This window comes from Ruditapes philippinarum, unplaced genomic scaffold (genome assembly GCF_026571515.1).
Source record: "Ruditapes philippinarum isolate M1 unplaced genomic scaffold, ASM2657151v2 ctg7021_1_1_1_1, whole genome shotgun sequence".
Lineage (NCBI taxonomy): Eukaryota > Metazoa > Mollusca > Bivalvia > Venerida > Veneridae > Ruditapes > Ruditapes philippinarum.
Window position 1 is genome coordinate 24,072 of NW_026863032.1, and position 63,600 is coordinate 87,671.

At 33.6% G+C, this 63,600-nt stretch overlaps 2 protein-coding genes across 2 annotated transcripts; both read right to left on the reverse strand.

Moving 5' to 3' along the window:
* Positions 1-26,640: 26,640 nt before the first annotated feature.
* On the reverse strand, positions 26,641-58,395 carry LOC132720946 (mitochondrial genome maintenance exonuclease 1-like). The gene is made up of 5 exons (XM_060705193.1): positions 57,287-58,395; positions 32,567-33,105; positions 30,418-30,628; positions 29,791-29,926; positions 26,641-27,595 (listed from the first exon to the last, which is right to left on the reverse strand). Exons 2-5 carry the CDS (start codon positions 33,099-33,101, stop codon positions 27,431-27,433), a joined length of 1,047 nt encoding a protein of 348 aa, XP_060561176.1. The 5' UTR covers positions 33,102-33,105; positions 57,287-58,395; the 3' UTR covers positions 26,641-27,430.
* On the reverse strand, positions 38,508-55,798 carry LOC132720945 (uncharacterized). Its single transcript, XM_060705192.1, has 9 exons — positions 54,242-55,798; positions 48,066-48,345; positions 47,577-47,813; positions 47,290-47,366; positions 43,714-43,821; positions 42,954-43,147; positions 42,285-42,353; positions 41,850-41,945; positions 38,508-40,951 (listed from the first exon to the last, which is right to left on the reverse strand). The coding sequence occupies exons 2-9, from the start codon at positions 48,214-48,216 to the stop codon at positions 40,696-40,698; spliced, it is 1,188 nt and encodes a 395-aa protein (XP_060561175.1). The 5' UTR covers positions 48,217-48,345; positions 54,242-55,798; the 3' UTR covers positions 38,508-40,695.
* Positions 58,396-63,600: the final 5,205 nt, after the last annotated feature.

Here is a 63,600-nt window from a genome sequence, read left to right on the forward strand (position 1 = left end):
AAAGTGAAAGGGGCATAACTCTGCCAAAAATCATCGAACCATGACCAAATTTGAAACTGACCTGCGCATTCCTTTGACGTATCAATATGTCAAATTTGAGTTGAATGTTTAATACTGTTGGGGAGATAATAAACAGAAACTGAAAATTTCATATTATTTTCAAAGTAAAAGGGGCATAACTCTGCAAAAAATCATCGGACCATGACCAAATTTGAACTTGACCTGCGCATTCCTTTGACGTATCGATATGTCAAGTTTGAGCTAAATTTGTTGTACGATTGGGGAGATAATGAATGGAAACTGAAAATTTCATATTATTTTCAAAGTGAAAGGGGCATAACTCTGCGAAAAATCATTGAACCATGACCAATTTCGAACTTGACCTGTATTTTCTCATGACATATCAATATGTCAAATTTGAGTTCAATATGTGCAAGGGTTATTAAGATAATGAACGGAAACTGATGATGACGGAAGGACGGAATGACGGAATGACGGAACAGGGTAACACTATATGCCCCTGCCATTATATGGCGGGGGCATAAATATGCCCGAAGTGTGGGAAACCAGAACTATTTTTGCCAAGATTACAGATTTTAGAGAGAGTAGAGCTACCATGATACAGACAGCCAGTTTAGTTCACACAAAAACAAGTAACATATCCAGAGGGACCCCGTGTTCATGGCTCCGGAAATACATGTTCATGATGGGAAAAGTAAATATGGCATTGAACACATGAAAAGTATGGATATATGGTTACTTTCAATGTTATTCTATTTGCTTACAAACCTTGACAAGAAATATCCTTTCCAAGAAGAGATCAGCAAACTTCAAAATGCTGGTGTTAGTAGTCAAAATATTATGTGTAAGGTGTTAGAGAAACAGCCATACCCAAAACATGGAATGAAGTAATCTGAAGTATTCCCCTAACCCTTTTTCCGAGCAACCAAATACTGGGTTAGGGGGCCATCTAACAGTAAACAGAACAAAAGAGAACAATAGAGTTCATTCCGTTACAATAGAATAAGGGGCCATGACCCTCTATTAAACAACAGAAAATAGTAAAAGAAATGGCCCTTTAGTCCATTTAAGTGGCACGGAAAGACCAACAGCCGGACGGAGCCTATTTCTATAACCCTTTATCTTCGAAAAGGCGGGGGACAAAAAATTTGGAACAATCACATGTATGTTCTTTTGATGGAAAGTGAAAAAGCGAACTCTTGGGTTCAGCTTTATTTCTTTTTTATAGGAGACTCAGCAGCACTGTATGTTAGTAGAGCATCCAAACATGTGAATGGAAAGTTCAAATTAGACAAGCATCAAATATGCTTCTTCTGTAAAAAAAAACACTCTTGAAAATTAGAAGGCATCTCCAAGAATGTCACAAGATTGAAACAGAGGTTCAGAAAATAGCAGCCCTGAAAGTGCACACAACAAACAGTATTTGATCGAACTTGAACTTGAGCTAAAGTGCCTAGGTAATTTCAACAACATCAAAATTCTTTCTGAAAATCAAGCTCAATCTTCAAGTCAATTAATTGTCGCAAAAAGACCATTAAAATTGAGACAAGCTAAAGATTTCACACCTTGTCAACATTGCTATGGGTTCTATGTTTTGGAAGAACTTTGGAGACATATTCTACGATGCAAATTGTATTTAGATTCCTCTGAAAATACAAGTAACAAAAGCAAACGAACATCAGTAATAGCTTCAAGCCGCCTGACATTGGAGGGTGCTGTACTTCAGAGCAAAGGTTTTGGTGACCCGATTTTTACATCTTAAATATAAAATACTTTCGGTCTTTGATGAAGGCAGAATGAACGGATACTATATCATCTAATGCATTTACCACCATGAAAGAAAAAAAAGGCCAAGAAATTCTTATTCTTCCTTTAACAGAGGATCTTATAACAATGAAAGACTTTTTCATAAGAGAAATTAAATATCTCAAGAACACAAACAGAAAAAAAGGTGCAAAGACTGCCAGAAACCTCTTTGTGTGGTTTGCTGTTTTGAAAGATATCACACTCTGATACACTATAAAATAAACAATGTGGAGTCTGAATCCGATTCTGAGTGATTAATTCTAACCTGTAATTACTTGTGATCACTAATTACCTGTGATTAAGGTGTACTTTCAGGTGTGAGAACTGATAGTTTGCTGAAATTACTTTTACCAAGTTAAGAGTGCTTTTCCTGTTCACATTTAATGATTGTTTTTCATTATCAGAGCAGTTTCAGTTATTTTTGTGTGACATAGACTTTAGTGTAATAAAATTCATTACGGAAAATTGACTTGGTTACCTGTAATAAAAAAAAAACCTGTAACAATAACTCTCATGGTGAAATTTTAGGGTCATTTGTTATTGCAATTGCCATAACTCATTTTCTGTTGTATTATTTCATGCAAAAACTTTGAATATGATGTTAATACTTTGAAGAAACCTGGTATTTTTCACTTTTTTTTCATTTTACCTGTACTTTTTTACCTGTATTGGGGTCCAAAGTCAACAAAAAAATTTAAAATCATGTTCAACTGTTGGTTCAATCTATATACAACAAAAAACTTATAGGTTTTAAATACTTTTATTCAACTATATTCAACATACATGAAGATAAACAATATTATGTAATTACAATTATTTTAAATTAAATATATAGTATAGCATTATATTATAATATAGGGTTTTAAAGCGCTGAAAGGGTTAAAGTTGTAAAAATGTTATGTTAACTTTAAAGTAAATAATGATTTTATTTCTTTGCTGAATAATGTTTGCAATTTTTTTATTTGACAGTGTGTATTTAATCAAATTTTGATGAACATATAAAAAGTAATGGTACTGATATACATTAAGTTTTTTGGGGAAATGGGTCAGGCATACGAATGTCAGACATAATCCCCTTCGGACAAAATCCCCTTTGCCTATCCGGACAAAATCCCCTTCATGGATGGACATAATCCCCTTCATGTTTTTGCAAGGCTGGACAATATCCCCTTCACTACCCGGACAAAATCCCCTTGTTTCACAGGTTTCTAATGTATTATTATGCTCCATAAAAATTGATGAATAATATTACTATACTCCCTAAAAATTGATGAATAATGCACTTTTGTTTTTTTTATATATAACTCTGTATCAATAGTTAACCTTTATTTAGTTTAGAAGGTTTCATACTATCCGTTGTTACAATTTCTATTGATGAAAGAGTGATAATTTAATCAAACCAAAATCACTGCACTACTTGATTGATTGTTATGAATGCTTGAACAAAGCAATTTTAATGTGATTAAAATGTTCTAATTGAATGTGCTTTTCTGCTGAAATATTTTCTACTTATTTATACATTAAGATATTTACAACACAGCATAATGCAGTATGTCGCTCTCTTACCCACTAATAAACCGAAAATTCCTCAGAGGGGGATTTTGTCCCAGGTAACAATTTTATGAAGGGGATTTTGTCCACTTCAAAATTTCACACATGAAGGGGATTATGTCCACCCATGGAGGGGATTATGTCCAGATATACAAAAATACATGAAGGGGATTTTGTCCGAAGGGGATTATGTCCGTACACCCAGGCATACATGTGACATCCCGGCAGGATTTAAAAAAATCCCGATATTTCAACACTGATCCCGATTCCCGATATTACAGCTTGAATTCCCGATATTTAAAAAAATCAACATAAAAAAAATCAAACACAGCAACTGTATCTAAAATGTAAACCGTGCCTCCGGGCATTGATTGTTATCTGTCCATATCCTAAATTATAGCGGATTAAATGTTGAATCACTAATTGACAGCAAGGTGACGTAATAAACAATTCCTATACCCAAAGTTATTCTCACATGTTTAACTTATCACGTGTTGTGTGTCAATCAATTGACCTCTTTTGTAATTTGGCAGTAGAGGTATTACACGCTATGTCATCAAAACTACCCTGTAAATTTACATGTTTCATTTGTCACATGTATGGTCAGGATTATGGCGGCCCAAGAAGAGAATTTTCAGGTTTGTATATAAAAATGGCGAGGAATCTCCCTTGCTATAATAAACAAAAGTAATGTAAAGCAATTAATAATGTAACATTGTGAAAAAAAGGGAACCAAACTTTGATTACATGATAGCTTTTGCCAGTAGAAAACCTTATTTCGAATAAGCTGTCGCATATAAATCTTATACATGTGTATAAGTTGTTTTTTTTGTTCTTCAGGTTAGCATTACAGGAGCTCCATAAAATCATTTTTTGAAGGTAAAGAAAAGGTGTTCTCCCACAACATCGATCTTCTACAAAAAGGACAGAACAGGCTTGCAGGCCGCCTTGTAGGATTATCACTTTCTCAAGAGGGTCCTGGACCTTAAGTTTCTCAAGGAAACGAGTTAATGACAAATACCTGGATTGATATACAAAGAACAGTATTCAGAGAGAGCATAAAGAGATTCTTGAAGAGGTTCGTGAATTTAAGTACTTTAAGCTTTTTTATAAGTGATTGTTTATCGTACTACAAAGTGGTAAGAATATATAGAATATCAGGGATGAAATTTTTCCGCAATTACGCGGATTTGCGCGCCGAAAATTTCCAAAGAAAAAATTCGCGGAGATTACAAAAACAAGAGGGCCATGATGGCCCTGGATCGCTCCCCTGACCCATCAACCACATCAAAACAATGTCTTAGACAAGCATCCTGGCCAAGTTTGATGACAATTGAGTCAAAAATATGACCTCTAATGTGTTAAATAGGTTTTCCATATTTGGGCAATGTGACCTAATTTTTGACTGGAAACGTCCCATATTCAAACTTGACCTAAAAATCATCAAAACAACCTTCCTGACAAATTTCCACGATATTTGGATCAAAACTGCAGCCACTAGTGTTAAAAAGCTTTTTTCTATTTTTAGCTTCTGTGACCTAGTTTTTTACCAGAGATGACCCATCTTCAAACTTGACCTAGAAATCATCAAAACAACCTTCCTGACAAATTTCCAGAATATTTGGGTCAAAACTGCAGCTACTAGTGTTAACAAGCTTTTTCTATTTTTAGTTCCTGTGACCTAGTTTTTGACCAGAGATGACCCATCTTTGAACTTGACCTTGAAATCATCAAAACAACCTTCCTGACAAATTTCAAGAATATTTGTATCAAATCAGCAGCCACTAGAGTGTTAACAAGCTTTTTCTATTTTTAGCTTATGTGACCTTGTCTTTGACCGGAGATAACCTATTGTCAAACTTGCCCTAGAAATTATCAAAACAACCTTCCTGACAAATTTCCAGAATATTTGGATCAAAACTGCAGCCACTAGAGTGTTAACAAACTTTTTCTATTTTTAGCTCCTGTGACATAGTTTTTGACCAGAGATGACCCATCTTTGAACTTGACCTAGAAATCATCAAAACAATCTTCCTGACAAATTTCCAGAATATCTTGATCAAAACTGCAGCAACTAGAGTTTTAACAAGCTTTTTCTATTTTAAGCTTCTGTGACCTAGTTTTTGACCAGAGATAACCTATCGTCAAACTTGCCCTAGAAATTATCAAAACAACCTTCCTGACAAATTTCCAGAATATTTGGATCAAAACTGCAGCCACTAGAGTGTAAACAAGCTTTATCTATTTTTAGCTCCTGTGGCCTAGTTTTTGACCGGAGATGACCCACCTTCAAACTTGACCTAGAAATCATCTGATCAAATCAACCTTCCTGCCTGACAAATTTCGAGAATATTTGGATCAAAACTGCAGCCACTAGAGTGTTTACAAGCTTTTTCTATTTTAAGCTACTGTGACCTAGTTTTTGACCAGAGATGACCCATCTTTGAACTTGACCTAGAAATCATCAAAACAATCTTCCTGACAAATTTCAAGAATATTTGGATCAAAACTGCAGCCACTAGAGTGTTAACAAGCTTTTTCTATTTTTAGCTCCTGTGACCTTGTTTTTGACCAGAGATGACCCATCTTCCAAATTGACCTAGAAATCATCAAAACAACCTTCCTGACAAATTTCAAGAATATTTGGATCAAAACTGCAGCCACTAGAGTGTTAACAAGCTTTTTCTATTTTTAGCTCCTGTGACCTAGTTTTTGACTCTAGATAACCCATCTTCGAACTTGATCTGTATTTCATTAAGACAAACATTCTGACAAAGTTTGACAATGATCCAATCAAAACTGTGACTGCTAGACTGTTAACAACCCAATTGTTGACGACGCACAATGACGGACTCCGGACATAGCCCCATCACTATACCTTACCTTGACCACTTCGTTATCAGTTGAGCTAAAAAGTCCCGGAAATTCGGTACTTAAAAAAATTATTCTGCGCCGCATTATAAACAATACACGGGGAAATAATTTCCGAGGCGTATTCATATGATCACCGGTTCAATTTTGAAAGTTGAAATGTGATTGGTTGTGTAAGTCGGAGTTCTCCAATCAGAGTGGCGCACGCAAAATTGATATTGCTTTTGAACACAAAAAAAACAAGAGGGCCATAATGGCCCTCAAGAGGGCCATAATGGCCCTGAGTCGCTCAACAGAAACAACTTCTTTTCAGTGCTGGAAATTATCCATTGTCAATATTTCCTGATATTTAATTTGAGCCAATCAAATTAATATGAGCAAACTTGATAAAAGACTACCTAATAATGCTACAAAGTTTGGTGATCATCTATCAATTATTTCAGCAGGAAATGATGATCAAAGATTTTTTCTATTTTTGGCTTTAGTGGCCCCTAAAAGGGCCAGTCAAATTAATATGAGAAAATTTGATAAAAGCGCACCTAAGAATGCTACAAAGTTTGGTGATCATCCATCAATTAGTTCTGTAGAAATAGACATTTAAAGGTATTTCTATTTTTAGCTTTAGCTGCCCTTAAAAGGGGCCAATCACAATGATATGAGCAAACTTGATATAAGACTACCCAAGAATGCTACAGACAAAGTTTGGAGATCATCCATCAAGTAGTTCAGTAGAAGAAGACGTTTAAAGGGTTTTCTATTTTTAGCCCTACAGACCTCTAAAAGGGACCAATCAAATTAATATGATCAAACTTGATAAAAGACTACTCAAGAATGCTACAGACAAAGTTTGGTGATCATCTATCAATTAGTTCTGTAGAAATAGACGTTTAAAGGTATTTCTATTTTTAGCTCATGAGACCCCTAAAAGGGGCCAATCAAATTAATATGAGCAAACTTGATATAAGACTACCCAAGAATGATACAGACAAAGTTTGGTGATCATCCATCAATTAGTTCTGTAGAAGAAGACCTTTAAAGGGCAGAGTTCCAGATAATGTGCGTATCGGCGTATTTTACGCTTCAAAGTCAACTCAATACGCACCATATTTCAAATTTCTTGCGTTAATTTACGCATGCTATAAATTAAATACGCAAAGAATAAAAAATCGAAGCATTTTTGGTGTGTTCTTTCATTTTCGAAACAGCTGATTCCGTTTCCGTTTAACATTTGACTGTGCTTCTTTTTTCCATTTAATACCCGCCCAAATATTTCCAACTATTTTTCATTCTGTAAACCAGTCAAATTATGTCTTTATCGCATAGGCGCTTGCTAAAATGTGTTGTTTGATTTCCTTTATTATTACAAGTGTTAATTAATAAAGACTTACATCATGGCTGCATCCAAGCCAAAGCACAGGAAAATTTACAATTTTTTTAACACGACCCAGTTGCCTGCTAAAACAATTGTAAACCCAATTGTTGAAGACATTTTAGGTGAAAAGGGCTCACATAACTGTGAATCGCAGATAAAAGACTACCCAAGAATGCTACAGACAAAGTTTGGTGATCATCCATCAATTAGTTCTCTAGATATAGATGTTTAAAGGTATTTCAATTTTAAGCTTTAGCAAATTAATAAGAGCAAATTTGATAAAAGACTACCCAAGAATGCTACAGACAAAGTTCCATCAATTAGTTCTGTAGTAGAAGATGTTTAAAGGTTTTTCTATTTTTAGCTCTGTTGACCCCTAAAAGGGGCTAATTGAAATGACATGAGCAAATTCAAGTGTGACTGTCACAAGGATGCAACATACCAAATTTGAAGTAAATCTACCCAGTAGTTTCAGAGATTGAGACGATTGTTGACGGATGACGACGGACGCCAGAGTATCCCCCTTTGATACTAATAGCTCAACCTGAGCCTTCGACTCTGGTGAGCTAACAAAAATGTTTACAAATGGAAAGAATTTTAGATCATTCGAAAGATTCTGAGGTAATAAAGAAGTTAGACGCGGGCTAAGATAACGTTTGGGGATGGCAATGGATGGAGGAGAAGATAGAAATGACAATCTGAAGCAGTTCGAAGTCATTTTATCTCTCGGAATGGATCCAAAAAATTGACGAAGGAGGACTTGCAAAATGCATAATTTGCAAATGTGCCCCTGGGTTACGGGAAAAGGGGAAAATTGCGCTTACAGGACATTGTAAAAGTAAGAGTCACACTCATCCAGAAATAGAATGTACAGAATTCAAAAGTTTTTATGTGATTATTATGAGGTTATTTTGAGATTACTTTAAATGAAAAAAGTCAGGATTTTCATTGTATTTTCATGGGTTTTTTTACTGAAAGAATTTTTTTTACATTATTTTTATAGAAATTTAATTCTAGTCTCTTCTCTAAGCTGAAACTATCAATATGTCTAGTCACTTATAATAAGAAGAAACATTATATGTGTGATATTGTTTTACTAAGATTATGCTCACTCAAAAATTTTTGTTCATACCTTTGAAGTCACATGTTCTATATTTAATTTTGTTTATTGTTATTACAATAAAGTTGAATTAATAAAAATATACTTGATATTCTGTATTTTTATGACTTTTGAACACTCTAAAATACCTTAAATCTGACAGCTACCGGGGGCTACACAAAAGAAAAAATCAGTCTTACCAAGATCCACTTTATAAGTTACAAACATAAATGTTTAATTCTAACATAATTTTGGCATGTAAAGTTTAAATGTACAGGAATACCAACTACATGTAAAAATATAGATCTATATAGAGGATATTTGTTTGTTTTGCATGTAAGATCAAACTATACTATAATTCACAGACTGACAATCAGATTTTTTCCAAAAAAGGCGTAGCCACGAGAAAAAAATGAGCTTGTGTTCACGAGTTAAATATAATTTAATCTTACATACAAATTTTCCTATTTCTTGTTGTTGTTTTCCATTGTCCTTCGTATGAGTTAGAACCACCTTTCATTTAGAATATAGTCAATATTCCTTTCTGAAATGTTTAACGAGGTAACCTTTTACACGAATGACGTTAAAAACAAAGTCATTTTTAAAAGTAATTGACTTGTTACCAGGCACATTATAAATGTCTTGGACTATTAATTTTAGTTAATTTAAACTTCCTGTCATCATTTTTACTCTATTCATCTTTGAACTTCACAAGGAACTAATCCTTTCATTTTTACATGAATAAATATGCACTTACATATTTTAGCACTTATTATTCAGATGCCTGTGCTCAAACTCATACAAACACACTTATGCCAATGGAAAACAAAAATATTCATGATTACAATCTATATATTGAGTGCATTGAAAAAACAAGATTGCATTTGTGAAAAATGCTATACAACCGCATTAATACAATACTAAATAGTAGTGTCGGAACAGATTTTTTTTGTTTCTATACAATTGAAGATTGTCATAAAGCATAGATCCCTGACCTATTGTCATAATGCATAGATCCCTGACCTATCTAATTCTTATTTTCAGATTAGTGGTTTAATCTATTGTTATTCAAATAAAAGATCAGAGTAGGAATATATCAATGCAGTTGAGTCTAATGAATTTGGTAGTAAACGTCATATTTCACACAGCCTAAATTTCATGACTACATCAAAGGACAACACAGTAAGACACTTTGTCAAAATCTAGGTCAGCTGATATCAAATTCACTTTACATCTTAATCTGTGCACATGGTTCAAATTTCAAAGCTGTACATCAAAGAACAAGAAAGTAGGTCACATCATCAAACTCTAGGTCACCTAATATCAAAGTTCAATTTTACAACTAAAACTGTGCACATGGTCAAAATTTCATAGCTGTACATGAAAGAACAAGAAAGTAGGTCACTGTCCCCTAGGACAAGGCAAAATTTTGACCAAAGGGTTTAATTCAAAACAATCTTGATACAGGTCCACCAAACAACATTTCATGTCAAATATCTAAGCTGTAGCTTTCTGCAATTTAGAAAACATTTGTTTTAGTTTCTGTTTTTACTATGTGTACATAATGAGAATCAATGCCCCCGGGCAGCGCCATTTTTGACACTAGGGGAAAAATTTAAACAACTTTGGTAGAGCACCTATAGATGATATAGCAAACATCAAAGCTCTATGCCTTGTACCTTCAGATAAAAAGATTTTTATCCCTTTCCTACTACATGTACATTGTGAAAGTCAATGACCCCTGGGGCGCAGCCAATTTTGACCCCAGGGCTAAAATTTGTACAATCTTGCTAGAGGTTCACTACACAATGTTTCATGCAAAATATCTAACCTCTAGCCTTTGTCAATTTAGAGAAGATGAATTTTTATGTTTTACTATATACATATAAGGAAAACCTATGGCCCCTGGGGCGGGGCTAATTTTGACACTAGAGGCAAAATTTGAACAATTTTGGTAGAGGTCTACCAGACAATGCCTTATGCAAAATTTCTTAGCTCTAGGCCTTTTGGGTCTTTACAAGAAGATTTTTAAATTTATTCTTATAATTCCTTTTGGTTGCCATGGCAACAAGATTTCTGCATGGAATGAAATTCTTAGAACAACTTTGGAAGCCCTTCACCCAAGGATCAAACCTGCCAAGTTTGGTTGAAATTGGACTAGTGGTTTTTCACAAGAAGATTTTTTAAGTTCACTATATAATCTATAGAACATACGTACAAACACACACACAAACAGGTGAATCGCTATATGCCACCGCATCGCAGATGCTGCGGTGGCATAAAAACTCGGACAAGACCTTGGTAGCTACTCATGTATGTATTAAACTTAAGCATGTGTCCGGGAATGATTTGAGTGATTTGCTCAAAAAAATATGTGGAAAATCCCATTGAAATTTGATTTAGTTTGACATTTTATTATTTCAATTTCTATTTTTCTTTAAATTTATAGAGAATATTGTAAAAAATAGATTTGTTTGAATTCCCTTCACATTGAGTTTCTATACACGATGGAACATATCATATGATCACAATAAGAGGGTCTTGATGCAGGTCCACCAAACAAGAATACACCAGAGCCCAAGAATAGTCACTTCAGCTGATGCCATTTCTTGTTAAAGATGGATTTTCTTGGACGGGGCATAACTTTGTCACCTGAAGTCGGAATGACTTGAAACTAAATGGTATGCATACTTATCACAACAAGGTTTGTAGATCAAAATTCAAGGTTACATTGACCTTTATTGTCAAAATGGAAAATGATCTTTGGTCTCAGGTGAGTGAACCAGTGCCATATCTTAACCCTCTTTTTTTATTATTGACATTTAGATCTCCAGTTCTACAAAGAAAAGTTATATTATATGTTTCAGTCACAAAAAGACAAGACACGTACTGGTTCAGGTTGGTTGGACGGACTTCTCTTTCAATGAGTCTTGATTTAAGCTTGAAAAGACATCATTAATTCAGGTCCTCAGACCAAAACATTTCAAACCACTGTAACCTTCGAAAATGTGGAGGAGCAGCTAAAAGGATTGTTTTCCCATGCAGAAGAAGTGTATATGGCCATGAACGTAAATTTAGTTTTTTTTTTGTGGCAATCTACCATCTGGAAAAAATTGAGCCCTTTCTCACGATTGGGGAATACTTCAAAGAAAGAAGTACGGGCCAAAAAAGACCTCTTCTCTAGACTGGTAAATATGCTTAAATATTCTTTGTGTTATACTCTTGTCACTTTTATGAATGGAATAGAAATAAACATACTTTAAGTTCTCAATTTCATTAAAGCAGCTTGTTCTTCTATTATGCTTACTTTTATAAATTAGAGTTCCACCTCCGTTATCTATTTGTAATTTAATTATCACAAATTCTATCAGGTAACAATATATACCTAGATATAAACCTACTTTATGACTATTGACTTCATTTGAATCAATCTCATTTGACATTGCAGTCCTCAAGCTGTCAAATTTTGGTGGCTATATGAGAACAATATGTTTTTATTTTTTCCAATAAAAAATGTTACTGTGAAATGTAAATGTGTAAGCTTTTAATTATAAAATTTTGTTTCTTATATTCTGCAGATGTCTCCACTGGCTGTACAGGATTCAGATAGCAGCCCAGACTCAGATGATTTTGACTTATCAAGCATTTCCTTAAAGGAGAGAACAACCACTGCCACATCTGTTGTTACTTCAGCGGTAAAATTTTCTATATGACATTTCTCTTCAAAAAGTTTACTTTGTCATGGTTGACCAGCGTATTTCAGTTCACCTTAGCGTAGAGTTTTGTGGTCAACACTTGTTATGTCAACTGTGTGTTATCTTCAGTATTTAGAGAGCCTTGATATTTGGTATATATTGATAACTATACAAATAAATAATTAAAAAGCAAATGTGATTAAGCAATACAAGTCATTGACACCTAGATGAACCCTTAACAAATGAAAAAAAGAAGACATGTTGATTCAAAAACACTAGTGACTCGAGCAGTTTGAAGTGAAAATACATGTATGTCTTTGCTTTTAATTATTGAAAATTTTTAGTTTGTCTTTAAAAAGGTAGGGACTTAAACAAAATTCTTTTCTCTAGTAGGTTCGTAAGTGACTAATGTGTCATAGCTTTGAATTATTATAAATTATATTTTTTTTAGGATGCTTAAGATGGAGATGGTGTAGGAAATGTAGCTGGAAGCACAATATCTATGTTCAGTGAGGTATTTCCATTTAAATACAATACTTAAGTTTTATTGGCATGCCATGGTATTTTTATTTTAATACTAACAAGAGCTGTCGGTAGGACAGCAACGCTCGACTATTCTTTGTGCTTGATAGTAAAAAAAATGCTTGATACAGTTACCTCCTCCTGTTTACAGGTTGGGGTCATGATGGTGAACAAGTGTGCAAAGTTTCAAAGCCATATGTCAATGGACTTTGAAAATATTTGAACTATTACAAAAACTTTAACGTAAATTCTAAGTCGAAAAAGGGGCATAATTCTGTCAAAATGCTTGATAGAGTTACCTCCTCCTGTCTACAGGTTGGGGTCATGATGTTGAACAAGTGTGCAAAGTTTCAAAGCCATATGTCAATGGACTTTGAAAATATTTGAACTATTACAAAAACTTTAACGTAAATTCTAAGTCGAAAAAGGGGCATAATTCTGTCAAAATGCTTGATAGAGTTACCTCCTCCTGTTTACAGGTTGGGGTCATGATGTTGAACAAGTGTGCAAAGTTTCAAAGCCATATGTCAATGGACTTTGAAAATATTTGAACTATTACAAAAACTTTAACGTAAATTCTAAGTCGAAAAAGGGGCATAATTCTGTCAAAATGCTTGATAGAGTTACCTCCTCCTGTTTACAGGTTGGGGTCATGATGTTGAACAAGTGTGCAAAGTTTCAAAGCCATATGTCAATGGACTTTGAAAATATTTGAACTATTACAAAAACTTTAACGTAAATTCTAAGTCGAAAAAGGGGCATAATTCTGTCAAAATGCTTGATAGAGTTACCTCCTCTTGTCTACAGGTTGGGGTCATGATGGTGAACAAGTGTGCAAAGTTTCAAAGCCATATGTCGATGGACTTTGAAAATATTTGAACTATTACAAAAACTTTAACATAAATTCTAAGTCGAAAAAGGGGCATAATTCTGTCAAAATGCTCGATAGAGTTACCTCCTCCTGTCTACAGGTTGGGGTCATGATGGTGAACAAGTGTGCAAAGTTTCAAAGCCATATGTCAATGGACTTTGAAAATATTTGAACTATTACAAAAACTTTAACGTAAATTCTAAGTCGAAAAAGGGGCATAATTCTGTCAAAATGCTTGATAGAGTTACCTCCTCCTGTTTACAGGTTGGGGTCATGATGTTGAACAAGTGTGCAAAGTTTCAAAGCCATATGTCAATGGACTTTGAAAATATTTGAACTATTACAAAAATTTTAACGTAAATTCTAAGTCGAAAAAGGGGCATAATTCTGTCAAAATGCTTGATAGAGTTACCTCCTCTTGTCTACAGGTTGGGGTCATGATGGTGAACAAGTGTGCAAAGTTTCAAAGCCATATGTCGATGGACTTTGAAAATATTTGAACTATTACAAAAACTTTAACATAAATTCTAAGTCGAAAAAGGGGCATAATTCTGTCAAAATGCTCGATAGAGTTACCTCCTCCTGTCTACAGGTTGGGGTCATGATGGTGAACAAGTGTGCAAAGTTTCAAAGCCATATGTCAATGGACTTTGAAAATATTTGAACTATTACAAAAACTTTAACGTAAATTCTAAGTCGAAAAAGGGGCATAATTCTGTCAAAATGCTTGATAGAGTTACCTCCTCCTGTCTACAGGTTGGGGTCATGATGGTGAACAAGTGTGCAAAGTTTCAAAGCCATATGTCTATGGACTTTGAAAATATTTGAACTATTACAAAAACTTTAACATAAGTGGTTACGCCGACGCCGACGCTCGGTTGACTGCAATAGCTCTACTTATTCTTATCGAATAGTCGAGCTAAAAAAAGGACAAACAGAATTGATTGAAATAAAACTTAATATTTACTCACTATAAAGTCTAACATTAACATGTTGGTATGCAGTTGCCACAGACCTTGTAACCCACTGTTTGCTCACTGGTTAGGTGTGTAGATATATAAGCTTAAGTAATGTGACTATTGCAGAATATAACCATTACAATGAATGACTGTTGTATATTGGCAGAAAATGTCAGTCAATACTAGTACTTTAGTGTGAATATACTTTGATTTTGATTGCTTTTTAGCTCACTTGTCACAAACAGTTATATAGTGAAATCTTAGAAAATCTTCTTGTTAACAACTATAAGGCCTAGAGCTTTGACATTTGGTGTGTAGCATCATCTAGTGGTCTTCTATGAAGAATATTCAAATTATGACCCTGGAGTAAAAAATGGCCCCATCCCAGGGGTCACAAGTTTTACATAGTTATATAGTGAAATCTTGTTAACAACCATAAGGAGTGGTCTTCTATGAATATTATTTAGATTATGCCCCTGGGGTCTAAAATGGCCCCGCTGCAGGGGTCACAAGTTTTACATAGAGTTCTCCAGTGAAATTATCCAAAAAATCCTTTTGTCAACAACCATAAGGCCTAAATCCTTGATAATTTATCTGAGACAAATGAGACAGGTGAGCAATTCAGGACCCTCAGGGTCCTCTTCTTTTGTTAACCTGAGCATGTTTTGCTTATTTAAAAGTACATGTATTGGGATAGCCATCTGTTGCCATTCCTGCTTGTATGCCTCTGTTCGTCAATCATCAAATAGTTCTTCAAAATGTGGAATTTGACCCGACATTACAAGAATGATCCTTGTGTGACAACTTATTAACACAAATAAACAACTTACTGTGGAATCATTTATTTTCATGGAGCCTAAATTTCACAGAAACACGCTTAAAGACCATTTCCTGCGGTTTAAAGTTTAAGCAATTGCTGTGAAAGCAATAAAATAATTCTCCAATATTTCCACCAAAATCTTCAAAACTTTTCCGACCATTTCATATGTATTTATATGGCAGTATGCTAAACTAAAGACAGAAATTAAAACTCCAATAATTTAGAAAAGTCTTATCATTTGTTCCAGTCAAATCAGGAGGCATATATTATAAGTACAAATAAGTAACATGCATGAAAATGATCACATTAACGTATTCTGGGATCACCAGCCATCTTAAAAATATTGTAAATTATGACATCAGTAATTATCTAGTTAACTACTATAAATTGATCATTTTTTGTTCTGATGTCTTTGTAGTCTATCCAAGTCACACAGGAAGTTCAGGCATCAAAACCAAGTCCGATCCAATATGTTGCTGAAACACCTTCTGTAAGTAATTTAGTGGAATTTATTCATACTCAAACATGTACTGATAAAATGGCCTTGGTCAACACAAAACTATATCCATTCGCCTTTGGCGGGGATTATAATAAATTTCATTTTTTTAAAAAGTGTAAGACTTACCGGAAACAACATTTTATGCCATGGAAAATGCAAAAAAAAAAACAATAAAAAACACATGCTTTCAGATTTGCAGATGCCGTAAAAATTTATGTCCTGTCTATGCAATTTTGTTAATATACCGAAATAGTTTTTGTAGAGATATCTATTTTTTAAGCTATATTGTGAAAATGTAACTCGAAAAACGATATCTAATGTTTTGTCAAAAAGATGCATGTCAACATATTGACATAACAAGATATGTTTGTAAAACATGTATGCCCCCTATCAGCAGCCAATTAGTCATGTGATGAGGTTATTATGCATGACTTCTGACCCAGTGATCAAACAATTAATAAGGGTTATCAAGTATCTACTGGTCATGACCTTGACCCCTTGACCAAAAACTCAATAGGGGTCATCTGCTGGTCACGACCAATTATCATACAAAGTTTGAAGTTCCTAGGCCTAAGCGTTTTTAGTTAATTGATCAGAAACCGTTTTTACCTACAAGGTCAATGTGACCTTGACCTTTGGCCCCAAAATCAATAGGGGTCATCTGCTGGTCATGACCAATCACCATGCCAAGTTTGAAGTTCCTAGGCCTAAGGGTTCTTTTATTATTGATCTGAAACCGTTTAAACATACAAGGTCAATGTGACCTTGACCTTTGACCCCAAAATCAATAGGGGTCATCTGCTGATCATGACCAATCACCATGCCAAGTTTGAAGTTCCTAGGCCGAAGCGTTCTTTAGTTATTGATCAGAAACCATTTTTACTTACAAGGTCAATGTGACCTTGACCTTTGACCCCTTGATCCCAAAATCAATAGGGGTAATCTGCTGGTCATGACAAATCACCATACCAAGTTTGAAGTTCCTAGTTCTAAGGGTTCTTAAGTTATTGATCAGAAACCGTTTTTACTTACAAGGTCAATGTGACCTTGACCTTTGACCCCTTGACCCAAAACTCAATAGGGGTCATCTGCTGGTCACGACCAATCATCATACAAAGTTTGAAGTTCCTAGGCCTAAGAGTTTTTAGTTAATTGATCGGAAACCGTTTTTACCTACAAGGTCACTGTGGCTTGACCTTTGACCCCTTGACCCCAAAATCAATAGGTCATCTGCTGGTCTTGACCAATCACCATACCAAGTTTGAAGTTCCTAGGCCTAAGGGTTCTTAAGTTATTGATCGGAAAGCTTTTTTACCTACAAGGTCAATGTGACCTTGACCTTTGACCCCTTAACCCCAAAATCAATAGGGGTCATCTGCTGGTCATGACCAATCACCATACCAAGTTTGAAGTTCCTAGGCCTAAGGGTTCTTGAGTTATTGATCGGAAACCGTTTTTGCTTACAAGGTCAATGTGACCTTGACCTTTGACCCCTTGACCCCAAAATCAATAGGGGTCATCTACTGATCATGACCAATCACCATATCAAGTTTGAAGTCCCTAGGCCTAAGGGTTCTTTTGTTATTGATCGGAAACCGTTTTTACCCAAGAGGTCAATGTGACCTTGACCTTTGACCCCTTAACCCCAAAATCAATAGGGTCATCTGCTGGTCATGACCAATCACCATACCAAGTTTGAAGTTCCAAGGCCTAAGGGTTCTTTTGTTATTGATCGGAAACCGTTTTCACCCAAGAGGTCAATGTGACCTTGACCTTTGACCCCTTAACCCCAAAATCAATAGGGGTCATCTGCTGGTCATGACCAATCACCATACAAAGTTTGAAGTTCCTAGGCCTTAAGGTTCTTTAGTTATTGATCGGAAACCATTTTTGCTTACAAGGTCAATGTGATCTTGACCTTTGACCCCTTGACCCAAAATCAATAGGGGTCATCTACTGATCATGACCAATCACCATACCAAGTTTGAAGTTCCTAGGCCTTAAGGTTCTTTAGTTATTGATCGGAAACCGTTTTTGCTTACAAGGTCAATGTGACCTTGACCTTTGACCCCTTGACCCCAAAATCAATAGGGGTCATCTACTGGTCATGACCAATCACCATACCAAGTTTGAAGTTCCTAGGCCTAAGGGTTCTTTAGTTATCACTCGGAAACCATTTGGTCTACGGACCGACGGACCGACGGACCGACAGACCGACGGACCGACAAGTGCAAAGCAATATACCCCCTTTTCTTCGAAATGGGGGCATAATAACACAACTTGTCGATATCTTCATTAAGATATTACGACATTCTCAAGCGTTGTCAACAGTTTTTATTACGACTAAGTGTGGAATAAGTCGGTTTGTCGAAATAATTTTTCTCTTGATATACTACATAATCACAACAATTCGAGTTAATGCAACTAGTCATAACTACATTAACATCACATCAGGGGGGGAGGGGGGGTGCACAACAAAACACAACAAGTCATCAAAATTATGACAAGTTTATATATACCATGTCATTTTGACAAAATATATGTCATCATGTCAAGATACGGCATCACGACTTCCATACATAAATATATTTGTCGACTTGAAGTAACACGGAGGAAACAGGACATTTCGGTCCCAAATCAAATCGGCCCCAGTGGAAAAATCGGCTTCTGGACATTACGGCCCTTTCCCGCGGGACGTTCTGGCTCTACTATTGTTTATTGCCAGATTAATTTGCGGGGTGACTACAGCACGAAATGGTTCGAGCACTGGGCCTATTTTAGTTGCTTAGCAAACTAATAACAAAACAGATTAGATTGGTGACATTTAATTTTGTGCAATTAATTTACAATACATAGGTATTTCCAATGTCTAATTTATTTTAATATGATTTTATTAAATATAATGTTTGAAGTGTTAACTTTTACATCTTAACCAATGATGATAGTGTAGCCTGTTGAGGTGTTTACTATTAACTTGCCTTAGGCTTCTTACTGTTACCTTACCACTAAACTTACACATAGTTTTAAAAAACTTCAAAGTAGATCTATACCAAAGTTTTAAGAAATCATTAAAACTTTATGATAATATTTTGTTTTAACAATAGCAAAAACAATTTAATATTAAACAAAAATATGTTTAACATGGGGGGAATTGGTAACTCTGTTACAAATTCTTGTTTTATCAGAATAGGCCCTACTTCTATTTGACTCTTTATGGCCTGACCCCAATTTTACCTTGACCATTATCATAATTAAAGTAGTTAGGGCTTGGGACATACGCTTGGGACATATGCACCCTATTACTTTGTGTTAATTTGTGCCTCTGTTTAATTTTTTTTCAGCGGCAAGAATGCTATGCAGTTAAAGTGACAAACTGCATGAGAATCAGGACACTTGGGACAATAGCACAAGATTTCCAACAGCTAAAATCTAAATCTAAGTAATAAGGCCCAATAACTGTAAATGAAACATTTCATCATATTAACTTGAGAACATCTATGAATATTTTTAAAAAGATATGAGATTAAAACATGTGATTTCTTTACATACAAGTTTGGTAGGTCTTTGTAGTGTCCGTAGCCAACTTAAGATGTCTTAAAGAACTTACTTATCAGGGAGTTCAATGTTTTGTATCAATATACTAAGAATCTATACCAATGTAAAAATGTATTGTAACAACTGCATTTTGATAATGATCTGTTAGACTAGGACAATCTATGAATAAGTAGCAACATTGATATATAACTTCATCTTAATACATCAATTAGTCTAAACTGTATGTGTCTTTTTGTGACAACAAGAGAACAGAAGTTTGGGTTAGAAAATATCGTCTTTGTAGGATGGATGTGAAGTGGACCATGAATATTTGCCTGTATTATCCCCAGACACAAAATTGATGTGTCTAGGGGAAGGAGAGACTTGGTCAAGGAAAAGAAAGGAACCAGCTTATGGTAAGCTACTTTCTATAGGTACATTAACAATTTGTTTGATTAATTATAGTTTATTCACCATGATGTTTGCAATTCTGCATCTCATTTTAGCTCACCTGGTAAGCATTAGCTTTTTTATGTCTGAACAAATTATGGGAGATAAGTGAGCGTGTGGCTCTGGCAAGACGACAACAATGTTGAGTCGTATAAGTTTATGCGGTTTGCATCCCTTGCTGATATGTGCACCATTTGTAACCAATTGCGAATATCCGTGGAAAAAAGGCAGACAAATTATTTTTGCGTTTATTGCGTTTCATCGCAAGCCCAAAGAGGTATTTAAAATTCCGCAACATAGTACTATTATTGTTTGACAACTTGTATATGTAATTATGCCGTATCATGTATTTTATATAGGTTTTTGATGATTTTAATATTGCTCTTGTGAATTGCAAAGTGTTCCAAATATCAATTTTGCTATTTCTGCTGAAATGTTAAATTCTAAGAATTCTCGTTTTATACTATATTTCAGTTTGACCGAACATTTAAGAACAAATAACCAGAATGTTTGATAATAAATTATATATATCAAAACTTTCTCAGTTCCTGTACTTCTCTTGGGCTGCTACAACTATTACAGTCTAACTCCGAGGAAAAGATCAATGATTTACCAGATCAATGAGTAACAGCAAATTGCGAAAGAGTCTTGAAAAATTCCAAGTGCAAGACTGTTCTTTAAATCGTAAAGCTGTCTTCATAAGTGACAGTAAAGGACGGTAATTGAAAGCTGTTAAGGGTAACAGTACAGTTAGTAGAATTGAATGGTTCTGTAGGAGCGGTGCAACCTTGGTTGACGCATACAGTTGGCTTCATACACACCTCAAGGACTTAGTTACCAAACACAAAGAAATAAGTCTATACGTTTGGATTGGTACCTGTGACTTTACATCGAAAGAGAAAAGGTACATTTCTTTGCAAAAATCTGAAAGATTAGAACTCTTTAAATCTCAGCTGTTGAAAATCAAAGACTTATGTTCAAGTTGTAAAGTCAAACTTACTTTTCTACACATACCTTACTATTCAATCCGGTTGTGGAATAAATCCAAAGGCCATCCAAATCTGGAACACTTCAAATCTGATGATGAAAAGCTAAATAAATACATAGACGAGGCAAACAAGTTCATTGATGATCTGAATACTGATGTTGGTTTACATTCACCAAGGTTAAACCAGGACTCGGTACGTAGTAGAAAGAAGAAAGGTCACAAGGCTCATTACTTCATCAACTTCAGCTTGTTTCAAGATGGAATTAATCCAGGATATACATTGTCGCAGACTTGGCTTGCTAATATATGAAGAAACATCAAAGTTTGAAACCACTGAGATAAATCATCAGCAGCTTATGCAATATATTGCAGAGCGTATCAGGGAAATTGAGAATCAGCAACTTGAAGGTAGGTCGAATAGATCTTCTCATAGTAATAGGTCTCATTTATCTAGGATATCCAATGTTTCTCATGTGTCTGATACAGTTATTAGTTAGGCTAAATTGAAAGCTGAACTTAGGTACATAGATGCTGAATTAAGGTGTAAGGCAGAACTTTAAAAAAAATTAAAATTGATAAAAAGAAAGAAGTTGCTATTGCAGAATTAGATGCATTAGAAGAAATAGATTGTAATCCAGACAAAAATGATTCTTGGTTGAATGATTTAGCACCTGAAGTAGTAAAAAAAGAATATGTAAATGATTTTGTTGAGAGACATAGCGGTACTATTTTAGAGAGCAAAACTTCATGTATTTCATATCGGTTTTTGATGATTTTAATATTGCTCTTGTGAATTGCAAAGTGTTCCAAATATCAATTTTGCTATTTGTGATGAAATGTTAAATTCTAAGAAGTCTTGTTTTATACTATATTTCAGTTTGACGGAACATTTAAGAACACTTAACCAGAATATTTGAGAATAAAATATATATCAAAACTTTCTCAGTTCCTGTACTTCTCTTGGGCTGCTACAACTATTACAGAGCGATTTAGGGCCATCACAACTACTTGAAACTGCAGTGTAGTTCCTGACAGGATTAATAAAATCCAGTTGTTTTTCGTACAAAAGTCATGTTTTCAAGCAAAGTAAAAATTGTTTGATGCATACTTCACATCAAGCATGTATCATCAAATTCAGAAGATATTAGTGATTTCAGAAATCAAAAACATTTGAGAACCAACTAGTTTTACAGCAAAAAATGTTAAAAATATTTCATAATGGACCTTGGATTTGAAATCACATTAGCGAAAACAATTGACAATAACATAAATGGCAGTATTTTTATTGTCTAAAAACATCTAAAATTTTACAAAAGTAATTCCTACACAACTTCTGGCAACAAAATATGTAATGATTACTAACAATTGAAAACATGAAAATCATATTTAAAAAATAGTCTTACTTGATTCTGGACATTTTAAGTCAACCAAACTTACAAAATTTGGAGGTTGGGTATGATATATATGCAGATGTGCATGAAGGATGGAATTTCACATCATCCATGTTATGGTGAAATAATTGCCCTTTTTTATAAGCTCGACTATTCGAAGAATATAGAGAGCTAATGTAGTCGCCCCGGCGTTGGCATCTACGTTGGTTACAGTCAAATATTTCAAGATATTCAATTGAACATAACAATACTAATTTATAGAAACAATGAACTTCAGATTGATAAGTTGGATAACTCTGCCTACGATATTTACAAAATTATGCCCCTTTTTAACTTAGAAATTTTGGTAAAAGTTTTTTGTAAAGTCAAATATCTTAATTATTGCTTGAGATATTCAATTGAAATTTACATTACTTTTTTATAGTAACAATGTACATCAGTTTGCAAAGTTGCATAACTCTGCCTGCAATATTTGCAGAATTATTTGCCCCTTTGAAACTTAGAACTTTTGGTTAAAGGAAAGGTCTTCAAAGATATTTACTTGAAACTTTACACATGTACTTAGGGTCATAATTGATGGTCACATCTCAAGATTCATACTCTGCCATGTATTTTGACTGAATTATGCTGCCTTTTGTTCTAAAAAAATCTCCTTTTCTTCGTTAAGTTGTTGTAAGGATGTGTCTTCAGGACACAAAATAAATGTTGTAAGGTTGAATGAAGTCTTCAGGACACAAAATAATTCCTGCAAAGTAGAACAACAGCCATTTCAACTGTCTTTTCTATGCAGTATTCAGAACAAAAATGTTTTAAGGATGAAGTCTTCAGGACACAAAATTAATGTTGTAAGAATGAAGTCTTCAGGACAAATGCTGTTGGAATGGAGTGTCCAGGAGGGGAAATAAGAGTGACAAAAATTCCTGCAAAGTAGAACAGCCATTTTTTAACTGTGTTTCTCATGCAAAGTATTTAGAACACAAAATAAATGTTTTAAGGATGAAGTCTTCAGGACAAATGATGTTGGAATGGAGTGTCCAGGAGGGCAAATAAGAGTGACAAAAATTCCTGCAAAGTAGAACAGCCATTTTAACTGTGTTTCTCATGCAAAGTATTTAGAACACAAAATAAATGTTTTAAGGATAAAGTCTTCAGGACACAAAATAAATGTTGTAAGGATGAAGTCTTCAAGACAAATGCTGTTGGAATGGAGTGTCCAGGAGGGGAAATAAGAGTGACAAAAATTCCTGCAAAGTAGAACAGCCATTTTAACTGTGTTTTTCATGCAGTATTCAAGACACAAAATAAATGTTTTAAGGATAAAGTCTTCAGGACACAACATAAATGTTGTAAGGATGAAGTCTTCAGGACAAATGCTTTTGGAATGGAGTGTCCAGGAGGGAAAATAAGAGTGACGAAATTCCTGCAAAGTAGAACAACAACCACTTTAACTGTGTTTTTCGTGCAGTTTTCAGAACACAAAATAAATGTTTTAAGGATGAAGTCTTCAGGACACAAAATTTATGTTGTAAGGATGAAGTGTTCAGAACACAAAATAAATGTTTTAAGGATGAAGTATTCAGGACACAACATAAATGTTGTAAGGGTGAAGTCTTCAGGACACAAAATTTATGTTGTAAGGATGAAGTGTTCAGGACACAAAATAAATGTTGTAAGGATGAAGTATTCAGGACAAATGCTGTTTGAATGGAGTGTCCAGGAGGGGAAATAAAAGTGACAAAAATTCCCTCAAAGTAGAATAAGATCCATTTCAACTGTATTTTTCATGCAGTATTGCGATATATTTTTCATATTTCCTATGTAGCTTGATTAAACAATTATTGACAACATTCAAGTATGAAAAATGTCTTAAACTGCTCAATTGGCAGGTCTGTCCAAAGTGACTCCAAACTCCACCAAAAGGTTAGAGGAACAACTAAGTTATGTGCATCTGTACCTATTAAACATGTAAGACAACAAATTTTTTGTTTGATACAGTTTGAACTGCAATGGGGGTATCCTACTTACTCCCATGTCAGATATAGTTACAATTGGTCCATATATATCTCAAAGGCCACTACATTTTTAATTTAAAACAAGATTCATTGATATACTGGCCTGAACTGGTTCAATCAATCAATATAAGACTGCAGCATTTTATATTTCATTGCTATTATGAATATTCTTTAAGGTTTCAATGTTTAATATTTGTTACTTAAGATCATTAGAGTTTAAGTTTTAAATCTTCTGCCCACTGTATTTCTTGACAATCTGAGTCCCATGGCAAAGACTTTAGCAAATATATATTGTTCTGGTAACACAGATAGCATGAGATCACAATACCTCACCAAATGTAAATCTATATTTTCAGGTGAGTAAATAATTGCAAACAATAAATTAGGTATAAAATATGTTTAACTTAACTAAGGTCTTATAGTAAAGGTACTTTTACTACTACAATGGACAAAGTTTCCTACTAACACAGACAGCATATGATCACAATTCCTCAACATAATTATGTAAATTCATGTTTTCAGGCAAGTTAATAATTACAAAAAAATAAACAAAGTATAAAATATGATTAACTTAACTAAGCTCTTAATTAAAGCAGCATGCCTCAAGATTTATGCAAATTTTCATGAAAATTTTGAAAATATATTTAAAAGTAGAATATTGTAAATTGAACAAAAAAGAAGTGTAATTTACACATTGCAAACAGCAATCCATGTAAATTACCAAAAAGAAGTCAAAATATGCAAAAATAGTCATTACTGAGTTAGTCATGTAGTAGAAATATGGTGATAGATACTGCAAAATCAGACATTTAGTGCACATAAAATGTAAACTATTACTTGAATCAATCTTGTATATTTTTGCTTTTCTTAAAATCTTGATACATTTTTCTCAAGTTTCTTTTCTTGATATATTTTGGCTCATCTGGAGGCATGCAGCTTTAACATCACTACATAATGAACACTTTAAATTAGCTGAAAGTTGAAAATAAAAGATTATCTGATTTTACCTTGTGCATTTCTTTTCTCAATAAACTGGGGGTTCCAAGCTAAAGAACAAATATATTCGGTACAAATGTTCCAGTATTACAGACTGAGAGCTGACCAAATGTAAGTTTATGATAACAGGTGAACAAATAAGTGAAAAAAGTTAGGCAAGAAATACCTGTAATTAAATTTTAACCTTAAGTCTTTATAATAATGTTCCAGTAACACAGATGGCAAGTAATCACAAAAGTACACTATGTGCAAACTCACATTTACATGTGAGCAAATAATTGAAAACATTAAGCAAGACATAAAATATAAAACTGTTTTGTTTTGTTTTTAAACTAAGGTTTTATTCTAAAGGTCACTTAAAATAATGAACACATCTTAAAACTGGCTATAATTTGGAAAAATAATAAGTTTTGTAAAAAAATGTTTTAAATACAAAGAAAAGCACCGGGAAATGGACACATTGTATACATAATGAACTAAATGAATCAAAACTTTCAACCTGTCAGGGCTTTTTACACAAGTAGAGGATTTTAATTTGGACAATATAACAGTACTTTTGCAAACAGGAAAAGAAAAATTTCAATGTAAATGCATTATGTAAAAAAAAAATTTACTTGGGGCATGATGCCCGTAAACGGTCCATGCTACAGAAGGGAAAAAAAGCCCTGCCTCCAAAAAGCATACACTAAAAGTGCAAAATAAAACATCTAATATTTTTAGAGAGAAACTGTTATACATACTCTTATACATTTCAAAATGCAGTATTTTCCAAGGTTCAGCACCCTTTATTTTTGTAAGTATGTAATACACTCTTTTTGACCAAAGAATATCACAATATAAAAAGTGATTCACATCTTTAGTCAAAACAATGCAAAAAGTAAAACATTGTAAAGTACATATAAGTTACTCTTTCTTGGCAGTGTATGTTGGTGTGTAAATTACCCTTTATAAAGAACTACTTTTATAACCATTTACTATTAACATATCAACAGCAAATAATGCCCTTATTTGAACAAATAATTAACTTTTCCTAATTCTTAAAGTAGCATGCCTCCTGATGAGTTAACTAAACCTCCAAAATAAATCACAATTATAATATATATATTATAACAAATGTATAATATTCACACATTGAAAATTTGAATTTAATATTCAAAACTAAGATAGAATGTACAATTTTTATCACCTCTACAACTTTACTTGCTGAGCAAGTGAAATTTCAGCCTTTACTTTTGGACAGGTTATAATTTTAGCAGATAGTATTTTAAACTAAATTAACCAAATTTGTACAGTTAACAAGATTTCTTACACAAATCTGGAGGCATGCTGCTTTAAGGAATTAAAACAAAATCAGGATTAATTGAACCCAATCCTGTTTTTGTTTTCTTATTGAACACTAGGAATGTATAAACTATTGTGAAATTATCCTACCTAATATATAATAACAGTTCAACACATGCCTATCTCTATATAATATCACTTACCCAGCCTCATCTAATAGATCATAGTTCTAATGTGTGTACCTTTACTTGAGTGAAGTTAACTTATCTTGTTATCTTGATCAACAGCTCTTTAAAACACTCTGTTGCACATTTTTCACTAGGAATATGTCTTTTGTTAAATAGTATTCAGTTCTGACACAGATATTGTCACTACCTGTCACTTGTCTTGCACTTTAAAAATGTCCAAAGTCGTTACAATTAACAATGGCCTAACTTGACTGTAGTCTCCATACACGTGTAACAATGGTCAATGTCCACAACACAAAATGTACGATATTCAACATATCACAGCACCAATGACATTTCACATATCACAAGATTTTGCTTAACTGGAAAATTTATTCCAGACAGATTGTTTCAATATATCATTTCAAAACAAACTGTCAGATCAAGCTGGGGGACGGGGGGCATACATTTTAGCCAATAAAAATCACTCAATTCTACTTAACATACTGTGTACCAATACTTATTTCAATTCTCTAAAGAATTCTGGTATTGTTGAACCCAGTAAAGATACAGTCTCTGCTTCCACTTCCTCCAGTATTTCTCACATATCTTCTGGGACATCATATGAACTGTAGCTGGCTCACCTGTACCATAGGCAAACACCAGAGCACCATTTGTCACGTTGGGTATCTGTAAACATGTAATACAACAAGTGTACGAGGGGTGATCCAAAAATTCGCGGACAATGTGTGTATCTCCATAACGTGACGTCCTACCGAGGTGAACTCTTTATATATTATTAATCAATGCTTTTTTAATAAATTGACTAAATTTTAAAACACCAGATGCATTTTTTATCTATATATGACAACATAAAAACATTAAGTATCAAAATCGCGGCGCAGCTTACTTTTTCTCTTTGATGTAAACGTTTTCATCTCATTTAAACACATGTAAAACCTGTGTAAACAAAGAAAATTGGGGGAAACGTTATAATAACGTTGTTTTGATATGTATGACGTCATTCTGTCAGTATTAGAAGACATTTTGAAGTTGCGGTCATTTTACGCTCGTGCTTTAAAGAACAGGTGCTAAAAACAGCTTTATCAAAAATGGACGTCACGGATCCAGCAAAACTTCGGACAGTTATACAGTTCTGTGTAAATCTTGGAAAGACGCCTGACGAGACAAAAACAATGATCGAAAGTGTGACAAATAAACCGTCAGTGTGTCGTTCTCTAGTTCTCAGCTTGGAGCAGAAGAACTCAGTCATTCACCATATTCGACTGACCTTTCCCCGTGTGACCTCGTCTTGTTTCCAAGGTTAAAGGAAGAGTTGAGAGGGAAACGTTTTGACAATCTGGACGAGTTGAGAGGAGACACCCAATGCATACTGTCATTATTCAGCCAGGAATGCCAGTACATTTAGAGAGTGGTCCGCCGCCATGAAAAATGTGTGCGGGTTAAAGGGGAATACCTTGAAAAGTTATAAGGCAAAACGGTAACATAGATTACTTCCTATGATAGCATAACGTCGTTTGTGACGTCATGAGCTGCGCCGCGTTTTGTCATGTCTATGTATATAAACTGGTGCAGAATCGTAAATTCTGGTACAATCTTTACAATATTTTGAGAATTTGTCGACATATGCTCACTTAATAAGATACTAGAATTTCATGTGATTTGCTTTAATACTTTTTGTTTTATGCAGCGTGTCCACGAATTTTTGGATCACCCCTCGTATACTTTTCTACTTACTGTATAAAGTCCTTACTATACTAAATATCTTAAATGGACTTGTCCATCTTTCAATCTCGACAGTAACATTAATCATATTTCGGGAAAATTTCAAAATATGCACCGAATTAGGGAACAGTGTAGAACATGGACTGAACTTGTCACACAAGTAGATTCTGTTGCCACCAACAGGCTTAACAATATATGGGGTGCTATATAAAACTAATATCTATTACTAATGCATTACATAAAGTAACAGTATTTGTTACAAACCTTCCATTATAGACCATTTCACTTTAAGTTAAATAAATTATATTATATATGATACTACATATATTTTAACATGTTTGATTTTTTTCAGCCTCAACAATACTGCTAAATACAGAGATAGATATTCTAGCAGATTTAACCAAAAGACAGTTCCTGATTATAACAATATTTATCTCCCTTGCCAGAAGAAGCAGCCATTTTGGTCTAATTAACATGCTGTAAATTGTCTGATTCATGTGTAGCAAAATATTATCATAGCACCAAAATATAAACATTTTTATCATTTTTCATGAAGATGATAAAATTTAGAGTTATCATTGATTCAGTGCAAAGCATATCAACAACATATTGATATTGGATGAAAATATCAAAGATACACTGGTATATTGTTAATTACTTGTCTGTCATTCACTTTTATACCTGTTTAAATGGTATCAGTGAAAAACATGTGCTGTTCAGTGTCTTGTTTAAAATGAAATATTTCCACTTTGTTACAACAGCATAGTATTTGACATGGACACCTACTTCTCTAGATGTTTTGGGTGAATTTTCATAATTCATAGACTACATTAATTAGTCAAAATTATCTTTTTTTTTAAAATGTGTATTGATTATTGACCGACAGAAAAATAACAAAGATACATCGATATTGCTTCTAACCGATGATAGCTGTAATAGAGTTATGAAAGAGATTTATGTTATCTCAAGCATATGATATATTTGCATTGATTCCCAAAATGGCGGCCAAGGGAGATAATAATTGTGCTCTGTGATAAGCAATTGGTTAGCTGTGGAGAGAACCAACAACCTTCCTCAATATTTTTTATATTTATGGATTTATTATATCAATGTAAACCATTTCCTTCGGAGTTACATACATCTAACTGCTTGAGAATTCCACTTCTGTTCACAGCACCCATATATGCAGCAACTTGTAGAGGGTTATCATATGTAGCACTCAATAATGGCTTGAGGGTGCTTGAGGTCTTCCATTCAATCAAACATAACGTGTCCCTGAAATTATCATTAAAACTCTGTTACATATGTGACAAATACTTTTTCACCTACAAACATGCATGGAGTTCTGACATATACATCTTGTAATGCTATAAAAAAACATATTTCAAGTCAGTTCTATCTAGATATCTATATATCTGCAGATACAGTTTCAATTTTGCATTATTAATAATTTATCCATGCATTATTTAAGGCTGAAGTGGGCACTTGAATAGAACCATCAACATGTAGTCCCTTAGCTACAAGGCAAATAATTACCTACATATTAGCTTAACGCTTTTTAATACTCATAAATAAATAAATAAATAAATAAAATAAAACTTAGAGGAGCTCAGAAAACATTAAAGATAGAAATTTATAAACATCATTAATTTAACATTAATTTATAGAATATTAATTGAATTGTAAGATTTGCGAGATGGTATTCCTTGTGCTGGCATAAATTTGTTAGGGTCAAAAAGTTATATAAAAGCTGTGTTATTATTTACCTAAATTCAGCAATACAGTCAAATTTTCCTCTATAGAACACTTCTGGGTGAACACAATCACTCTCCAGGCTTTTCACATTCTTAACATCTCCCAACACTGTTTTAACACTTTCCCAGTGACCTTCATGTGAGCCCTTGACCTTGACATCTTCCTCACCTTTCAAGGTCATCTCTATACACTTGTGGAGATTGAGTCCATCATTTATTATACCTGTTGAACAAAAATACATTTGACACTTAGTCTGTTCTCTAAAATTTTATAAACATTCAGAGTGTATACATGAGTTTTAAAATTAAGTTTCCCCTTTTCAAAAGGAAAATTACCTATCCAAAATCTTGATGCCATTTTACACTTAAATCAATAAATTGTAAAAATGAAGATTTCATTTTGTTTTGTTCTGTTTTATGGCACACCAACACAATTTAGGTCATATGGTGACGAAATAGGAAGGATGATTCAGGCTAACCTCTGATGTTACAAACTTAAAGCAACACCAGGGGTCAAAACCACCTCACCTGCTCAAGCTAATAAGACATAACTGACAGAAATCAACAGAGTTGAAAATTATGAACTTAAATTGGACTGAAATACTAACTAAGGTAACAAATACATAAGGCAAGGTCCTCAAATATCTCATAAACAGGTGCATATTGTTTGAACATGTTCATACTACAAGACCAAAATAGACCAGGCCTCAACATTAGCAGTGGTCCGTTGGTCCGAGACCACTTGATTTTGGCAAGGACCACCTAATTTTAAAACCCACTGGTCCGTCGGACCACTAATTTTTCTGGTTGATGCAAAGCTCATTTGGAAGAATGGCGATTTGGTCAAAAACATGTTATATAATTTTGTTTAAAATCATGTGTCTGATGTACATGTATATGATTCATTCATCTCTGATTAGTTAAAGAAGTTCTTATAAGTCATCAATAACTTTCATTTGAAGTCGCTAAAATTTTGTTTATGCAAATTAAATATTAAGGATTTGTGATATAAATTTAGGTACAAAATTCATTCAAATGGTGTTTGTAATTATGCATCGTCGACTACCCACGGGGGAACCATTAACATCTATGTTATGTTACATGTTAATCAACCGTGAGTATCTGATGATGGTAATTATATAATATCGGATAATACTTGAATACCGGCAGCAAACGAAAGGAACTGGAAAAAATACATCTAGTAATTCTTTGCTATTTATCTTTATTTTAACTGTATAACGATAAGAGATCTATTTCTTCTAAAGTTAAAATTAATTTAAAAGGTTAAAAATACTCAATGTCAAAAATGAATATCAACCAACAAGCAACAGGGAGGTAAAAATTCTGTATTATAAATATGTGAGAAAAAGAAGCTAAACTACAGTTATATATAACGTTGTTATTATTTTAACACTTTAGATATTTCCTTGGTTACAAGAATAAGATAATTATTAGTTTCATTAAAAATGTAAATCTATAAAAGATACTTTGTTATTGTCATGATTATAAGACGTACCACAATGAATATTTGAACAACAGTAAGAAAATAACAGACACAAATGGTTTCACTATTCCCTAACTTGAGTTGGGGGAGTAACTTCAATATAAAAGTAAACATAAATAAGAGCCCTGTTGTGGTTGTGTATTTTTGAATGAGATAAAAACAAACAAACAAATAACTCTAGGATAGAATACCTACTGACCTGCTCTCCCTTTTCTGATTAGATGAAAAATATATATCTAAAAATATCTGTTTTCTTTAAAGGTTAATAATACATCTTTGTCATCAAGTTTAAACATTTTTTCTACATTTGCAGTAAAAAGATATAATAATGATAATTGACCACCTATCTTCTGGGAGGACCACCTAACTTTCAAATGTAGTGGTCTGGCGTACATTACAGTGAAGATGCCCTTATTTTCAAAGATTTTAGAATTTGTTATTGAATATTTTAATTTTGTTATTGAATATTTTTTTTTTGTAACTTTCAATTGGGAGTTTTCCGAGTTTTTTCCTGTGGATTGGGAAATTTTTTAAATATACTATTTTCAGTTGGGAATATGACCGGATATCAGTTATGAATAAGCCCAAAAAATCCCTGTAAGACCTCTTTGTTCAGTACCATTGATGGTCTCAAGAGAGGGTTTTTACTGTATTTACCTTGATGATATTTTTCAAATTGCTCTTCGCTGCCAAGCTCTTTTATCTTTGAAGCTTTCCATCTTTTTAGAACAGTTTGTGAGGATTTTGATTCTGTTTGCTTAATTACTGTGCTCACTGATGGTAAATATGTTATATCTAGGCCTTCAACAAACTCTTTAAACTGCGCATGGTTTGAACTGTCAATCTCCTCCTGTGCATAAAATGGTAATTCCATTACTGTACTAAACCAGTCCGGAATATCCAATTCATCTTCTGGCGTTTGTGTAACTTCCTCCTTAATGGCCTTTGGCTTTGATTTCTTAACAACTTTCTGAGATATGGACCTTTTAACACCATCTAATGAACTTTTTTCTCTATTTGATCTTGCAACTTGATTTAAGTCAAAAACTTTTGATGAACATGCCCGAAATCCACTTCCTGACAAATGGCCTAATCTGTGAAGTAACTGACTATACATATCAATGTTTGGGTGAACTTTAACCTCTCTCAAGGTGTAATGCAGTGTGCGTCTCAAACAAGGCATACTGTTCATTGTTCTGAAATAGAAGAAAAGGTTTTCATAAGTTCATAACTCTTGAGCATATGTTCCTTAAGAAAGCAAAAAACAAAGAGGGACATGATGGCCATGGATCGCTCACCTAATACATTGCTAGAAAAGGTCACAATTCTTAAATGCAGACATAAGTAATAACTTCACATTTGATGTGTCATTCCCCAACTGCATAATTTATAAAATATTTGTAGACATTTGTTGTTTTTAATATGTTTCAGTAACCCTATTACTGAGACAGACACTTAAGGTGTGAAGGTTCAAACAGTGCATATTAAGTTTTACATACTGGAATTGATAAATATACAATTTATTTGGATCTTCAGGTGTTTGAAGCTCCACAACCCAAATGTATGTGATTATTGCAGGTATTTTTGCTTGAGAGACAAAATGTGCTGTTTCTCAGACCACAGTCGATTTAGAGCTTCTATTGAATTAATCGCAGTTTGTTAACTGTCTTACTAATGTAAATATTTACAATGTTTTGACATATATGTTCTCAACAAATATCCTGGTTGAGTAGTTTTGAGTCAGAAATAACAGACATATTGCTTGTAGAACATTGATGACAGGAACTTGAAATTGTGGCAGGGTTTGGGGACTAACCATGGTCACAGTAGTTCAACCAGTCAATGAGAAAACTTTCATTGGTAAGCAGTTTGTTTTTGTTGTTTTCTTTACTAACAAATTGAAACCAATAGTTGGCTTCTTTCCCTCAGCAAATTTCCCCTTAAAAATCCGAATTTCCCTAAAAAATAATTTTCCCAGAGTAAAACTACTAAAACAAGAGCTGTAGTTGGAAACAGGCAAATGCCCTCCAAACAGGGCCAAGTAGAGGAACCAAGACCTTGACTTGCATCAAAGGCATGGTTACTATAAAAAGACTGTTTCAATAATATAGAAACATTACCAAATATTGTCTCATATTTTCAGTTAGCCCAATCATTTAAAAAAAATTAATCTGAGAATGTCAGAGTAACAAAATATGACTAGACACAACCATTAATGAAGTATTTTGACATGGTATAACCAACTCTCAACTTGGCTTTTGAATGTGACAAGTTTTCCTCTATTGCCACAGCAGTATGACTAGTCATTTCAAAGTCCATTCATTGATGACAGAACTGATAGCTGAATAAAACCATCAATGTACTTAAATGGAACTATAAAAGTTGAAAGTCCTAACTTGTCCTTGATCTTTAAGCTACAAACTCATCAGAAATTGATTAAAGAACCTTATCTTTAAACCAATTTATTACAAAATCTGTCAATGAATGACAAAAAAGCATGAACTGGACATGACTATCAAAGCACTGTCATATCATGAATTCTGACATTTAAGGATAAACTTGTTTATATATAATCTTAATAAGCAGCACATTTATGCCTAATTATTTCAAAGTTCATCCATGAATGACAAATCTATGCACAAAGAAGACTATCTATTCACAATTGTCAAGTTTGACAGAAAAGTGTGACCTTGACCTTTGAACTGGAAACTTGACCCCTATGTGTGACACATCATCCTGTCTTACACATTTATGCCAAATTATTTCAAAATCCATCCAGAAATAGCAGAATTGTTCACCTGACATAACCATCAATGCACTTTTATGAAAAAATTCATATCATCATGACTTTGGAATACAAGTGTGACCTTGACCTTTGAGGTCAATTTATGCTTGTGATATATTTTCTGTGACTGTCAAAGACATTTTTAAATCAATCCAAGAGTGACAGAACTTTTCATCAGACATGAACATAATATACTTCTACAAAAATTCATATCTACAAGCGTGACCTTGACCTTTAAGGTAGGGACCTGATTCATGCTCACAACACACTGTCATTATGTCCAAAACATTTATGCATAATAATTTTGAAATCCATCCAGGAACAAGAAAATTGTTGACCAATGAGTACTTTCATAAAAAATCGTATTAGTTTGAACAGTTAATTGAAAATGTTATGACTTTTGATCTACAAGTATGACCTTGACCTTTGAAGTAGGAACCTTAAAATTCTTGTGCTCTGCACATTGCCATTATGTCCAACACATTTATGCAAAACAATTTTTAAAATCCATCCAGAAATGACGGACTGTGATTGGACACAAACATTGGTGTACTTTCATAAAAATTCATTAATTTTCATGACTTAATCTACACGTGTGAACTTGACCTTTGAGGTAGGGACCCAATTCTTGCGCTCTGCACCTTGTCATTATGTACAACACATTTATGCAATAATTCTTAAAGCAACATTAAATACATTTTATAAAAATATAATTAGCAAAATTCCGTAAATAAAAGACATTTTTTAGCGTTACTCGTTCCTATTTTGTTGCTCAGATGATTAAAATGTGTTTTATGAGCGTAAATATTTTGGCCTCATTGTGTGCATTAGAAGCTCCACCTCTCAGTCATTCGGATACATTCGAAGATCAAGTCAGAAATCAACATGGCGTCGAGTAGCAGCTCAGTAAGTTTTTCCCATGTTAAACGATATGTTTTGGCATACCATAACAAATCTTTTACAAGTATTTAAACTTATTTTATTTATGTTGTTTCAACGAATGACGCCACTAAATTACGTTTAGTGTGACTTTTATCAGAAATACTTGAATGAGGCCCCTGAAGGGAAAAAAGCGTAAACCGTTTACGTAAATAAAAGTACGTTTATGCAACTGAAATGATAAACTATACTGTATTGTAATTGCTTTTAAAACAAAAGTTTAATGATATAGTTAGTTCTGATTGAAAAGTTGGCAGGCCGAATATTCTCCAAAATTCTTATTAGATCTAATTGAGACTTGTTAAATATGCGAAATTTATGATTTTTTTCTTCTTGTATTTAGATTTGACTTGAAATATTTTCTGCAGTCTCAAATTTAATGATCGTTACAAATCGTTCTGGACCTTTTATTTTTGTTTTTTTTGGCTGTAAACTTAGGTGATACTATATATATTCACTATTGGGACTACGAGCATGGGTGAAAATTGAAAGTTCTGTACGTTACATAGTATAGTACAGAACAAATGTCTTAACATGGCGGGATTCACAAATGCGCAAGTCATTTGTGCATAACGGTCACGTGGTATTAGGCTGTATTTGGCGGTAAAACAGAGCGGGTTTTCATTCTAGGCTTGACTTCTGACCTTTCAAGGCGTAAATTTTATTCAAATTCGAGAACAATTCATTCAGCAATTTTGATAAGTTGTTTTGTATTTAAATGATGACATGTATATAAATACATATAGTCTAGTTTAAGCTGTAATATTTTGTTTTATGATACATAATTGTAATTAAGTACGTGCATCATCGTATGTAAGAAAAGTAGCTTTTTAAACTAAATTTGCATGCTAGGACGTAGTCCGTAGATCCTATATTCGGAGGAATGGACGATTCAAATCGCTCAGCCAGGCGTTCTTTATATCTGGCGGTGCTGGGGTTGGGCGCATGAACTCATGCCTTAATGCCAGCGTTGACAGGTCGAAAGTTCTCCATGTTACGGACATACGTTTTTTTCCTCAAAAAGAGGTTTCGGTTCGTGGACGGCTGCCATTCCGTAGATGAATATCCATCAGATTCTGTGGTTTATGTTGTAAATGTTGTAAAAGTAACCGCAGAGTGATTTGGAGCATGTAACATTAAATATCAAAATTTATTGAAGTATTAAGTTTAATGCAAGTGCATTTATTGAGATATTTAATTCAATATGTATGTATATTCTTAAATGTATAATGTATTCCTCCAGCAATAAACTTGAATAAAGCCTATCGAAGTCTTGCCCACTGCAACATTGTGTTATGTTATTTGTGAGTAGGCATGTTAAGACGATTTTTTGGTCATTGCATGGCCTTAAAAAAAAGAATTGCAATGATCCTGATAAGATTATCGAATGCAAAGATTATATCGAATGCATTCAATGACAGAATGTAACTGTTCACTGTTTTGGGGAAGGATGATATAGCAGGGCAGTTATTGGTATTTTGATGGTCCTGTGTTTGAGTCTAGTTCAGACTGCATTTTTTTTCTCACACACAGGATTTTTCTTTTTTTTTAATATTCAATATTTGCCTGAAAATCCTGCATACTTATACACGTACATTCACATGTAGGATAAACTAGAAATTTGTCCATAGGACACGGATGCCCCCACACGCCACTGTTCTGTCAATCTTATGACTAGGTCAAATATTTTTTGGACTACATGTGCCACAAGTTGAAAACTAAAAATCAACAAAGAGCCATAATTCTGTTGTCAAATATTTTTTGGACTACATGTGCCACAAGTTGAAAACTAAAAATCAACAAAGAGCCATAATTCTCTTAAATTTGGTCGCAGCAAAAATTCCTTCATTTACTACCATCTACACATTAAGGTTGTTAATCCCTGGAAGTTTAAGCAAAATCTGCCATCCGGTTTAAGAGGAGTTGCATTCACAAAATTTCTACATAGTGTATAGTGAAAAAATCAACAAAGGGCCATAATTCTGTTAAATTTGGTCGCAGCGAAAATTCTTTCCTTTACTACCATCTACACATTAAGGTTGTTCATCCCATGAAGTTTAAGCAAAATCTGCCATCTGGTTTAAGAGTTGCGTTCACAAAATTTCTACATAGTATATAGTGAAAAAATCAACAAAGGGCCATAATTCTGTTAAATTTGGTCGCAGCGAAAATTCCTTCCTTTACTGTAGTAAACAGTATTCATCCTAGTTTGAATAAATACACACTGTCAACCAAGAATAACATATTATGTATGTTTACATATACCCTTTACCTCATATAATATATACGCGAAACAACGCACTTTAGACCCCCCCCCCCACTTTTTACACCTCAAATAGTGAAAAAAATGTCCTATTTGGGCCCCAAACACAGATTTTCGTTTGAGAAATGTTGCTTAAAAAAAAGTGAGCACTTTTTCGGCGCCGCCCCCCCCAGCCAAAAGATACATCAGGGGGTTGCCAGAAGGGGGATGTGCCCCCTTCTGTTTGGGGGGTTTGAAGGGGGGCGGTAGTCCCCCTTATCGCCAAGAAAATATTTTTATCATTGTTCTTGCAGGAAATGGAGAGGTTGGTGTTAGACCCCCAAGTGCTGGCTCTTGGTCAGAGTTTTTACTCAGATATGTTAGCCAGGAGGGGCCAGAGGGTGGAAAATACCAACAAAACAATGCGGTATTCAGCCTATAGGAATTTCATCCTCTGGCGGCATGGGTGATTTGGTGCTGGGGTACATAGGGTTGTCCCTAGTTGCGGCGTGCTGTCCATTAGAGCAAGGTACCCAAGTGCAACAGGGACCTACACTGGCTTCGTCCCAGGCAAATTTGTTTGAAATTTTATGTTATAATTTGAAAAAATAAAAACAAGTTTGAAATATAAGTGAAATTTTTATTATATCAAGTTTTTGTTCAGTACTTTATAAACATATTCTAAGACAAATGTTTGTACAATCACTTAATATGAATCATATCAAATGTGTAAGTGATAATCATAAGTAAAGCATAATTTTGACACCAAGTTTGAAAATGAGAAAAAGTTCTTTTATTTAAATAAAACATTTGCAAAAGTGTGTATTTTCAAAGTCCTTCAAAAAACAGACACATTCCTAAGCTAAGTTTGAACTCTATCTGCATTTACTGTTTCATCTGTGTAACAACAATTATTACAAAGAGCTTTATAAAGAAACCATGTTTTGTGTTAAAAACAGAGCAAGGGCACTCGCAGGACGGGGCTAAATATAGCTAACAGTCATCAATTTGACCTTCAAGGTCCTGGCCTAAAAATGTGTCTCAATATGACTTAAATAATCCATTTATAAATAATGAAGTTATATACAGTTACAGAAAACAAACAAGAGAATACCATTAATTTGACATTGAAAGTCAATGACAATTTAAGGTCACATCTAAATATTAAATATGCTTGGAAGCAAGTCTTCTTTTGTCACTAGTTATGACAAAAAGCAAAATTAATAATTTAACATTTACAGTCAATGTCATTTAAAGGTCAAGGTCAGATAAACTTTTGGAGGGTTTATCCAAGGGATTGTTTTATCCCAATTTGAAGATAATTCAAATACTCAGTTACAGTTAAATAATAGCAAGATAAGTGAAAATAAGATAATTTAACCTTCAATGCCAAGGTCATAATGAGCCATGGTCAATTTGAGTTTAATATGTCTATCTTATCCTGAAGAATCTTGATATGAAGTTAATCCATTCATTATAACCAAGTTATATACAGTTACAAGCAAAAACATAAAAATTTCATTAATTTGGCCTTCAAAGTCATTAATGAAGGTTAATGTCTGGTTTTCTTGAACGTCTATCCTGAAAAATTGTTAAGTTCAAATTTGGAGACAAGCCATTCAAAAATAATGTTGAAGCCACTAATAGAAAAACTCAAGCAAAATTTAGACATTTGATCTTGGCAATTATGAATGAAGATCAAGTTTAGTCTGGTTTACTTGAAGATCTTGTCCCAAAGGTTGTTAAGGACATGTATAAAGACAATACACCAAGAACTTAAAAAGTTTTTATCAAAGATAAAGTTTGCGGACAGCAAAAAGTCTAGCGCTTATATATCAGTGGCAAGAAATCAAATTCAACCTTTATTTTATGATGAACCAAATATTATTACAATTCAGCGTCACATTTAAAGAGTTATTATCTGGAAACTGAGTTTCTTTTTGTGAAACAAAATATTGAAAAAAAATGGTCTTAAACAAAGTCTGCATCAGAACTATCTATATACATTTCCATCCTTAAATTAATCAATTTACATGTTTTGAAGTCAGGATAACCTACAAAATATAGCCTCATAACAGATTAAATGTCCTAAAAGACCAATTGACATCATTTTGGATTGCCAATGACTCACAAAATTTCTTCATTGAAAACATTTCATGAAGACCTGAAAAATGCAGCCAAATATAATATCACATACATGGAAATTCCAAAGATATAACAAAGTAACCTTTTTAAAATGGCATATTATCAATTTAACATCCAATACATGAATATATCTGATTGAGTGGCTGTAGGCATGCATAACTGTGCACTGGTAATTATGTACTTGTATAGTAACTTCATTGTTACACTCAGTTGTAGATGTCTATTTCTCATCCCCAAACACTCAGTTGTAGATGTCTATTTCTCATCCCCAAACACTCAGTTGTAGATGTCTATTTCTCATCCCCAAACACTCAGTTGTAGATGTCTATTTCTCATCCCCAAACACTCAGTTGTAGATGTCTATTTCTCATCCCCAAACACTCAGTTGTATATGTCTATTTCTCATCCCCAAACACTCAGTTGTATATGTCTATTTCTCATCCCCAAACACTCAGTTGTATATGTCTATTTCTCATCCCCAAACACTCAGTTGTATATGTCTATTTCTCATCCCCAAACACTCAGTTGTATATGTCTATTTCTCATCCCCAAACACTCAGTTGTAGATGTCTATTTCTCATCCCCAAACACTCAGTTGTATATGTCTATTTCTCATCCCCAAACACTCAGTTGTAGATGTCTATTTCTCATCCCAAAACACTCAGTTGTATATGTCTATTTCTCATCCCCAAATCTGGACTTTTTCTGTTCCATTAAAACACAAGGAGGGGGAAACAATTCTGATAATGTTTGTTTCATTTTTCTTGGATCTGATGGTGACATCTCCTGAGGAGCTGTTAAAGGAATGTCACTTGAAACAAAATGGTCTATGATCTGTCTCAAAAGTTCGGGAATGTATTCATATTTCTTTGGCTGCTTTTGGGGATAACATGTCCAGTTGTTACTCTTTTTGGAAAACATCCTATGAAGTCTGAAAAAAACAAACAAAAACACTTTAACACAGTAGAGGAGTTTGTCTTTATTAGATCTGTTAAACAAAAGTTAAAGTAAATTTAATAATGTCTCTTATTTTTACTGCAATAGCCTTTACAATCATCACAGAAAACACTGATATCAATATCTAATACCGATAACAATTATCACAATTTCTTTTTGGTTCAATAACTTAAATCAGACCATCACTGAAATACTCAAAGCAAACTTTATGCTTGACATTCAATTTATATTTATGGCATACAAGGTCAATGTGATCCATTGACCCAAAAATCAAGTAATTGATCCAAAACAATGTGAGATAAACTGACACTAACATCCTGCTGCTAAACAATGTCAATCTCCTACGCAGTGATCTCCCCTTATCAGTACAGAAATCTCTGCCATCACAAACATTGAAATATCAATATTTTGATATTTTATATTTTTTAGCTTTTTTATTTATTTTTCATTATTTTGTATACTTTTGATAATTTTTTGATAAAATATAACGGACGTAGGTACAAAAAGATAAAAATAAAACAGAAAGAGAAAAATGACATTAGATTTTCTATGTAACGGTCAATATTTACATTTGAATTTCGACGTTACGTCATGTGACTTTCATCATCATGTGACGTCTGTGAAGGCAGTGATTACAATTCTGCCAAGGGAGGTAATCACTGTGAGGAGTTTGAAACAATGTGTCAATTCTTCTACAAAAGGTCACATAACACTGCTTTTACTAATTGTCAGCCAGGCTAAATATTACATAATTATTATTATATCTATATCACATCATTTGATGATAGTCATATGAAAATGAATTATGTTGATTTTCAACAAATATAAACCAAACTGTTCTTCCTACTTGAGCAGAAAAAAATGTATAATACCTAATTTCTCCTTTCTTGTTTCTCAACAATCCTCGATCTTTATGGGCCTGGTAATCAATACAGGCTAAGTAGTTGCGAGCCTTGTAGACCGGATGTCTGAAAATAAGAACCCTACTTGAGAACAATTACATAAGAATACGGCTATTTTAATAAAAGTTATGAAACAAAAATTTAATCCAAAAGCTGATCTGGCAAATGTATGCATTAACTCAATCTAGGCTGAAGGGTTTTAACAGACTAAATCCAAAAATGTCTCTTATTGTAATAATTATTGACAGCAAAATACTGATTATCCTTACATATCAAGATCATCAATTTTTATAAATACCTATACAACAATTATATATTGTATAGAATCAGATTTAAAATATACTGTTAAACATTTATTTACTCTATATTAACAAGTTCACCATATTTTTCTGAACAAATACTTACGTGTAGGCAAATCTCTTAGCACAGTACATGAGAATATGTTCATGGAATGATTCTAAATCCTCAGTGTGACTGAAAAAGAAGTTATCATGAACAGATTAGGTTCTAAAATCACCATATAAAATCTGAAAACATGTTTGTTACAGAGAAAAAAGTATAAAATGTCAATGAACTCACATGAAAATATTGGAATGGGCTAATAAATTAATATGTTTGTATATATATTCTGCTCTTCATGTACAATGATGGAAATTTAGTATCTATTTTAACTGTACTTCAATCTTATTCTGTTGGGCAGGTACATATCAATTGTCACTTGATTTAGAATGAATATCATAGAGTTTTCTTTTTCAAATAACTGTACTTATAAACATGGAACATTTGGCAAAGTAAGTAACACATGAGGAAGAATGGTTTTGCTGTTGTAAACCAAATTGTCATGTCATGTATACTTCAATAAGAGATATCAGTAATGAGATTGAGGTCTGTTAACCTACTTCTGAGTCAGTATTACTGAAAAAGGCAAGACTTTACCATATCAAAGTAATGCAGAATTCAAAATATTTACTTATAATCAGAAAAGCACTTAATGGTTAGCATGATTCAAAGATATGTCAATACATGTGCCCTAAATTCTAATAATTTAGTTCAATACATTTAGATTGTATTTACCGGAAATTCTTATAGAATCTCAAGTTGTGCAAAAATCTTGTATCTAAAACAAGCTTTGTAAGAGCTAAATGCGAAGACTCTCCAGGTTCAAGCCATTTGCTGTCTTCCGCCTCTTGCAATGTTCCGTGATCACACTCACCAAGTGCCCACTTATGATCATTGACCACATGATGGAGAACACCTCGCCATTTACCCTAAATAAAATTTGTACAATGTTGTTTGTAAGGTACAAGGAACAAGATTGAACTCCATTTAGCCACTACTTTACTAATCTAAGTAAATTTCTGATTTCCCTAAAACATTTCTTGCATTTGTTAATAAGGAGCTAATTTTAATCAGTTTGCTACTTCACATACTAAATCACAAATGCCTATATTTACCCTTTCGCTGCCAAAGGGTTACTTATTTATTGATCACCTATTTGCCAGAAGGTTTTATATTATAAATTGATATAATTATTATTATTTGTTATTAGTATTATAGTAATTATATATGTTTCCAAATCTGCTTGTATAATAATAATTATTGTCGATGGTATAATTATCTATATATTTATTATTATTATTATTATTATAATTATTATTATAGAAACGGCAAAAGCCGTCCATATGGCAGTGAAAGGGTTAAGCAAACCAATTTTTAATCATTTCGTTTTTGCAAAAAATAACACATGGAAAAATTAAAATTTCACCTGTTTGAAACAATCTTCAATATAAATAAATAAACCCCTTATTGATTGTTGTTAACAATTAAAACCTACCAAAAGTTTATGCTCATCTCCTCCAGCCTCTCGACAACAATACCAGAAGTGATTAATGACATGGGGTAACCATGGTCTCAGTTCCTTGTTCTTACTTTCCGCTCCAACCTAAAATTAGTCAGCAATTCTTGTATACATGTGTCACCTTTTCAAACTAAGCTGATGAAAACTTTTGATTTCTTGTATACATCAACTGGAAGTTTCTAACCATAGGCTTATAGTTAATATTATAATACAGTAAAAACTCTGAAAACCGGACCCTCTGAATACCGGAATCCTCTGAAAACCGGACAATTTCAAAAGTCCCATATTTAATCCTTATAAGTTCATTGAAAAAAATCCTCTGAATACCGGAACCTCTGAATTCCGAAAACCGGACGATTTTCTATGGCTACTAATGATAATCATACTTAAAAAATCCTCTGAAAACCGGACAGCAATTTCAAGTGTCAACTTTCTGTGTATTTTAATGTAGATTTAAACATAATCTCAACAGGTGACATGTTCAATTATCACCTCTCGTTACCTATGAAGGTGTGAAAACACTTCTCAGTGTGTTAATTTCTTATTGGCAATTAAATTATAGCTCTTTCATCATAAGTCTTTCCCTGTATAGGTATGATTTTTGAAAATGTTTTTAATTTTTTTTTTATATTAAATGTCTAAAAGAATTAGGAAACTTTTGTTAAATGATTCCTGTTTTGCTTAAAAATTTGATATTGAATTTATCTTTGTTTGGAAATTAATCATATGCAAAAATAGTAATACTAAATTCCATTAATTACATATTCCAAAGCCAATGAAAAAGATATGATATATTTTAGACAATATGTTGTTTTTATATCTGATTTTCTGAATTGTATTATTGGATTTGCATAATTAAATTACTCAAGATATTTCTTGCAAAAAGAAATTAAAGTATGACTGAGACAAAAGGTTTGAAAAGTAAATACAAAGTGATTTAACAAAGTCATTGTTCAAACACATCATAATTATCAATAAATGTATAAACCTCTGAAAACCGGAATCCTCTGAAAACCGGACTTTTGGTCAATTCCGGACAGGGTCCGGTTTTCAGAGTTTTTACTGTACTGCACTTTGTCGCTTTTCATTGGATAATCATTGACGTTTATATAGTTTAAAGGGACTCCACTGAGGTTTTTTGACATGACGGGGCTGGAAATATTTTTTTGAGATTATTACTCCATCTGATGTAGGTCTATACCAACAATTAATGCGCAAAATTTCAGATCATTAGCTCGCTTCGTTTGTCCAGAATTGTTGTTTTAATTGTCAACAAGGGTGCCATAGTCACAAACTACGCCCCTTTACGAAAGCTTTAGATGGAGATGGGGGCATTATGGATAAGTGTTATCTAGCAAGCAAATTTTTATTCTTGGCACTGTGTTGTTAAATGAACCTTAAAACAAATCAGTAGAAAAGAAATGCACAGGATGTGTGACCTTGACCTTGGTCGCAGGGACCTAACCTAAATTAAATGTGTCACATCCGTAGTCATGATAGTTACCATTTGTGCTATAATCCATCAATAAATGATGACTAAATGGTCCCTATACACATCTTCAAATTTTACTGAACTTTGACCTCTATGTGTAACCTTGACTTTGGTCGCAGGGATCTGAATTTTGCGTGCGACACTCAGCCTCACAATGGTGAACATTTGTGCCAAGTTATATTGAAATCCCCCTATGAATGTAGAAGTTTTGCTCCGCACAAGCGTTTTTCAATGAGCTCTAAGTGTGACCTTGACCTTTGACCTGGAGACCTGGATCATGCATGGAGCAATACATATCATGGTGGTGAACATTTCCATAAAGTATTATAAAAATTCTTCAATACATGTAGGAGATATGCTCCAGACAAAATCTGGATATTTCACCATCTTTAGTGACCTTGACCTTGCATATATTGACCTAAAGTACATGTGTCACAGCCGTAGTCATGATAATGACCATTTGTGTTACAATCCCTCAATAAATGATGATTAAATCGTCCCTATACACATCTTCATATTTTTATCTAAACTTTGACCTCTATGTGTGACCTTGACCTTGGCTGCAGGGACCTGAATTTTGTGCGCGACACTCCGCCTCACAATGGTGAACATTTGTGCAAAGTTATATTGAAATCCCTCTATGCATGTGGAAGTTTTGCTCCGAACAAGCGTTTTTCAATGAGCTCTAAGTGTGACCTTGACCTTTTACCTAGAGACCTAGTTCATGTGCGTGACATGGCTTCTTATAATGGTGAACATTTCTATGAAATTTCATTAAAATCCCTCCATGCGTGTAGGAGATATGCTCCGGACAAAATCTGGATATTTCATCATCTTTAGTGCCCTTGACCTTGTATATATTGACCTAAATTATATGTATCACAGCCAGTCTTGATAATGACCACTTGTGTTACAATCCCTCAATAAATGATGACTAAATGGTCCATATACACATCTTCATATTTTTATCTGAACTTTGACCTCCATGTGTGACCTTGACCTTGGCCGCAAGGACCTGAATCTTGCGCGCGACACTCCGCCTCACAATGGTGAACATTTGAGCCAAGTAATATTGAAATCCCTCTATACATGTGGAAGTTTTGCTCTGGACAAGCATTTTTCAATGAGCTCTAAGTGTGACCTTGACCTTTGACCTAGAGACCTGGTTCATGTGCGCGACACTGCACCTCATAGTGGTGAACATTTCTATGAAGTTTCATTAAGATCCCTCCATACAAGAAGGAGATATGCTCCGGACAAAATTGGACGCCGCCCGCCTGCCCGGGGCGTTCCCATAATACATCCCGTTTTTCAAACGGGCGTATAAAAATGACCTAAAATTGAAAAGCGCTTAAACCCTTTTCACTCAAATCGGACTGAGAATAACACAAACATAGATTTTCAGTGTATCTCTAGGTATATTTTTTAATTATCTTTTATTTATATTATAATTTAGGTGCACCAGTTGATCTTTGTGAGAAATTAAAATTTTATGGTTTTAGGCTTATAAACCTCAGTGGAGTTCCTTTAATATACACGGCTGCTGTTGATTTATAAAGAAATATCACTTTATTCCTCTACAAATGATGCTTGCTGTATTATTAATTTGATATAAATATTCCTGACAGGTTATATGGCCGTTTACAAATGTTTGTTTGCAATATAACCCTCGCTTAGCAGATTGGGTTATATTTACAAACACCGATTACATGGGGCCATATAACCAGTCAAAAATCTTTATAACTAATAACATGTGACCATTATATCAGGTTAGCAATATTCTATAAAATAGAGGCAGCAAAACAATCTGAAAATACATATTATCACTTCAAGAGATTTCTTAAATTGAACCTTTTGTACAAATAATTTGTAACAAAGACCTAAGTTATAATATTTAGAAACATTGGTTCTGATATTTGGCATTAATTTTTTTAACTATAACCTTTATTTGCATTTTACAATAGTAACATAGAAAAATTGTTTCATCATGATAAGTATTCGAGCATGTAAAAAATGAAAATTTTAAAACCATTAAATAAACATCAATAGCAATCTCTTACTGCTCCTAGTCTTTTGCCAAAGTTCTTTGCTCCGTCCCATACGTCAAATGAGTGCTCTATATCTGGATATTCTTTTCCTGCAATGGGAATCACACAAATGTATGACTACTGTATAACATTTAGTCTTATGCATATTTACAAAGTGTACAAAATACACTGAGAAAAAAAAATTGAAACAATTTACCCCCCCCCCCCCCAAAAAAAAAACAGCCAATAAATATCATTGACATTTGGCAGCAAAGCATTTAAAAATCATTATCAGAGAATTAAGTTAAATAAATTCTCACCAATCATTGAGGCAATAGATGTGCTTGCATCAGTACAGAGCTCTTGTATGGTTATTCCACTATCAGACAATTTCTTTAAACAACGCTTCAGTCCTTCTTTTACCATAGCGGTTGACTTCATGTCTGTTTCTCTTTTATTCACTATCTCACAGGCAAGTATGTCCTTGTTCTCATATTCCATTATGGTGTATGTACAATACTGGGCTGAATGTCCTGGTGAGTCCATACGTCCATCACCTACAATTGTAACAAAATAGAAATTTATAGAAGACTTTTGTTTTTCAATAAGCTAAAGGCAAATGTCTGATGAATAGGGTTACTGCTATGTTAATTGTTTACATACAGATTCAGAATGTTGTAATACAATATTGCTTTCATAAAATGGTTCCAACATATATTGTATTTGCAAATCTTATTTACTGTAATGACACAAGGACTGAATTTACTACTATTTAAGAAACATATTTAGCAACAGTAAGAATGTATCACCTGCAATAACTATGTTCTTCCCAATATACTTTTCTATATTGGCCTTCATGACTCTCTCAAATTCCTCCTTAATGACCGGAATAGCATGTTTAGATTGGATCTGATAGTGCGTTGGAGAAGCAGTTATTCCTAATCTCAGGAAACTATGCATCAAACGTACTTTTTCATAATTATTCCCGCTACACAGTAATGCTGCGGACAATAGTAAGTCACCTGCAGGCTTCTTTTTCAGCAATGGCTGAGAATTCCATCTTCTTATAATGTGTCCCTTTTCGCATTTCTACAATTATAAAAAAAGATTTATATGATGTTATACAATACGATAATATTCAATGAATTATACTTCTTATTACACATTTTTACAAAAAATTGCCTTCCTTATGTTGATAACAATCAAATGATTGAAAACTTGCTATAAGAAAGAAATTGAAGAGCTGACATAATTCTGCACATACTTTGGTAAACAAAATAAAATATCAAAACTTCAAACTTATCAAAGCATAACAAAATACAGTGTAACTTCCAAATTCCGGAACTTCTGAAATCCGGAAACTTCCAAAAACCGAACAATTTTTTCGGTCCCCGTTTTTTCCCTTCTATTTTCTATTAATATAATACTTCTGAATTCCGGAACTTCTAAATTCTGAAACATGGACGATATTTTCGTAAAATTAGAGTCAAATCAATGCAATTTTACCTCCAAAAACCGGAAATATCCAAAGGTGTGTGAAATACATTGTAAATCGAGAATGTTTACCCTGCAGGAAGATTTAATCTCCCTATCGATTGTTTACTAATTAGCGGTGATCGTGTAATTTGACATGTGTTAAAATCACAAACTGTGAAATGGTATGTTTGTAGTGATGGGGTTAATCAAAGTAATTTACGTCGGTCAGTTAATTTGAAGTGTTTATTAGCGGATTAAATGACAATTAATTGGACAATGTATGCATCAAACGTCTTTAGGGATTTTATCGCATTTGATGTAATAATTAATTAACTAGCATCGGACAATATGTAAGTTTATGCAATTAACAACATTCCTACAAACTGATTTTGCAGGTAAGATAACAAGAGCTGTCACAGGAGACAGCGAAGCTCGACTAATAAAATACTGGACGCAGTAAGGAGGACAAAACTATGAAAGAAAAATCAATTATGTATAATTATGTATTAAGTTATAGTAAAAAAATAATATTTGTTAACATAAATTCCAAGATCAAGGGGAATAATTCTAGAAATAGTCATGCTAGAGTTATGGACCTTGTCACACAACATTTGTGTAATGATAAGAAATATAAAAATATTTGAAGTTTGAAGTAGATACCTTAAAAAGTAAAGAAGTTATTATATTTCTTAAAGAAAATCAAAGGGAGATAAATGTGTAAATATTGCTTCAAGAGTTATGAACATTGTCACATAAAATGTAATAATTATTGATGATAAGGAATAAGTATTTGAAGTTTGAGGTAGATACCTTTAAAAACTAGAACTATCGCTGAATGCGATTCATACCCCCACCAATGTCCTTGACAGAAGACCACTTTGAAAGGTGGTTAAGGGAATAACTTATGTGGCACAAATACATAAAAAGAAATTATCTCTGGTGAAAAAAAGATTAATTGTACAGGTAATAGTATAAATATATATTATCAAATCATGGTCGAAACAGTTACAAATAACCTTTCATTTTCCCAATATATTAAACATTTTATTTATAAGCCAATTTTTGACCTTCAAGTGTGGCCTTGACCTTAATCTGGCACAAGGGTAAGATGGGTTTTGCACATCACCCAGTTTGGTTGAACATTTGAGTAAAGTTTGAAGAAAATCCTTCCATTAGTATAGAATTTATAGAGTAGACACAATATATTGTCTAGTATTGGTTGTATGTAATTTGAAGACTTAAAAAGGGGCATAACTTTGTCAAAATGCAATACAGAGTAATGAAACTTGACCTGCATATCTTATTTGGCACACCTCATATATCTTTTAAGTTTCAAGCAAATGCCTGCGCTAGTTTCAGAATTATTCAAGTACATGTTAAAATTTAAGAACATTTTCTAAGTCAATTTTTGACTTTCAAGTTTGACCTTGACCTTTAGCCGGCACAAAGGTGACAAGGATTCTGCACATAACCTTGTTGAGGTGAAAATATGAGTAAAGTTTGAAGAAAATTCTTCCATTAGTATAGGATTTATAGAGCGGACACAACATATTGTCTAATATTTGATTGTATGTAAATTTGAAGACTTAAAAAGGGGCATAACTTTGTTAAAATGCAATACAGAGTTATGAAACTTGAACGAACAGCATATCGGAATTGTGACCCTTCAAAAATATTTTAAGTTTCAAGCAAATACCTTTTCTAGATTGAGAAATATTCAAATAAATGTTAAAATTTAAGAATATTTTCTAAGTCAATTTTTGACCTTCAAGTGTGACCTTGACCTTAAGCCAGCAAAACAGTGACATAAGTTCTGCACATCCCCTGGTTGAGATGAACATTTGAGCCAAGATTAAAGAAAATCTTTCAATTAGTGTAGGACTTACAGAGCGGACATGACATACTGTGTAATATTAGATTGTTTGATATTTGACCTTCAATTGTGACCTTGACCTTGAGCTGACACATGGGCAACATGGGTTCTGCACATCCCCTGGTTGAGGTGAATATTTGAGTCAAGTTTGAAGAAAATCTTTCAATTAGTGTAGGACTTACAGAGCGGACACAACATACTGTGTAATATTTAATTATTTGATATTTGACCTTCAATTGTGACCTTGACCTTGAGCTGACACATGGGCGACATGGGTTCTGCACATCCCCTTGTTGAGGTGAACATTTGAGCCAAGTTTGAAGAAAATTTTTCAAGTAGTGTAGGACTTACAGAGCGGACACGACATACTGTGTAATAATTAATTGTTAGATATTTGACCTTCAATTGTGACCTTGACCTTGAGCTGACACATGGGCGACATGGGTTCTGCACATCCCCTGCTTGAGGTGAACATTTGAGCCAAGTTTGAAGAAAATCTTTCAAGTAGTGTAGGACTTACAGAGCGGACACAACATACTGTGTAATATTTGATAGTGTTTGATATTTGACCTTCAATTGTGACCTTGACCTTGAGCTGACACATGGGCAACATGGGTTCTGCACATCCCCTTGTTGAGGTGAATATTTGAGCCAAGTTTGAAGAAAATCTTTCAATTAGTGTAGGACTTACAGAGCGGACACAACATACTGTGTAATATTTGATTGTTTGATATTTGACCTTCAATTGTGACCTTGAGCTGGCACATGGGCAATATGGGTTCTGCACATCCCCTGGTTGAGGTGAACATTTGAGCCAAGTTTGAAGAAAATCTTTCAATTAGTGTAGGACTTACAGAGCGGACATGACATACTGTGTAATATTAGATTGTTTGATATTTGACCTTCAATTGTGACCTTGACCTTGAGCTGACACATGGGCAACATGGGTTCTGCACATCCCCTGGTTGAGGTGAATATTTGAGTCAAGTTTGAAGAAAATCTTTCAAGTAGTGTAGGACTTACAGAGCGGACACAACATACTGTGTAATATTTAATTATTTGATATTTGACCTTCAATTGTGACCTTGACCTTGAGCTGACACATGGGCGACATGGGTTCTGCACATCCCCTTGTTGAGGTGAACATCTGAGCCAAGTTTGAAGAAAATTTTTCAAGTAGTGTAGGACTTACAGAGCGGACACGACATACTGTGTAATAATTAATTGTTAGATATTTGGCCTACAATTGTGACCTTGACCTTGAGCTGACACATAGGCGACATGGGTTGTGCACATCCCCTGGTTGAGGTGAACATTTGAGCCAAGTTTGAAGAAAATCTTTCAAGTAGTGTAGGACTTACAGAGCGGACACAACATACTGAGTAATATTTGATAGTGTTTGATATTTGACCTTCAATTGTGACCTTGACCTTGAGCTGACACATGGGCAATATGGGTTCTGCACATCCCCTTGTTGAGGTGAATATTTGAGCCAAGTTTGAAGAAAATCTTTCAATTAGTGTAGGACTTACAGAGCGGACACAACATACTGTGTAATATTTGATTGTTTGATATTTGACCTTCAATTGTGACCTTGAGCTGGCACATGGGCAACATGGGTTCTGCACATCCCCTGGTTGAGGTGAACATTTGAGCCAAGTTTGAAGAAAATCTTTCAAGTAGTGTAGGACTTACAGAGCGGACACGACATACTGTGTAATATTTGATAGTGTTTGATATTTGACCTTCAATTGTGACCTTGACCTTGAGCTGACACATGGGCAACATGGGTTCTGCACATCCCCTTGTTGAGGTGAATATTTGAGTCAAGTTTGAAGAAAATCTTTCAAGTAGTGTAGGACTTACAGAGCGGACACGACATACTGTGTAATATTTAATTGTTTGATATTTGACCTTCAATTGTGACCTTGACCTTGAGCTGACACATGGGCGACATGGGTTCTGCACATCCCCTGGTTGAGGTGAACATTTGAGCCAAGTTTGAAGAAAATCTTTCAAGTAGTGTAGGACTTACAGAGCGGACACGACATACTGTGTAATATTTCATAGTGTTTGATATTTGACCTTCAATTGTGACCTTGACCTTGAGCTGACACATAGGCAATATGGGTTCTGCACATCCTCTTATTGAGGTGAACATTTGAGCCAAGTTTGAAGAAAATCCTTCAATTGGTATAGGAGTTATAGAGCGGACACGAAAATGGAGACAGACCGACCGACCGACGGACGGACCGACGCGACAAAGCGAATCCATTATAGCCCCCCCCACATTTTGTGGTGGGGGTATAATAAAAAAGTTATAATAAAAAATAACATTTTTCTAGTAAAAAAATCTAAGTTTATGGGGAGATAATTCTTGCAATATTGGTGCTAGAGTTATGAACCTTGTCACATAAGATGTCGATGATGATAACGTAAATATATTTGAAGTATGAAGTTGATCCCTTTAGAAATAAATAAGTAACAGTAAAAAATAATATTTTTTTATGGAAAATTCTAAGTTCAAAGGTAGATAAATCTAAAAATATTGGTGCTAGAGTTATGAACCTTGTCACATAAGATGGGGATGATGATAACGTAAATATATTTGAAGTATGAGGTTGATCCCTTAAGAAATAAAGAAGAAACAGTAAGAAATAGTACTTTTTGAGGAAAATTCTAAGTTCAAGGGGAGATAAATCTGAAAATATTGGTGCTAGAGTTATGAACCTTGTCACATAAGATGTCGATGATGATAACGTAAATATATTTGAAGTATGAAGTTGATCCCTTTAGAAATAAATAAGTAACAGTAAAAAATAATATTTTTTTATGGAAAATTCTAAGTTCAAAGGTAGATAAATCTAAAAATATTGGTGCTAGAGTTATGAACCTTGTCACATAAGATGGGGATGATGATAACGTAAATATATTTGAAGTATGAGGTTGATCCCTTAAGAAATAAAGAAGAAACAGTAAGAAATAGTACTTTTTGAGGAAAATTCTAAGTTCAAGGGGAGATAAATCTGAAAATATTGGTGCTAGAGTTATGAACCTTGTCACATAAGATGGGGATGATGATAAGGTACATATATTTGAAGTATGAGGTTGATCCTTTAAGAAATAAAGAAGTAACAGTAAAAAATAGTATTTTTTAAGGAAAATTCTAAGTTCAAGGGGAGATTAACCTGAAAATATTGGTGCTAGAGTTATGAACCTTGTCACATAAGATGTGGTTGATGATAAGGAACATATATTTGAAGTTTGAAGTTGATACCTTAAGAAATGACAGTTATAGTGAAAAATATTTTACTGCACCAAAACTTTAATCTAAAATCTGGACGCGGACGCAGACGCCGGGGCGAGTAGGACAGCTCTCCATATACTTTGTATAGTCGAGCTAAAAATGTATTATTTTCAATTACATCTTTATCTTGATTAAAAGACAATTATATATGATATTACAGTAATGGCCACATCTTCCTTGACATTTAACATTTAGTGATATTAAGTGGCGTAGTCTTGTCCACATTATCATAAACCTCTGAATTCCGGAAACCTCTGAAATCCGAACTTTTTGACAAGTCCCATGGGTGTTCGGTTTTCGGAAGTTACACTGTAGTAGATTCTACTTACCACAGATCAAGAAGAGCCGATGCAACGTCGTCATTCGTCTTGACATTCAGGGCGTTTTTTGCATCTTTCCATCTACTGAAATTTCTCAATGAAATTCTTATTATATGTGACGATAACTCGTATTTCCTTTTGCACTCTTTTTTTCGTAGCTAACCGCTCCTCCTCTGACTTTCTCTTCATCCGTTCCTTTTTCAGTCGCTCTGCCATTTTTTAAACTGTTGATCCATGTGACATTATGATTGCCTTGGTGCATGCGCGAACTAATTCCCGTCTCTTCATTCACATGTTAAAGTTTGTATACAAACATTAGTGTTGCCGTGGGGTTTTCCTTTCAAATTCGTATTTCTGAACAGTTTTTGATCAGATTTAAAGCTATCCCGTCAAAAAGGTTTATGGAACTATATAAATGCTCATTCTTTGAGTTAATGGCAAAATATTTTTATATATTATTTAATGTTGCTTTAAATCACAGAATTGTTTATGGAACACGAACATCAGTGCAATTTTATTAAAATAAAACTATCCTTTGAAGTCAGAGTGTGACCTTGACCTTTGAACTTCAGACTTAGATGTAGCACATGAAAAATTGCCCAAAGTACAACACATTTATACATCATTAATTGAAATTCCTTCATAAATAACAGTTATGGACTGGACAAAAATCTGACGGAAGGGCAACAATATTGTGGTATTAACAGACCTGGGTAAGAGATAGGTTGAGTACCTAAGTATATGTTTGATAACCTTGATTGGCTGTAACCCCTGATGGAGAAGGGCCCATTGGGATTCTGGATGATTCCTCTAAAAGCAGCCATTGGTGCTGTAGGCAACATTGAACAGGTGATTAGACAGGCATGTCAGTGCATCTGGACCTGATATACATACATCTAAATAGGTAAGTCATTTACTTATATTATAATAAAGGTTCTACAGTAATTGGATGGAAGGATGGATGCCGCAAAACTATATGCCATCAGTCCAGAAGCGCGGTCTCTCTGGTTCCTAGTCCTATAAATATGACGTCGCTTTGAGATATTTTTGCTTCTGGGCAAAGCAACGTCATATCGAAATTGCTCAAAAACCCATAGCATGTTCCGCCAGAAAATCGGGCGGAACGAAAAACAATGAAGACAGCGTGTATTTACATAAGTTTTGACCTATTTATGAACAAAACTAAAAAATAAATAACTTTTGTCGAAATAATTAAACTGTCACATCCGAAAAATCATGATTAAATCCTCTCATGTACTTAAATTCCTTTTACAGCCGATAACCAAATGGCGGCCATAAAGTGCACAAAATCTGATTGGCTAATTTAAATGTAAGCGTTAATTTGAGTCAGAACAATCTAACGGAATATTTTTTTAACAAAATAATTTCCCATGCACCGTCAGTGTGTTCGAATATATTTTTCCGTTCAAAAATTTGGAATCTATCTGTAAAGCACCTTGCTTAACCAGTATGGCTGATAGACAAAAATAGATTGATGTTTATATTTTATTTTAAATTGATAAGTACATTGTTTGAGAGTTTTTGTGTATGGTCGAGCATGAAATTGAAAGAAAAGAAGATAAGCTTTTGAATAAAGCTTGAAAGGCAAGACAATAGACATTTTTTTTAATTTTTATGATGCTATGTGTTTTTGAGCAATAACTATTGGAAGTGGCTAGCCGTACGGGCCACTTCCATAACTATTATCCCTGTTTCTCGTATTCTCGGGGTTTCTCGTATTCTCGGGGAATCATTAAAACGGATGGAAGCGACGCTCGCGACTTCCGTCGATATCCGAAAACATGTCTATTTAGCAGAGCATTTTCATCTCCATTAAAAAAATAAAAGAAATACGACAAAAACAGATAAAAAACCAAAATAACCGTGGAAATAATCGTAAAATCCAGAGAATAAACATTAAATTTATCTATTTTTCCCCCAAAATAATCAATTTTCTAGTTTTTTCCATGAGTCAGAAACCTGTGGCGGGTCTCTGACGCAAGACGCTTCAAATGATGGTCTCATACATCTATTTATACAATACAGCTCAAAATATTTGTTCCACGAATAGATAGTATAAAAAAGATATGAACTCCAATTAAAAACCAATAATGAAACATTGTTTATCCTAAACACATTTCATTTTTGAGAACTGCAATGAAAAACAGTAGTATTCGTTGCTTAATGCTCATATAACTAATAAGTAACTAATAAATAAACGTTAACTTAATTATATATTAAAGAGATTATGTAAATAACAGCACTAAATTGAGTTAAAACTATTTTTGGAACAATCAAAAATCATTTGGTACCAAGAGGCCTCAATATGATCCTAAAAGTTTGATATGGCATGCCAAGCTGTTATTAAAACACAATCAAATTACAGATTTAAGCCATTTAACACTTTATTAAGTGTGGCACTAATGATTTGAACTGGTATGTAGAATAAAATCATCACATAGCGACCAGCCTTAACAACCAATCAAATTCCACGAGAATACGAGAAAGCACCTGCTTCACATAGAGGGTGAAGGTCAGTATATACAAGCAGAAATATCTTTTGTTTTGCTTACAGTTACGATCCTTCTTTCTTTATATTTTGTCAATAAGGTATTTCTCTGTGTATCAGGCTAAAAATACTGTAACATAATGTTTTATAAATATCATGCAACCAAGTTTAGTCCTTAACCCCCCGAGAATACGAGAAAACAGGATAGACGTCAGGCTTGACCAACATAAACTATAACAAGCCTGTAACGTCTAATATATTGGACTATCTGGTTCCAAGGTTTTTTTCAGGATATGCGCAGTGCATTGACTAGGGCAACTACTTAGTACCTGAAATATTATATGCCCAAGTGTGGAATACTTGCACCCTTATAATGCTATTTTAAACAGAGTAACCTCCCCTTATCCATTTAATTATTAAATTTTCATATGCAATTTTAATGCATTAAACTTGTATTCTGACAACTGACAATTATGGATTTGGTCTTTAAATTTGCTTCCAAATCTTAAAATGGAATGCAATTCTAGTGACAATAATAAATATACCTGAAAAGTTAACTTATTTTGATAGCTAAGTTTTTTCTGCATGCGTTCCCGGAGTCCACACTAGAGTTCTGTCCCTTGTTCGCGGTTTTAAAAAAAATAAATAAAAACTATGTAGAGTCAAAAAATTTTAAAGAGCAAAAAATATACTAAAACACGAATAGAAAAACACTTAAAATGATAACAATTTCGTTCGAATATTGTTTGTCAAATTTCACGTACACAACTTTTAACATGAAATGAAAGTCTCATTCGAATATTTGGATCAAGAATATTATTCAAGATGGCGTCCAAAAAGAAAAAGATTGTGACTAAAGATGATCTGAGGCGTCTAATGAAAGAGAAACAATCAGTTTCGAAATCAAGTTCTAAGAAAATTGACCATCCACTTGCTAAGTATGAATCTGTGGAAATGTATGGTGTGAAAACGTTCCTAACTTCCTATTTTACACATTTAACACATGTTTCCGCGACATTGGATTTTTTTTCCAAACAAAGCTTCCTAGATAATAATATGAAATTAGGCAAAGCCTATGAACGGGGAAGTCGTTAAAAAATTCCTTTCATTCTTTCCGTTTTAAAATTGTCATTCGGTATTACATGCACCGCTTCCGTTTTCACTCGGAACACTCGACGTTTATCATTGATCAGAAAAGTTGAGATTTGTTCCGTTATCGGAATACCCCGACTTTTATCATTGAGTTACATTGTAAATGGCGGCGCCCGACTAGAACTGACACTGAAAATTTCATTGATAGGTATAGAATTCTATATATATTTTTTAATTGTTTTTTATTTGATTTTCTTTTAAATATACACGTGTAGTCTATAGCAGGGCAAGCCAAAGCCCGGACCCGCTTCACGGGCCCGGTCTTTGACTTCCCCGTGTGAAAAAGACAAAGCCTCAAAGCGAGCTCCTTGTAGTATGAAAGAAAGCAAAGCCTATGAACGGGGAACTCGGTTAAAATAACCATTCACTTTTAGCTGGAATATTCCCTAAATTATGCAGTCGCCCATATAACTCGGTTCCTATGGGTACAGTTGTTTAGGCAGTAGCGGATTTTAAGGTATAGCGGATAACATGGTAGTAACAATGCTCCTTTCCATCAAATATGCCTTTTTCAAAATAATACAATTATACCATCAAAAAGAGTGATATAATTATTTCCCATCCGTCGCTAATTTTGTTTTATTTATTTCAAATTGCACAGCGAGTTTTTCTTACATAAATCAGAAGGCGGTAACTGGATGTTGTCACCGTCATACTGTTTATAAGCGGTTCCAAAAGAAATAAACAGAAAACTATTGATCAACACCAAGTAAAGTAATGAAATATTGACATGAATTGGTGTAAAAATCATTTGTTTATAATTTTTCAAAAGCTTTTACAGATATAACACATACTGACATTAAAAATTATTGAAAATGAATAGCAAGTGCTTCTGTCAGTAACGGATTTTACATTTGGGGGTGGTCTCAAAATTTACTTTATCTGTCAAAACGCCGTCAAAAGTGGATTAAAGGTACACTTTTAACAAAAAATATCCCAGTTTTAATGTTATAATATTATTTATTCTATCTTTTTATAATTTTAACTCAGTTGTATTGATACTTTGAATATATCATCATTATTAACTCTTCTTTCAACTAGATTATAAGATTAATAATAGCTTTAATGTTTATGTAAAACAGACCTTTTTTCATTGAAATTTGTCGTTTTATTTTTCATAAACAATACACATGCTCAGCTCAAGTTTATTGCAAAATTTTTGTAATTTATGTATTCAGAATACATAGTTTACCTTTTAATTCATCTATACAGATCTCCGGAAATAATGTTAAATTGCAACATGTTTTATAGTTATTATTGCTTGTATACTGTGACAGGGCTCACGCTGTCGGTCGCCATAGTCACCTTTTGCGATTATTTTATAAGATTGGCGATTATTTTTGCATTTTGGCTACAAAATCTGGCGATTATTTTTTACTTCCAACAGTGTTTATATAAGGTGTAAAAATCGATAAAGAATGCAGTAAACCCAATTAACACCAGCGGGGTGGATTTAATTGAGTGTCAACTTTTTATCGGTCACGTGCTGCTTACATATTGTGATAAAAATACATGCAAGATGTAAAATTGTATAAGTACTTTAAAGATATTGTCCAGCATTATAATAGCCATTAAGTAACTGTCAATTAGCCAAAAAGATAGTCTTAAAATTGAAAAACTGGATATTGACCAACCCAAAATTTACGGGAAATTTACCGTAAATTGCAGTAATGGCAAATTTTGAAATTTTTTTTTTGTTTTAAGCTTCTTGACTAAATTGCCAGTGGAAAACAATGATAAAATATTTAAAAAGTATTAACTTCCCAACAACTATTTGCACAACAACCAAAATTGTGAGTATTTCTTCAGAAAACAGGAAAAAAATCCGATTGTCACATGTTTTCGCGACACCGATAATTTTGATATTTATTTTAAGGTGAAAATAAGCTATGTTCTGTTTAAAAATCTTTACTATTATGGCAGAAAATTTGTATTACATTGGTGATGATGACATTTTTCAGTAAGTTATTCAGAAAAAAGGCTGCATTCTGTGAATGAGTTTGCAAGTGTTATTTTTATAGGCTTATATGACCTAGATCTACTCCAGTTCTGTGTGAAATGTGGAAATTGACAGGGGTTATAGCTGACAAAATTTGATTAGAACAAACAAAAGAAATTGTCTGATAATAGCATTATGTAAATTCATAATGAATCTTGAATATTATTGATATACAGTAATTATACTATATAACATTTTTATTCTGTTCTATAATAACAATTTAAGTTGTATGTGGGTCTATTTAAAAAAAAGGTAGTTATCAATATATACACAAATGTATTTGAGAATCCTTATAAAACTGAAAAAGGTTTATATGTAATGTTTATTTAATCAACTGCTTATGTTGTTAATCGCTAAATCGTGAATAGTCTGCTGAACTTTTGGCTATTATTATTTTATGTTAAAAATATTGGCTATTATTTTATTTGAGCCAGTGTGAGCCCTGCTGTGATGTTACAAAATAAATAAATAAATAAATAATTTTTGTAATAGTTTGAACATAACTATAGTTTACCATAGTTATTTCTTAAAAAAAATCTATAATATTATCCAAAGTTTTATATCATAATTTTTTTATCATTTTTTTATATTCATTTTAAAAATCCAATGATGGGTAAACCCAGTAAGAAGAAACCATCAAATGAAAGTCCATGCGTAAAAAGAGCCAGAGGTACAAAGAAGAAGTACTTCTCTACTTTTCTACTTATTTTTAGAAAGTATGTACCTTTTTTAAAAGATTATATGTTCCTATTGATACATATATAAAAATATCTAATAGTATGAAATTCAAAATTATAGCTGGTCACTGAACAACAGACTAGGTTAATTATTGACAGAGAATACACTAATATTTAAGACATTGATCCCCGAGTGTTGATGCCAGAATTAACATCATTTGACAAACATTTATACACTTTGATTACAGATAAACAAAAGACTAAATGTTGTCTGATATTGCAGGGCTACCTATTGGCCATGCACCAAAGATTTTAGCAAGTTGCTTTAGCAATGTACTTGACAGTGGAGGAAAAATCAATCTTTGTCACTGCAACAGGTGAACCAGTTTCCAGTTTTCCACATTGGACAATTTCAAATAAGAAAAGATGGTGGCATTGTTATACCTTGTTATTTAAACACTTATTGTTGATAATTTGGATGACACTGTTCATATGTTATCTGACACATTATGTCAGAAGGAAGTGTTATGAACATAAAACTCCAGAACTGATAACTATATGTGTGATATGATTCTCTTTGGTTGGTCTGTGATTTGTTTTAAGAGAAAATGCCAATCATTGATCTGAATAAACATTGTTGTAAAATCATGTGCCATAATTATATTATATATCCTTGGTTTACATGTAGAAAAATTTGAAAGATTACTATCAAATGTAACATTTTTCATTCCAGTAACTCCAGAACATGTTTCTGTGACATGTACTTTGTAAATACTAAATTTAGAACATTTTGAGATTCCCCCTCATTGACCTTCACCTACCTATCCCATACTCCCCAAAGCTATTCGCTACTAACTAAACTATATGCAGAACATAAACAAAGAGTACTACATGTTATGTCAAAGATACTGCTAAAAAATATTTTATTTTAAAAAGGGAAGTAGTTTGACTACTGAAAGGTATCAATTTGATTTTCTGAATATTATTATTAAAGACATAAGCAGCGCCGATCTCCTTAGCTATCCTCTACTGCCTAAACAACTGTATGACTAAATACCGAATTCATATGAATTCATATTCTTGGTAAAGTTTTTGGATGTAAGCTGATATCTCCATAACTACAGAAGGGATTGGATTGAAACTTTTGTGATTATATTACATGATTGGCACAAGTTCCATAACTCTGATTTGCTTTTTTGCATGATTTTGCCCCTTTTTCGAATTAGAAATTCTTGGTTAACCTTTTCTCACATACGGACTTGTTTTGATGGCTTTTTGCCCCCCTCCCCCTTTTTTGGAGGCCTCAAACAGTGAAAAAATGTCTTATTTAGGCCCCAAACACTGTTTTTTCGTTTAAGAAATGTTGTTAAAAAAGTGACCACTTTTTCAGCGCTGCCCCCCATCAAAATGGTACATCAGGAGGTTGCCAGAAGGGGGATATGCCCCCTTCTGTTTGGGTCGCCAAGAAAATGGCCTCAGGTCAATCTTAAGGTAACTAGTAACTAACGCTGAAAAGCCTTTTACTCAAATTAATTAATTGAGAAGTTGCAGCACTTTGAAATCAGTTTATGCCCCCTTCTGTTTGGGTCGCCAAGAAAATGGCCTCAGGTCAATCTTAAGGTAACTAGTAACTAACGCTGAAAAGCCTTTTACTCAAATTAATTAATTGAGAAGTTGCAGCACTTTGAAATCAGTTTTGATGGGGGGGAAAAAACAATGCAAAATAGTGATTTTTGGCAATTTTGAGACGTCCCTTCCTTGCCATGGTAACAGGAAATTTACGATGCTCAGTCTTAAATTTTCTGTTACCTTGGCAACGAGGGGACATCTCAAAATTGCCAAAAATCACTTTTTTGCCTTGATTTTTTTCCATCAAAATTTATTTCAAAGTGCTGCAACTTCTCAAGGGATTGAGATAGAGTCAAAGGCTTTTCAGCGTTGGATACACGTTACCGTAGGATCAACCTGGCGTCATTTTTAGCCTCTCACAAGTCCAAAATTTTCTTGGCGACATTTCTAAAATGAAAACATGTGTTTGGGGCCCAAATAGGACATTTTTTCACTATTTGAGGCCAAAAAAGAGGGGGGTGGGGGTCGAAAGTGCATTGTTTCGCGTATATATGAGGTAATGGGTTAACTCCTTTTTTCACATCACTTCCATTTGTACTTCCAGCTGACCTTTACAGAGACAGCAGCTATCTGATAACTTTATAGCTTTATAGATATCACTTAGATGTAACCCTTGCCAAACATAATTTTTTACAAGCATAAATGTCATTTTTGGGACAAGCATTTCTATATCCTTAAAATTCAAAAATATGCATAAAATTCCAGATCATTATACTAGAATAACAAAACTTCTGTTTCAAATAATTTGTTTTGAGTCATTTATATATGATGTCTTTTTTCTGTATGAACTTTGTAACAACATTTTATTCTGAGATAAAGAATAGAACATGACCTTTATATATATGTTGGTGCTAATTTATTCAGTGGTTTATAAAAAAGTAAATAGGAGAAGCATTTTATAAGCTTCTGTCTTCCATTCTAATCCTGTTTTGAAAGAATATTTATAATGCTTTGTATATATTGTAAACTGTAATATGTGTATTTATTCTTAGATATAAATAATGTTTAAACTGCTTAATGGAAAAGATAACCAATTTAGATTTTGATCATTATTTTTCTTACTCACCTCCTCATATTATCTTGTACTCCAATCAACATTAATTACAAACACTGGCACCAAGCATAAGGTGGCATTACAGGTGCCATTGGTTCAGTGCCTGCAGTCAGTGACCATGATTGACAGGTATATCCAGTAACTGTTACCATGTGATATGCCTCAAAAGATGAAATTGGTTTGTTTTTTCATTGCATATATTGAATGTTTCTTTAATATTTAAGAATGTCAGGGAAATTAACAAATAACGCAATTATACCTCAATGTCTGAAACTATGTGGCTTGTGATAAAGACTAGCTTATCTGGTTTTAATTTAAAATTTTTTGGAGGGTTTTAAAATTTCTGAA

What these genes read in the sequence shown, in the direction of transcription:
- LOC132720946 (XM_060705193.1), bottom strand. Translation starts at nt 33,101, where the DNA reads ATGAACAGTATGCCTTGTTTGAGACGCACACTGCATTACACCTTGAGA. An exon ending in GACTGTATTGCTGAATTTAG is followed by an intron (nt 29,927 to 30,417) that starts GTAAATAATAAC and finishes TGATAATTTCAG; the next exon opens with GGACACGTTATGTTTGATTG. An exon ending in GAATTCTCAAGCAGTTAGAT is followed by an intron (nt 27,596 to 29,790) that starts GTATGTAACTCC and finishes ACATGTTTACAG; the next exon opens with ATACCCAACGTGACAAATGG.
- LOC132720945 (XM_060705192.1), bottom strand. Translation starts at nt 48,216, where the DNA reads ATGCATAGTTTCCTGAGATTAGGAATAACTGCTTCTCCAACGCACTAT. An exon ending in TTGGCAAAAGACTAGGAGCA is followed by an intron (nt 43,822 to 47,289) that starts GTAAGAGATTGC and finishes GACTAATTTTAG; the next exon opens with GTTGGAGCGGAAAGTAAGAA. An exon ending in AGATTCTATAAGAATTTCCG is followed by an intron (nt 42,354 to 42,953) that starts GTAAATACAATC and finishes CTTCTTTTTCAG; the next exon opens with TCACACTGAGGATTTAGAAT.